The sequence below is a fragment of the Coenobita brevimanus genome, chromosome 29 (genome assembly GCF_032717465.1).
Source record: "Coenobita brevimanus isolate Jiangsu-jjx chromosome 29, ASM3271746v2, whole genome shotgun sequence".
Classification (NCBI taxonomy): domain Eukaryota; kingdom Metazoa; phylum Arthropoda; class Malacostraca; order Decapoda; family Coenobitidae; genus Coenobita; species Coenobita brevimanus.
Genome location: NC_136982.1, coordinates 33589214 through 33661302, shown reverse-complemented (window position 1 = coordinate 33661302; position 72089 = coordinate 33589214).

The following is a 72089-nucleotide window of genomic DNA, read 5'->3' as shown; positions in this document are numbered from 1 at the left end:
CAAACAGGAAAAAAGAATAGGCTAGGGGGAAAAAAAGATAAAACAAAAGAAAGAGGTGGAAAAGGGAATGAGATAACGTGATGGACGGGAAGTAATGGAAAAAGATGGAAGGCTGGGAACGAAGGGAGTGGAAATCATGAAAGAGGGACAAATATAAATCGCAGAGATCAACACCCGCCCCTACTGTACGTATCTGGCTTTGTCCCGAGTGTTCTCAAAACCTTTACTTCATCCTCAACCTTCCCACCAACTCTGGTCCAAATCAGATCAAAACTGTTTGAACTGGCCACGCCCCATGATCCTCACCTTAACTCAATTGATCTCACAATCTAAAAACTACATCTTGTCCGTGTGTGTGTGTGTGTGTGTGTGTGTGTGTGTGTGTGTGTGTGTGTGTGTGTGTGTGTGTGTGTGTGTGTGTGTGTATATCACACATGACTGAAAAAAACATAAAAGGAGACGGAAGAGAGAGGAAGACTAAATCAACAGATGAGGAATAATGAATTAGGATGGAAAGGGAAGGAATGAATGAGTGGAAAAATGAAAATAAAAGGACAAAGGAGAACAAGACAAGACGTAATAGGAGACAGCATGAAAGAGGATGGGGAAGGAAATGAACGGGAAGTTACACAAGGATGAAAAGGAAAGGAAAATGGAGTGTTTATAAATTTGGAGAGCCAGTGTAGATTATATGTAAGACAGGAAGAGAATGGACGAGGAGTAATGAAAAAGGATGAGGAAAAAAAAAGTCTGGATATGATGAAAGACCAATTGAGAAAGAACAACAATGGAATAATAATGGAGGTGGAAGAATAATAATGGTGGTGGAAGAATAATAATGGTGGTGGAAGAATAATAATGGTGGTGGAAGAATAATAATGGTGGTGGAAGAATAATAATGGTGGTGGAAGAATAATAATGGTGGTGGAAGAATAATAATGGTGGTGGAAGAATAATAATGGTGGTGGAAGAATAATAATGGTGGTGGAAGAATAATAATGGTGGTGGAAGAATAATAATGGTGGTGGAAGAATAATAATGGTGGTGGAAGAATAATAATGGTGGTGGAAGAATAATAATGGTGGTGGAAGAATAATAATGGTGGTGGAAGAATAATAATGGTGGTGGAAGAATAATAATGGTGGTGGAAGAATAATAATGGTGGTGGAAGCATTGACGAGCAAGTTCGAATGATACATAAATATTTACTCTCTCTCTCGGAAGAATAATAATGGAGGTGGAAGCATTGACGAGCAAGTTCGAATGATACATAAATATTTACACACTCTCTCTCTCTCTCTCTCTCTCTCTCTCTCTCTCTCTCTCTCTCTCATATTTTTCTTCTCCATTCACTTTTCGTGCATTTAATCTTCCCATTACCTTTTCACCATTCTAAATCGCAATCTCCCTCCCTCACACACACACACACACACACACAATCTTTATCCTTCCTTACATTTTCTTATCTTTTCCTCTCATTCCCTTCCATCCTCCGCTCCTTTTCCTCGTCCTACTTTCCCTCCTTCTCTCTCTCTCTCTCTTCTTCTTCTTCTTCTTCCTCACGTTTCTCCGTCCTTACTTCCTCCTTTTCTCAGACAGTTGTGCCTCTTCTTCCCTCCCCATTTCCCTCATTCTGCCCTCTTCTACTCTCTCGCCTCTCTCCCTTCCTCCTTCTCTCTCTCTTTTACTTCTTACTTACTCTTCCTCTCTCTCCTATTTTCTTCCTTCCTCCTTTTCCTCCTTACTGTCCTTCTTCCCTCTCACCTCTCCCTCCCTCTCCCCTTCCCTTCCCTCTTATTTTCTCCTTTCACTTTATCTTCATTACGAGCACACACCACTCTCCTATCTCACTACTCTCCCTCGCTTTCTCTCACCTAATCTCTCTCTCTCTCTCTCTCTCTCTCTCTCTCTCTCTCTCTCAAAAGGTCAGCTGGGAGAATAATTAGCAAAAATTTATATTTGTGAAAAGCAAAGGCACAGGAAAAGGGGGGAGATCGAGGAGAGGAGGGGGGAAACGGGTAGAGGAGGGAGGAAAGAGGAAAAGGAGTGGAGGGAAAAGGGATGGAGGAGAGAGAGGGGTGAGGGACAGGGAGAGAAAAAAAGCCAGAGGGAGAGGGGGAGATGGAGGGAGAGGGGGAGATGGACGGAGACACGGGGGAGGGAAAGAAGAGAGGAGGAATTTGTGAGTTTGGGAGGAGAAGGAGTGGGAGGCGGAGGAGTAAAGAGAGCAATGGAGACGGGAGATCAGGGGCGGGAGGGGGAGAATGGGAGAAGTAAGCGGAGGAGGGAGGAGGAAAGGGGGAAGAGGAGAGGAACAAGTGGAGGAAGAATTGACAACTTGGAGAGCAAGAAACAGATCTGGGAAAGGAGAGGAGATTAAAACTGGAGAGACGGGAAGTGTTGAAAAAAAGGAGAAATATTTGAAGAGCAAAGGGAGTGATAACAAAAATGAACATTATGAAACATGAAGGGAAAGTAAACATGAAAAAAAATATGATAACGACAAAACAAATACCGAAGAAGTAAAAGAGGGAAAGAGGACGTTAAAGACAGTGAAAACAGGAACGAACAGAAAAAAGACGAGAAAGAAGTGTGAAGGACGTAATATTCCAAACAGGGAGAAGGAAAAGTGGATAAAGAAGAGGGTGAAAGGAAGATACAGGCAGAGAAAACAGGGAAGCAAAGAAACAAGACAGGAATGAGAAGCAGAAGACACTAAAAAGATGGGGAGACGAAAATAAACAAAGAAACAGGACGAGATAACGAAACAAAAGGTAAGGTGTGCTGAAAAAATGGTGAAAAAAATGTGAAGGAATTATAAAATGAAGGAGGAATATGGAAAGGGGGAGGATAGGCGGGGGAGGAAGGGAGGGAAGAGGAGGGAGAGGTAGAGAAGAGGTGGGGGAAGGGAGGGAAGCGATGGAAGCAGGGGAGACGTGGGAGAAAGAGGAACAGGGAGGGAAGATGTGGGGAGAGGGAGGAGAGAAGGAAGAGGGAGGGAAGAGGTGGGGTGGAGGGTGAAGAAGGAAGGAAGCAGGAGAGACGTGGGCAAAGGAGAGGGTAGAGGTAAGTGTAGGGAAGTGCGGTGGACTGGGGTAAGAGAAGAGGCAGGAGAAGGATGGAGGGAGAGGAGAGGAACAGGGGGAAGACAGACATAAGACCGGCAAGAAGCAAGAAAAGAGGGAGGAGGAGGAGGAGGTGGAGGCGGTGGCGGATGATGATGATGATGATGATGATGATGATGATGATGAGGCGGCGGCGGCGGCGGCGGCGGCGGTGGTGGTGGTGGTGGTGGTGGTGGTGGTGGTGGTGGTGGTGGTGGTGGTGATGATGATGATGATGATGATGATGATGATGATGATGATGATGATGATGATGATGATGATGATGAGGAGGAGGAGGACGAGGAGGAAGAGGAGGATAAAAGTGGAAGAGAGAGGGTGGAGAATCATGGGTGGAAAGAACAAGGAAGAAAAGTTAGGAGCACACATGGAGGAAAAACCTTGGAGGGAATTGTGAATAGGGGAGGAGGGAACTGAGAGGAATGGAAGAGAGAGGGAGAGAAGAGGAGGAAGAGAAGGGGGAATGAAGAAGGAGGGGAAGAAGAGAGAAGTAGACACAGAAGGGAGGAACAGTGAGGAAGGAAGATGGCAGAAGGATTAGAGAGGAAACAATGACGACGGTGAGGAAGAATGAAGGAGTGGAAAGAGAAGAGGGAATATAGCCAGGGAGGAGGAAGAGACGGGAGGAAATAGTGGGGAATGAGGGGGGAGGAGGAAGTGGGAGTTGAGATGGGAGGGAGTAGACAGAATGTAATGAGGGAAAGAAGGAAGGAAACACTGAGGATGGAGGAAGAGAAGGGAAAAGGAACGAGGGTAAAAGGGAGGAGGCTGGAAGGAGGAGGAGAAGCAAGGAAAAAAAAAAAAAAGGAGAAGGAAGGAAGGGATTAATAAGAACCAAGGAACGAGTGGACTAACACAATTAAAAAAATGAGGAGGAAAGAGACAAGTGAGGAGAAAGAGTGGAGTAAAGGAGAAGAGAGTGAAAAAAGAGAGGGAACAGGAAAGAGAAAGCAGGGATGAAGAAGGACACAAGACAGGAAAAGGAGAGAGAGAGAGAGAGAGAGAGAGAGAGAGAGAGAGAGAGAGAGAGAGTGTGTGTGTGTGTGTGTGTGTGTGTGTGTGTGTGTGTGTGTGTGTGTGTGTGTGTGTGTGTGTGACAACACTGTCACGGCTGCCTCGCCTGACTTCCTTAATTAAAAAAGAAACAAAGCAACACTGGAAGGCCAAAAATAGAGCGAGAAAGGATGTAAAGAAAAAGAAAAGATGAAATAAAGAAATAAGAATGAAGATAAAGAAGGGATTGGGAAAACGACGAACTAAATGAAATGAAAAATAAATGAGGTTAATATACAAGAAAATGAAAAAATGAATATAAATAGATACAGCTGCAAGGCTGATACACACTCCTCATTCAAAACTAATTAAATAATTGTCTCTGTTATTAATGCATTGTTAAAATTAGTGAAGGAAATATTTTCTGGATGGCATAAAATCGTCTGAAGTTACGAGTGCATCAATAAAGCCTCCAGGGGACTAAAAGGATTCCTGAAGATTGTCAGACCCCATCAGTAAGAATAAAGCTGTCTGTCGGCTGCAAAAACATTGAAAAACGTCACTATAATTTACATACTTGCTATCTCCAGACGCCTTAAGGGAGACATTTCGAGGACGCAGCTGCAATGGACAGTAACAGCTTGGAGGAAAAACACCAAATGCTGAGAAAAAATAAATAAATAGGATTGATTCAATACATTTTTGGTACTTTCTCTTTGGTTCTTTCTCTGTCTTTAATCTATTCAATACATTTTTGGTTCTTTGTCTTTCTTTAATCTATTCAATACATTTTTGGTTCTTTGTCTGTCTTTAATCTATTCAATACATTTTTGGTTCTTTGTCTTTCTTTAATCTATTCAATACATTTTTGGTTCTTTGTGTCTTTAATCTATTCAATACATTTTTGGTTCTTTGTGTCTTTAATCTATTCAATACATTTTTGGTTCTTTGTCTGGCTTTAATTTATTCAAAATTCTTTGGTTCTTTCTCTGCCTTTGGTGGTTTCCTCCTGGAGGGATCACACACTCTTCATATCCCCCTTCGATACATGAGGCCTGTCCCTCGCGGAATGAAATGCTGTAGAAAGGCGTCATGATTTTCACTTCGTAAAAAAAAGAAAACAAGAAAGAAAAAAAAATAAAGCAACTGAACGCTGCTGCAACCCTCCATCTGACCAAGCACATACCCCCCCCCCCACCTCCCCGCACACTTAACCAAGCGCATAGCAGCCCTCCCCCGTCCCCTCCCCAAATATTTTCTTTTAAAGGTGGGCGTAAGGAGAACGCCTTGAGGACACATAACCAGGGCCCTTCAGATTCCTTGCACAGGTCACATTAAAATCTCTGATTTTTTTTTTTTTTTTTTAATTAAGACACACTATTATACTTATCGAAAGTCACCACTTCACTGTAAGGCACATAACTATGTGAAATTCCATGACTTTATAGTAAAGACTTTCCGAGTCCTAGGCCGGAAACGAAATTTCTACGCCCAGCCAGTGGTCCTGCCGCCCAACTCTGTGGTGGGACACCGTAATCCCTGTGATAACAACACTACTCCGACTTTGTCATGCGGAGGGTAAAAATGGAGGGTTAGAGAGAGAACCAAAGTACTCCTCATTCTGTTACCCCGTCTATTACCGGACACAATTTTCCATTAACATGTGCCTGGGTGATTCTTAAACATCTCCTCATGACCTAATCACGTCAGTATGATGATCTCTTTTAATTATATTATTCCTACTGCCAAACTATTTTCACAGAGAAGGACTCAGAAACACATCCATTATTACCAGTCCCCTCCCCGGAGGGGCTCGGGAACAGGTACTATTTTCACTCGCTTTGTCTGTCTGTTTGTTTGTTTGTCTGTTTGACACCTTTAACCCCTACACCGCGGGCTTGTTTACCAATGTTTTGCGTGTCCCGCGGGGTTATTCGGGCTCCGACAGACTCTCAAAAAATATTTGCCAAAAATCAGTTATTAGTCCTAGAATAATAAAATTACATATGCTTATGGCACATACCTTCAGCTTTCTCCTGGAATGTTTGTTGAGCCTTCGTCTGTTACCGTAGGACTTGTGGAGACCTCTAAAGTAGGGTAATGAAGTCTGCACTTTACACTTCCCGACAACCCGTAATATGATTACCACAGCCAGATACAAACACTATAAACACTATTCTACAATTTTCAAGTAGTTTGGGATCCATACTCCAAAAAAAAAAACACTGTGAAAGCAATAGAAATTACGAGCGCGTCTGATCGTCGCACTTGCGCTAGTTCGCTCTAGGCACTCTGTCATTTATTATTCATAAAACCCCTCACACTTTATATTTCTATTACTATATCACACTTATATATATCTGGAGTCTTTCTCCATAAGTTTCCTTCAGTCGTATTAGTTTATTGTCACTGAAGTCATTCAATTTTTCATTCAGTAAAATACGTAGAGAGCCACGGATTCACTTTCACTGTTATAACATAAATTATTTGTACTCATATTCTTATATTACTAATTACTTACATTACTATTTACATTTTCTATTCTATTTTCAATATTTACCCTTCTATTTTACTTACACTATGTTATTCACTATCATTTTCAGTAAGATGAAACTATAATACACTGTTCAATCATATGAACTGAACATCCATTGCTTTCACCTGCTATTTACACATTATTTCCAAATCATTCTGCTTCCACACTTGCACTGTTAGAACTGCTTCTGGCTGTGGTAATCGAAGAAGCAGGTAACACAGATGGGAACCTGGCACTCAGCGCACTGCCAAGAGGTGCGTTTATGCTCAGGGGTGCGGCGGGTGGTATGCGCACATACCCGACACCTGCGAATCGCAGCCTTCCTTTTCCCTGTGGCAGGCATAAGCTCAAGTCTGTGCCGATCCATATACGCCCTCTGCTCAAGTCGGTCGGGAAGTGTTACTGGATGGTGCCTTGGAGTTGCTGCTGTCACCCTACCATATCTTTCCAGCAGCTGCAGGACACAAGTCCTGGCGTACAACCTCAGGGAGAAGGACTTGGGTGGCTTGATCTTCATCTTGTACAGGATGAAGGCGTTCAGCAATGTCATATCTATCAGATGCAGAAAAACTTTCCTGTACCACCTAGTATTCTTCCTGAGGCAGTCGATCTCACCAATCATCGTGTCGGACTTGTCCACCAGCCGCAAGTTGATATTATAGTCCAACACAGCATCAGGTTTCATCACAGGTTCGCCTGTCCTATGGTCGACCTTCCCACTGTCTCTCATCTCCCCCTTATGTACGGTGGTGAGCATGTGCACGACCCTCTTGTCATGCCACCGTATTGCCAGCATCTCCTCACACTTGTGTAGGTGCACGTCTCCTCGCTGCGAGGTTCCCGCCTCTGGGAATTTGGGGAAGTGGGCACGATTACTTTTCACAGTGCCGCAGGAGCCGATGCCGTGCTCAGAAAGGTATTTGTTAAGTTTCGGTGCTGTATAGTAGTTGTCTGTATACAGCACATGATTCCCACCAAAATACTTTTCAAGGCGCACTTTCACTACACAGCCTGAGAAACCAAGGGGGTGTGTTTTATCCAGATCGACAGTGCTGGCTGAATATATGACGAAGTCAAGGATGTACCCCGTCTTACAGTCGTACAGTACAAAGAACTTAATTCCAAAGCGATGGCGTTTGCTTGGAATGTACTGAACAAACCGAAGACGTCCTCTGAACAAAACCAAGGATTCGTCAATGACAACCTTCTGAAAGGGGTGGAAGAATGACATAAACTTATCCTTCATTCTGCTCAGAATCTCCCGGATGTTCCAGAGTGAGTCGGTTTGGGAAGGTACATCGTTGTCGGTAAAGTGCAGGTTTCCCATGATGTTCCAGAAGCGATCTCTGGCCATGTACTTATTGAAGGTGGGTGAGGGTAGTAAGGGGTCCATGGACCAGTATTCTTCCAACTCATGCTTCTTGGAGTGTGGCATAAGAAGCATGAGGGCAAAGAACACACACAGCTCCTGCACTCCCAGCATGGACCACTGTTGCATCTTGGCTGCACCTGTACCACTTGCAGCACGTTGTGATTCATACCTGTTGGTCTCATCACATATGTGCTGCATGACTTCATCATCTAGGAAGGCCAAAAGGTAGTCGACACACTCAGCATTTTCGTCCATGGTGAAGGCAGGCTGAACTCCTGAGGAGCTCTCATCAAAAACTAGATTTTCTGGCACAAAATCTGACCCTTCCGTCCACGCGAAGGCGTCCAGGATTCCCTGTCGTGGCGGTGTAGGGCAGGTGGTGGTGGTGGTGGTGGAGGTTGGCTGTGAGGGAGGTTTATCTCGGTCAAGGTCACTCGCACTGACCCTAGGTTGCCGTACAGCACTAGCAGCCCTTACCCTACTAGCTACACTACTTTTCACTCTCCTTGATTTATCTCTACCTCTACGGCCTGCCTTCACTGTTGATGCTGGTTGTGACTCCGACGATGAAGACTCCGGAGATAACTCAGCCGACGATGATGAAGAAATGAGTGAAGTGGGGCTTGGGGAATGGGGAGGTGAATGCACTCGTGACTCATGGCAGGCTGGGTCACGTGGGGGCATTGTTCTGGGGCTAACACGCCGCCTTTTCACTCCCTTCCCAAATTCCCGTCCTTGCTGCACTAAAGGCTCCTTTCCCTTGGAGCTAGACACTGATTCACACACTGTAGCACTCGTTGTTGCTGTTTCTGGTACGATAACCTCACCCGGCTCACCACAAGACTCACCCGAATCGTCATAGTCACTGTCCATCATAATCATGGACAATTCTGCCAGTTCACGTGCCACTGCAGAGTCACTAAGGCCTTTCCTGCTTGCCTCACTACTTTTCTTAGGAGTAGAGGTCACGGGGCCCTTTGCAATGGGCGCAGAAGCGGCAGGAATGGCGGGGCGCGAGTGCGACATTGTTTCTCTACAGCGGAGGACAAGGAACTAAATGCCGCGGCTTATCTGAGAAGGGAAGGGTTGACAATGACACTTTAGGCTGACTGCTGCTAACTTACAGGCTAATTTTTTATAGGTAGAAAATCTTGGCAATACATAAAGAAATAGGTAGGTCCAGGTGAATGTAAATGTCAATTAGGATTCTCCCTTCCTTTCTGATATATATTTTTATTACAGACATCGATTACAAGGCATAAATCAAAGGGGAAATTACCGTGGTAATGTAGCGAATGAATGCACGTGAGGTTTTGTCAGGTGATAATTAGCCAATTTCTGGTGTATAACACTATCACTTACCTGTTTTTTTTTTGGTATATATTATTTTGTATAAGTATAGGGCATAGGGCTTATTTCAATGGATGAAATCTGTGGAAAAATCAGGGGGAAATTTGCGTAGCGCAGCACGGCGTGGGAGGTGAGAGGACAGGGTAATGGAGGGCAGGTAGGGAGGGGAGTCACGAAGGGGGTAAAATCGCTAAATTGTCAACAATGGATGGGAGTACAGATGAGATTTGGAGTGCTGACTAGTGTTGGACATTGGCACTACTGATAGATGATACAAGCCACCACTTGAGAGCCCGGGATAATTCAAAATAACACAGAATCACAAAAGTGATCCATTGTGGCCGAGCGTCACGAAAGTGATGCCCCGCGGTTAAGGGGTTAAGCAAAAACTACTGGTTCGATTTTGACTAAGATTGCAAGGATGAAGGGCTATGATCTTCTAATAGCCTGGTTAAATTTTGGGCCAAACTGGGCCAAGGCCCAGGCTGTAGGACCAAAAAGTAAAAAATGGGGACGGGTAAAAATCGTCTTTTTGCCATAACCCCTTTCAAATTCGTCATATCGACAAGAAACCAAAACCTAAAGGTGCATCTTTCAAATCTGCATCCTATAACATGTCTCATTTCATCAAGGGGGTCATCCCCCGGTTAGCGGTATGGGGGTCAGTGTCAGGTGGGTCAGGCCTAAAATTTCAAATGGGTATAAAATCGTCAATTTTCACCCGATTTACTCCAAATTTGAGATGTGACATCTTTGACTAGATATCCTGTTGTGTTTATATGTCAGCACTAAAATGACTGCCGGGGATGGGTTTGCTGTGCCTTGGCACCGCTTCTTGTTTTTCTCTGCTTTTTTCTAGCATAATGATGACTCTCTCTCTCTCTCTCCCTCTCTTTCTCTGTTTTTTTTTTTTTTTTTTCTACCGCCGGAAGACTCTTCGCCTTACCCTCTTCACCACAACTACTACTTTATTATTCTCTATTTATTACCGCCAGACATGTACTTCCACCAAACCTCTTCAGTCCGATGACAACTTATCTTTCTATATTTTGTTACGGCTCAAACGATGTTACTCAGCTTAGTAAAGAGGTTCTGGTAGTGAAGGCTATAGAATCAATCTGCATTACGGAGCGGCTCTGATTGTGAACACACACTCGGTAGTTATTGGTGTGTTGGAGTCTGTGGTTATGGTGGTGAGTGGTGGTGGCAGTGTTAGTGCTGATGATGCTGACAGTGTTAGTGCTGATGGTGATGGCAGTGTTAGTGCTGATGGTGGTGGCAGTGTTAGTGCTGATGATGCTGACAGTGTTAGTGCTGATGGTGGTGGCAGTGTTAGTGCTGATGATGCTGACAGTGTTAGTGCTGATGGTGGTGGCAGTGTTAGTGCTGATGGTGATGGCAGTGTTAGTGCTGATGGTGGTGGCTGTGTTAGCGTTGATGGTGCTGACAGTGTTAGTGCTGATGGTGCTGACAGTGTTAGTGATGATGATGCTGACAGTGTTAGTGCTGATGGTGGTGGCAGTGTTAGTGCTGATGGTGGTGGCTGTGTTAGCGTTGATGGTGCTGACAGTGTTAGTGCTGATGGTGCTGACAGTGTTAGTGATGATGATGCTGACAGTGTTAGTGCTGATGGTGGTGGCAGTGTTAGTGCTGATGGTGGCGGCTGTGTTAGTGATGATGGTGCTGACAGTGTTAGTGATGATGGTGCTGACAGTGTTAGTGATGATGGTGCTGGCAGTGGTGCTGTTAATCGTTGTACTAGTGTGTAGTGATGAATGGTTTGTGGTGGTAACAGTGCTGATGTAGTGGTTGTGGTCTTGAGTGGTGGTGGTGGTAACAGTGCTGATGTAGTGGTTGTGGTCTTGAGTGGTGGGGTGGTAACAGTGCTGATGTAGTGGTGGTGGTCTTGAGTGGTAGTGGTGGTGGTGGTAACAGTGCTGATGTAGTGGTTGTGGTCTTGCGTGGTGGTGGTGGTGGTGGTGGTGGTAACAGTGCTGATGTAGTGGTTGTGGTCTTGAGTGGTAGTGGTGGTGGTCTGGGACAGCTGGGGTTTCTTTTCAAAGTTTCCTCTTTTGTCTGGTAGTGGGAAGGGAGACAGCATGTTTTTTATTACCTCTTCCACTCTGTCTCCCTCATATCTACCCACCTACCTTCTTCTCTGTCTTTCTCTCTGCCTTCCTACATCATACCTACCTTCTACCTACCCATTCAATGCCTCCCTCCTATCCACCTACCTTTCCGTAGCCCTCCTATCTAACTGTCTCTGCCTGCCACCTTGCCTGCCTGCCTCCTACTTGCCTCCCTTCCTACTTACTCTTCTTCATGCTACTTCCTTGCCTCCCTTCCTACCTAAATCTCTGTCTGCATCTCACATGCATATCTCTTGGGAGTCCTCCAGCCTTCCCACCTCCCTGAATAATTCTTTGCCTCCCTGCCTTCCTCTTTGCCCCACTGCTTAGCCCTCTGCCTCCCTGCCTACATCTCTGCCTTTCTGCCTGCCTACCTATCTCCTACCAGTATACAGCTCTTCCTCCCAGCCTACCTCTCTGCGTCCCTGCCTTGCTCTTGCGTCTTCACTTACCTCCTTACATACCTACTCCCCTGCCTATCTGTCTCCATGTGAGTCACTCTTTACAACGCTGTCCGATGCCCCTCCTACGATGAAAAAAACACACTGGTGGCAGTAATAATAGGTGTCTCTCTCCTGTTCCTCTTCCTACTGCGGCTTTCATATTTATAAATCTCACCTTAATCTTCTTCTTTCCCCTTTTCCTCTTCTTTCTTCCTATCCCGCTACCTCTCCCATTCATATCATTATTATTATTATTATCATCATTATTTCTACCACTACTGCTACTATTATATTCTCCTCCGTCTCGCTTTCCTTCCTTATTACATATGTCTTCTCCTTCCTTTTAATAATTCCTCTGATTTAATCTTCACCTTCTCCCTCCCTCCCCTGTCTCTCCCTTTCCCCTCTCATCTAAGTTATATTTAGAGATGGTGGCGGTTAGGGAGTGGGGGGAAGGACATGATTATGGACTCAGCCCCCTCGCCGAGGCGGAGGGGGACACCACACGTGTACTAAAATATTTTTCCATTAGGAAAAAAAATGAAAATTCACACTCTACTGTAAAATGAGACAGGGACTAAGGCGACTGTGTTTTGGAATTGCGAAATACTTTTAATGTGAGAGCATGGGATTTTATGTATATATTACACAGTTATAACAAATATAATATTACTAGTTCATTAACTGATTCACTATTCACTCAGGCAATGTGCAGTGGCGAGAAGCTGGAGGAGACACTCAAAGAATTACAACACAATACTTTTAATATGACTCACAATCCCATCCTACCCATCTATAAACGCTCTTGTCCCTCCCCCTCCTCCTAGCATCCCTTCCTAGTTACCCCTTCACCATCAATTCAATCATTACACTAACCATCACCACTTCACCCTAAGCATCCATCTACCCATCACCCCGACCTGCCCCAGCACCCACTACCAACCACCTAACTCACCACCACTCTCCAGTACCACCACCACCACCACTACAACTTCCCATTACTACCACCATCATTATCCATCACCACCACCACCACCATTCCCATAATTACCACCATCGCCACCATCCATCACCACCACAAATACCATTACCATCACGACCTCCATCACCAAAACAACGACGACGACGACGACCACCACCACCACCACCACCATCACCACCACCACTCCTCTTTTCGTCATACTGATTCTCTTATCTAGGCATTCTTTCAAACAAAGAACTGCAGTATGTTATTTTCTTACTTAGTCAGACTGAAAATCTATATTACTGGTATATACTGACCTACATTTCACCTTCCAAATAGTCTGTCTGTCAGTCTGTCTGTCTGTCTGTCTCTCTCATTTCACGAATGCATTTTTTTCCTAACTCACCCTCGTCAACTCTTCACTCTCTAAATCTCACTCATTCACTCACTCACTCATTCACTATTCCACTCTTTTACAACTTATGTCTCATCCAGTTATATTCATCTACTCAATGATTTGCACATCACTGTATCTCCCAACACTTATCCATTGAAATCCATTAACCCACCATTTACACCCATTAACCCACCCATTTACACCCATTTACGTACCCGGTTACAGCCACTAACGCCTTTAGATCCACCTACTCTTTGATTTACTCACCTCCAGCCCCACCACCACCACCATCCTCACTTACACCAACTCACTCATTTCCACCCACTGACCCCCCTTCTTGATCCAACTACTCACCGATTTACCCCCACCCAGCCCAACACACTCGTTTACCTCGCTAACCCACCTATTTCCACCCACTAACCCACACTGGTTCACCCATTTAGATCCGCCTACTCAAGAATTTACCTCCCCACACATTTCATCACACTAATGTCTCTATATAAATCTTGTAATCTCCAGTCTTATCTGCTATCACCACAATTATTTCGCCTCTCCATCGTCATCCATCACAATGCCCTCCCCTCCCCCCCTTCTCTCTCTCTCTCTCTCTCTCTCTCGCTCTGAGTTATTTCTAGACTTACTTTCCCCTAATAATTACTTCATTTCTCCTATTCCTCCTAACTTGACTCCTTCCCCTCGATTTACCTGAAACTGTTTTCTCGCTCTGGAATTCCCTTGCTTATGCTTCTAAACTCAATCGTTTTCCAACTACTTTTCTCCTTCCTTCTTTCCCCTCGCATTTCCTCTTTGTTTCCTAACAACATCTCTCTCTTTTACAATGTCTCTTTGATCCCTTCTCCCATATAACCTAGTTCTTCCCACTCCTCTTCCTCCCTTACTCTATGTCATTCCCTTCCTTCTTCCCTTTTCTAACTATTTTCTCCTTCTGACCATTCCCCTCCGATTCTCTCCTCAGTCTATTCATCTTTTCTTAATCTTTCTCCATGCCTTCCTCATACTCATCCCCATCACAATCATCTCTAATTTTTTCATCCTCCTATGATTACTCTCCTCAATTTTTCTTTCCCTCAACTGTATAATTTTCCGAGTGTCTTATACTATCTCTAGCTCTTCTCTATCACTATTTTTCTTCCTCGTCTCTTCCTCTAAATATTCCTCTTAGGCTTTCGTTTCGTTTTCTTCCCACTCATTTTTCCTTATACTAGCTTTCCCTCCCTAGCCTCTTCTCCCACCTCCCCAACCACTCTGATCTCAAGTTCCTCTCAGCTCTCTCCATGCGTTTTCCTCATCTCACCACTTTCCTCTTCATTCTTAACTTTTGCAAATGATATTTCTTCTCCTATGAAATTTACCCCTCTTTCTTTTACTTCACCGTGAATGCTTGTCTTCTTCTTTTCCCCCTTCCTTTCTTGCGCCTCCCATCTTTCTTGTCACTGTTCTCTTTTCTTTATTTTTTTCTTGGTCCTTCTTGTCTTCATCTCTTTATTTTTCATTCACCGTTCTTCCTTGGACCTTCCTACTTTCGTTTCTTTTGGACATTGTTGATTTCCTCTTCTTCCTATTTTTTCCCTTTTCTCCCTTGGGGTTTCCAACTTATATTTTAGTCTCTCGCTCGTGGACCTTCCTCCTTTATTTTCCTCCTTGCTCTTGCATTCGTGTTCTCTTTTTCCTTTTTCTTCCGTGGGTTCCCTTACCATCATCTTTCTCTAATGCTTTTTTTGTTGACCTACTAACGTTCCTCTATCTCTTCTTCTTCCTAGGGCTTTCCTAACTTCCATTTCTATTCCCTCCTTTTCCTTTGGCCTCCCTACCTTCATTTCATGCATCTCCTTTGGGTCACACAACCTCATTCCGTACCTTTTTATTTCAGTTCTTCTTCCCATAGGCCTTCTAATTTTCTTTTCCTTCTCTCTTAGGCCTTCCTATCTTCTTTTCCTTTTTTTTCTTCACCTCCCGTAAGTCAACCCACTATCTATTTTTTTTCCCTTGGACAGCCTTCTTTGTTATCCTTGTCTTATTCTACTATTGAGTTACACTCTTGTATAAGCTGCCTAGCATGAGCCAACTGGTCTATTGCAAATATCCTTCCTTCTTATGCTCTTACATTCTCCCTTAGGCCTGCCTTTTTCTTTTTCTTCTTCTTCTCCCTTCCTATCCTTTCCTTCCTCTTTCTCCTCCTCCTCCTCCTCCTCCTCTCTTTGGCCTTCTTACCTTCTCCCTCCCAGAGGCCTTTCTTAACTTCTCCCCTGCCCCTTTCTGAAGTCCATTTCCACAATCGCTAGTGTTTGTTAAGATGCCAACCAACGAATTACTCACTCCTCTGTTTCTGCTTCCACAGTCAGCTGGTGGTGATACTGGTCAGTGCACGCACCATTATCCTTACCTGAACGGTTACCATGGAATCCTTTCTGAGATCCATAAATATATTACGATGCCTACCATATCAGAAGATACTTTTTGTGGAAGTGACCCTAACTCTTCCTCTATTCCATTTTAACCCGTCCTTTATTACCAGTCACATCCGTAAATCTTTCTACCCTTTCTCCTATCACTTTCCTGAACCCTAATCCTCCTTCTATTGTGTTCCAACCTTCTCATTTTCCGAGTCTTCACCTATTCCTAACCTTTGCTCTAGCACTTCAGTGTTTTATTTACCCTTTGCTGGCCCTTTCCCTATTCCTAATCCCTCACTTATCCCTATTCCAATTCTTCCTGTCCCTCTCCATACTTCTACTTCTCTCCAACTATTACCACATTCCTTCTTAACCCTTTCAATCAGATGACTTTACTGGACAATCTTCACTCTTCCAGGCTATTTGACTCATGCTAACAAAGACATCTCGCACTAAAGGAATTAAGGAAGGCTACAGCTAAACCCTCCAGCTCAAAAAGTCTCTCCAGAGCCGAACAAAATCGACAGAAAATGGTAAGAATAGACAACAAATGATGTCCTTGTGCTGAAGGGGTTAATTATTCCACCTCTTTCCATCCCCTTCTCCCCGACACAACCACAGGCTAACCAACTTTGCCTTCCCGTCCTGTAATCCTTCCGACACAAAACCCAAACTTGGCCACAAGTTCCCGTCACACAGGACAACAACTTAGTCAGATATTCTAAGCCTCCATAATTACTTTCCTCAGGGCAGGGTAGGGGGAAGGAGTTTGAAAATTACATTACTCGTAAAAGAAATGCCGTCTTTGGAATTTTAAGCCCTTCAGCCTGAGGGCATCATTTGTATTTTATTCTTGTTATTCCCAACCGATATTATCCAATTTGCGTCAGACTTCTTTCAGACAAGAGGTTGATGAAGGCTGAGTCACTCTCCCCCAGTTCAAGTCTCTCCAATGCTGAATAAACTAATCTGGTGGTAACACTACTAGAATATAAAGCACGCCATCGGCGTGAAATAGTTAACACCAATAGTCAGAATTTAAGTTTTTATTCCTGTTATTCCCAGATGATTTTATTTAGCCTTGAAAAGACCTTTTAAAGCGCTAGAGATTACTTAAGACTGTTTCTAACCCCTTCCCTGCGACAAACCTTTTCGTACTGAAGGACTTAAAAGACTCCCGAAAGAAAGACCCGTGGTGAAAGTTTAGCTGCATATTGTTCACGCCTCATTAAAATACAGTGAAGTCTAACAGTTTCTGTTGTGGACGTTTTTGGGTTGTGAGGATTTGCATACTAATGTTGTACTCTCCGGGAGGATGGATGAAACGGTAATTGTAGCAGTTATAGTGGCCAGCCGTGGTAGGACAGTGATGATGTGTTAGGTGTTTGGGTAGTGGTGCAAAGCGTAAGGCGGTAGGTGTCAGGCTTTAGGTTTGTGGTGGTTGGTGATAGTTGGTTTGTAGTGGTTGGTGATAAGTGGTGTGTGGTGGTTGGTGATAGGTGGTTTGTGGTGGTTGGTGATAGGTGGTTTGTGGTGGTTGGTGATAGTTGGTGTGTGGTGGTTGGTGATCGGTGGTTTGTGGTGGTTGATGATAGGTGGTTTGTGGTGGTTGATGATAGGTGGTTTGTGGTGGTAGGTGATAGATGGTTTGTGGTGGTAGGTGATAGGTGGTTTGTGGTGGTAGGTGATAGGTGATTTGTGGTGGTAGGTGATAGGTGGTTTGTGGTGGTAGGTGATAGGTGGTTTGTGGTGGTAGGTGATAGGTGGTTAGAGGTGGTTGGTGATAGATGGTTTGTGGTGGTTGGTGACAGGTGGTTTGTGGTGGTAGGTGATAGGTGGTTTGTGGTGGCAGGTGGTTGAGGTGGTTGGTGACAGGTGGTTGGTGATAGGTGGTTTGTTGTGGCAGGTGATAGGTGGTTTGTGGTGGTTGGTGATAGGTGGTTTGTTGTGGCAGGTGATAGGTGGTTTGTGGTGGTTGGTGATAGGTGGTTTGTGGTGGTTGGTGATAGGTGGTTTGTGGTGGTTGGTGATAGGTGGTTTGTGGTGGTTGGTGATAGGTGGTTTGTGGTGGTAGGTGATAGGTGGTTTGCGGTGGTTGGTGATAGGTGGTTTGATGTGGTTGGTGATAGGTGGTTTGTGGTGGTAGGTGATAGGTGGTTTGTGGTGGTTGGTGATAGGTGGTTTGTGGTAGTAGGTGATAGGTGGTTGATACTGGAATAGTGCTGGAATGCGCCACGTGGTATAACTGTGGTGCTTCGTGCCAGAACTAGATGATAAAGAATTTGGCATGTGGTGTGAAAGACAGAGGTACAAGATAACGAGATACTTTGGCAGAAGACGAGCGAGAGACTAGTTGATGCCAAGAGCACCAAAGAGATCATGGAAGGCAGTGAGAGACGTTCTGCGGCATCGGGAGGTAATGAGTGAGACTGGAGGATACTCTACGACAAGAGATACTGGCAGACAGCAATAGGCCCCAGTTGTGACAGAAATTGTGAGAGGCTTATGTTTTGAATGTCAGAAGTTGTATGAGGTGCGACGTGATATGAGACGCTTTGCTAATAAGAGACTGGGATTAGAAGTGTCTGTAAGAGAGACTATGAGAGATCCCAAATTGTGAAGGTGTGAAGCTGTGTAACGTCTGTTTTGTGAAACTGTATGACTAACAGACTCTTGAGATGCTGAGAGACAATGAAACACCTGAACTGTGAGTGGAAGACTGTGACAGACCTAAGATGTGAGTGTGAGGTCTGTTGTGAGATTGTAAGACGCTTGAGACACTGAAACCGTGAAACGGATGAGGTGTGAAGTGAGAGAAACTGAGACATCTGATACATGGTGCTCGGAAACTGTGAGTTCTGTGCATTGTGAATGAGAGAAGCTTGAGATACTGAGAGGCTCTGAAAAGCCTGAGTTGTTTGCGAGAGACTGAGTGAGACTACAGCTGTAGTGTGAGGATGATCAGGGACATTTTTTTTTTTTTTTACTACTGTTTGCGAGAAACAGAGAGACTAAAGCTGTGGCAGAGTAAGGGTGACCAGGGGAATTCTGTCAGACTATGAGAGACTATGATCGGCCTGAGGTGTGAAAAACCAAAACTGTGGCAGAAGCTGCCCTGCGGTGTGTTGGTGGCAATGTGAGACGAGTGATATTATGATAAACTGCTGGATGGCCTGAGTTGCAAGTGAAAGTGAGAACCATTGATCTACTATAAGCTGAGATATGGTGAAAGTGTATGTGCTGTGCGAATGAGACGCATGAAATATTATAAGACTGTGACAGACCTGGACTGTGAGTAAAAGAAACTAAGTCTGAGCTGCGATAATAAGAAGTTGTGTTATGTCCGATTTGTGGCTGATTGTGAGACGCATGAGATGACTGAAAGGCCGGAGTTGTGTGTGTGTGTGTGTGTGTGTGTGTGTGTGTGTGTGTGTGTGTGTGTGTGTGTGTGTGTGTGTGTGTGTGTGTGTGTGTGTGTGTGTGTGTGTGTGTGTGTGTGTGTGTGTGTGTGTGTGTGAGAGAGAGAGAGAGAGAGAGAGAGAGAGAGAGAGAAAAACTTGATACGCTGAGAGACTGAAAGGCCTGGATGGAGAGTGCATTAGACAGAGACAAACACCAAGCTAGTGAAGTGTGTAAAGTCTGTTATTAAACTGGGAGACGCTGAAAATCCAAGACTGTGAGACAGCGGTAGACAGTGAGAAAATGAGACAGGTGAAATGAATGACAGGTTCTGAGACGATATGAAAATGAATGAGGGAGCGAGAAGGGAGATTAGTGGAGGTAATGATACTACGAGTAGCAGTAGGATTCTCTCTGTGTCTGTCTGTCTGTCTGTCTGTCTGTCTCTCTCTCTCTCTCTCTCTCTCTCTTCCCCAGTGGCCTTGACCTACAACAGCCACCACTTTCCCCTCGAGTCCCTTCTCGCCTACCTGCCCGCCTCACCACTGCCTGCATCTCGTTCCTCTCAGCCTGTCTGCCTCAACTGCCTGCCTTCCTGCTTTCCAGCCTTCCTAACTTTCCTGCATGTCTGCATCGATGCATATCTTCTTGCCTTTCTTGCCTGCCTTCCTAGTTATATCTGCATACCTACCTACCTATGCACCTGCCTCCCTCTACTCCCTGCCTGCCCTCTTCCTGACTGCCCGCGTGCCTGGCAATCTGCCCGCCTCCCTGTCCCTCTGCCTGACTGCCCAGCCTCCTGCCTGACTGACTGCTTTCCTACCCTTTTGTCTGACTGCCTACGTGCCTGCCTCTCTGCCTCACTGCTTGAGTGTCTGCCCCTATGCCTGACTGCCTATCCCCTTGACTGACTGACTACCCACCTATGCTCCTACCTGAATGTGTGACTGCCTGTTTCCTTGCCTGACTTTTGCATGCCTGCCCTCCTGCCTGTCTATCTCACCCGCCTCCTTCCCTGTCTGTCTGTCTACCTGCCTCCCCACCTGTCTGTCTGCCTGCCTTTCTTGTCAGCCGACCTACCTGTCTTCCTGCATCCTACGCCTACCTTCCTGCCTCTCCTCCTTGACTAACCCCTGCTTGACTGCCTGCGTGCCTGCCTTGCCTACACCTGAGTGACTTTCACCTGCACAAGATTACCGTCCCCCTCCCCCCCTCTCTCTCACTGTACACGGGCACACACACACACACACACACACACACACACACACACACACACACACACACACACACACACACACGGCAAAACGGCCACCAATTTCCGACGCTAACACACATACCAAATCTGACAAACTGGAGAACGACAATAAAAACCGTGAAGAACAAATTAGAGGCACTTTATTCCCTCACACAGGCCTCACTCGAGCTAAATTTAGTCGTACATGCTCATGCCAGACATTCTCACAGGTAAAACTCACCCTACCCCTCACGCTAACACACTCCAAGAACTCACGCACCCAACCTGAACGTCTATCCCCCTCACTCTGTCTGTATCTGTCTTCCCGCTGTCACTATTGCTGTTTCCTTTCATCGCTACATTTGTTTAATTCATCTTTTCTTTACCAAACTTCTATGCTTTTTTTTTTACTTCATTCCTTAATTCCTCCTCTCTCTTCGTCATCTACTATACTGCTTCCTTCTTTCCTTCCTTTTCACGCATCCCTAATTTTTCTTCCTTTCTTCTTTCCATCCATTTCTTCCATCGCTAATTAATTACCTTTACCGGGTATGTCTTTTCTTCCTTCCGTGTTCCATCAGTCTTTTTTCTCTGTATTTTTCCCATTTCTATCTTTTATTATCTCTTATTCGTTCTTGAAACTGTTACCCTTTTTATCCCTCCACTTAATCCATCCGTATTCAATATTTCTTTTGTGTTTTATTATCTTCATCCTTCCATTATTCCCCTTTCTCATTCTTCATCCTTCCATCAATCACTTTACTTCTGATTTTCTTTCTTCTATTATCTCCCTCTCGTTCGTAAAACTATTTCCTTCCCTCTCACTCACCTAATCCAACCTTTTCCAACAGTTCTTTCCCCCGTCTTTATTTTCCTTCTCTCCTTCTTTCGTTCTTCTTCCGCCTCACATCCTGCTTGTCGTTAATTCGTTCGTCTGTTCCCTCTTTTACTCGTTCGTTCGTCCCTTAACTGTCTTCTTTCTGTCATCATTCCTTTTCTAACTTCCCCATTCCTTTCCTTCCTTCCACCTCTCTTACCCTTCCATCAAGCTTCACTTTTTCCTCACTTCTGATCCTCTCCCTATCCTCCTCCCCTAAACAACAACTTCCTTCCTTCCTTTCTGTTATCCTCCCTCCCTTCCTCTCTCACTACTCTTACAACCTACCTTTCTCCCTCATTCCTTTCCTTGATTCTTCCTTCCTCCCCTCACTTACCTCTCATCCTATGTTCCTGCTTTCTTTCCCTGTACTATCACCACTACACCTTGTCCCATATACTTCCTTTTCTTATTTCAGCTTCCTGCCTTCCTTTTCCCTCCCCTATTCCCTTCCTTTCTTCCTCCCTCCTCTCTCACCTTCCCTCCTTCATTCCTTATACTGTCACCACTACACCTTGTCTCCCATACCCTTCTTTTCTCTGACAATTCACCTTCCTCCTTTACCTTCTCTCGTTCCTCTCTTCCTACCCTCCATTTATTTACTGTCACCACTACACCCTGTCTCACTCTCACACAGTACCACCACCATTGCCACTTCCACTGTTGTGTTATTTGGTCAGGCTTCACACACGAAACAGTATAAGCCATATCCTACAATGATACACACACACACACACGTTCTCGCTTGCCATCTGGTAGACGGAGTTCAAGCCTCGCTCAGGTTGCGAAAAGTTTCACTGACAAGGGTGGTTACTGTCCCCCTTGAGCAAGGAGACGGGAGTGTGAGTGTGTGAAAGTCATAGCCTTGCCCTTAGATCGGACTATATGAGCTCTCAGCTCCCTTCCCGGAGGGTAAAAGCTGACGATCACGACCATCAAGTGATCCTGACCGACCCGGTGAATTACACACACACACACACACACACACACACACACACACACACACACACACACTCCCTCTCTCTCTTTTTTTTTTCTTGTCTCTCTACTACACCCACACACTCCTAGGCAGCAAAATCGTTCTCCATACCCCAATACCTCCCACTACCCACCCCATCTCATCCACTCCCTCCCCACTAAACTCCCCACTCCCCACCCCCACCATCAACCTCTACTCACATCCCACACCCCACCCCACCCGTCCATCTGGTCCACAACTTGGTCCAGCCAAGAGCCCCGCCTCCAGCATCGAACCCACCAACATTTGTACCCAAAGACCCAGCACAAACCTGCAGCACCGATGGACACAAACGGCACACTTTATGGAATGGGACGACGACTTTCGACACGCGGCTGGGTACAAACGGCACGACTTCTTGAAACACGACGACTTCTGAAACACCGTAACGACCACTACCATGACGACCACATTTGATTCACCGAGATTTTGAAATACTATCGAAATGACTTGGAAGAACAAGGCGACGAATTTGAATCAACATGAGGACTTGTGAAACGAAGATTTATTCTATTTTTAAATAATGTAAAGGGGAAGAAAACATTTGACTGCGAATTGCAAGGGGGGAGAGAGAGAGAGAGAGAGAGAGAGAGAGAGAGAGAGAGAGAGAGAGAGAGAGAGAGAGAGAGAGAGAGAGAGAGACTGAAGTTGAGGGGAAAAAAGAATACAGTAAGCTAAAAAAGGAACTGCAAGCAAACTCAGTGACTGCCCTCTCTCTCTCTCTCTCTCTCGATGTAGGTCGACGGGAGAACAGTCAGAAAGAATGGCTGGTGCTGCGGTAAAAAGGAGAGTGATACTTTCCGGAACGGGGGATTAAATCCAGCATATAAGTTTGAGGATAATCTGCAGAAAGGGAGGAGGGACAGGCAGAGGGAAAAGGAGATACATATATATACAGTATATATATATATATATATATATATATATATATATATATATATATATATATATATATATATATATATATATATTATAGGAGAGTAGGAGCCCGGGGCAAGGCAGTTGGTCCTGACATTTAAGATGAGTGACCAGCCTCACTCATCCCTGAGTGGCATTACGGAAGCAATAAACCCCAACCATCCCTTGGACATAAACCTTCACCAGCTCAATCCCATTGGAGCGCGTAATTACCCACTAAACCACCAGGCGCCAAAAATATATATATATATATTGGTATATAGGATATCATATATATATATATATATATATATATATAAGGAATATATATATATATATATATATATATATATATATATATATATATATATATATATATATATCATCATCATCCAATCCTACACTGCCCCATGAGGAGCGTAGGAGCCCGGGGCTAGGCAGTTGGTCCCGACATTTAAGATGAGTGACCAGCCTCATTCATCCCTGAGTAGCATTACATGATTAATCAACCCCAACCATCCCTTGGATATAAACCTTCACCGGCTCAAACCGATTGGAGTGTAATAATTACCCACTAAACCACCAGGCACCAAAATTTTGTTATATGGTTACCACCCAGCGTAGTAAATGGTTTCCTGGTGCACAGGAAACCATTTGGCTTGTCACTCAGTGTAGAGTCACCCACGGGCTGAAGGAAGTGGAAAGAATGATATATATACAATGCAAATGACATCAATGTACTCACAGTGTTCGGCTCCTGGCCCCCCGTGATTATTCCAACTCACCTGGAGAAGAAAATAAATACTTAGAGAATAAACAAACGTCACTTAAACTAAATAAAAAAAAAAAAATACAAGAAAAATGCGAAGAAAATCTTGCTGACAATTAAAAATTCCTTCACAATAAAACAACTCGAATTAGAAGAAAATGAGGTAAATTAGGTAATTTGAAGGAAAATAAACAATTACATAAAAAACTAATTACTACTTCCCTGGACACCCCCCCCCACACACAGAGCCCAGTTAATATTTTCTTAATCACCATTACCTACAAGACTGAAAACTTTGTGGAACGATGTCACTTAAGGATTGAAAAATCAAACAGCAACAAGAATGAAACAAAAATATATATCAAGACAGTGAAGAGGTAAAGGAGGTTGTATGGGCTGTCGTGTGTCGGGTGTGCAGCCTTTGTCCAGGGAGCGATACACCTGATGACAGTACTGGGCTGGCCATAAAGCTTAAGTCTAACAGTACTCTAGCACTTGATTTATTACATGTGGCTTTGGTCTACGTGTTTAGGGAGAGAGAGAGAAAGAGAGAGAGAGAGAATGTGTGTGTGTGTGTGTGTGTGTGTGTGTGTGTGTGTGTGTGTGTGTGTGTGTGTGTGTGTGTGTGTGTGTGTGTGTGTGTGTGTGTGTGTGTGTGTGTGTGTGTGTGTGTGCGTGCGTGCGTGTGTGTGTGTGAACTCGATATTCCCTATATCTTCTGATGAAGCCACTAACCCCCCCCCCCTCTCTCTCTCTCTCTCCTAAAACCAAAGAAAAGGACGAAAAACATTTGAAACAATAATTATAATATCATTATCATTAAAGAAAACTAATAAAAGATGTTATGTCAGATAATTCTCTCTCCCTCTCTCTCTCTCTCTGCCACCTACCGTATAAGCCTCCAGTGTGCACCTCTGACATTCACCATCCACACGCAACAATTCCATCCTCCTTTGGGTATATGACGCTGACAGTGAATGGTTCCCTCACTTACCCTCCCCCCTCGGACCCACCTCCCTTCCTCCCTGTAAATACTCCCTCTCATCCTCCACCCTTTCGACCTCCCTACCCTGCCTCACCACACCCTCTCTACTCCCCTACCCTGCCTCACCACACCCTCTCTACTCCCCTACCCTGCCTCACCACACCATTTCTACTCCCCTACCCTGCCTCACCACACCCTTTCTACTCCCCTGCCCTGCCTCACCACACTCTTTCTACTCCCCTACCCTGCCTCACCACACTCTTTCTACTCCCCTACCCTGCCTCACCACACTCTTTCTACTCCCCTACCTTACCTCACCACACCGTTTCTACTCCCCTACCCTGCCTCATCACACCCTTTCTACTTTACCCTGCCTCACCACACTCTTTCTACTCCCCTGCCCTGCCTCACCACACTCTTTCTAGTACCCTACCCTGCCTCACCACACTCTTTCTACTCCCCTGCCCTGCCTCACCACACTCTTTCTACTCCCCTACCCTGCCTCAACACACCCTTTCTACTCACCCCTACTCTGACTCACTCCACTCTATCTTACCTCTACCCTACCCTGCCTCATCACACTTTCTGGCCACCCATCCCAATCCTACCCTGCCTCACCCATCCTGCCACACTAACGCCCATCCCCTGCCTAACTACGCTCAATCCCCCTCTCCCCACCCCTCCCACCCCCACTACCTCAGCACCACCGATAACAAATAAATTCATTGGCATCCGTGTTGCAAAGTGATGGAACAAACTGACAATCGCCGTGTTCAATTGTAACGCTACACACACACACCAAGAAAAATAAAATGAAATAAAATAAATAGCATGAAAATGGCTTACCACGAATTCCGCGTTTATTGCCGTCGTACGGGGCCGATCCTGTCAACTATTTGTAACTTATTTCTTTGTAATTTTGTTGCACTCGGTTTATGTTTTGCTTAGAATGTCTGGGAAATATACATAAGTTTTACAAGCAGATTATTTTGTACTGGTGAATACACAAAGTTCACAAAGAATCATTTTTTTTAAAGACTTGAAGCCTCTGTAGTACTGGGACATTCTGATTTATTTACTCCAGATGATTTAATTCAATTTATGATTCAACCTCCAGATGATTTAATTCAGTTTATGATCTTTATTCAACTTATCTCTATTACTTTTTTATTCAACTTTAATCATTCAACTTACGATTCACTACTGATGGCCTGATGTAGGAGTTACTTAAAGTCTCCAGTTGGAAAAGTTTCCCTTAAACTGAGTAAATCTGTTTGGAAATAACGAGAAATTAGTAAATGACGTCACCGTAGTGGAAGGGTTACATCAGTGAAACATGTGTGGTCGATATTGTCATGTGTCATTCGTGTATTAATTATTTTCTTTGTAAATTTATTCTCTGTTATTATATTTGATATTTGCGGTCAGGGAGGGAAAAAACATCCCTCTCACTTTTGACTGATGATAATGGTAAGTATTACCCTGACGAATGTGTGTCTTGGAGACTTTAATTTTCCACGATGTATCCACGACCCCTGAGGATGACAGTGGTACTTTATTCCTTTACTGTACATCATCATCATCATTATTATGATGCTGATGATGATGATGATTATTATTATTATTATTATCACCATCATCCGGACCTCCTTTCCCAACCAATTATTATTATTATTATTATTAATGACCTCCTTTCCCAACCAATTATTATTATTATTATTATTAATATTATTATTATTATTATTACTTCTACTACTAGTACTACAATTATTAATTATTATTATTATTATTATTTTTATTATTATTATTATTATCATCATCATCATTATTATTATTATCATCATCATCCATTTTCTGTACGACACCAACCATTTCAGTTCAACAAAAACTTCGGCCCTGAATTCTGGCTACCACTGAACAAATGTAATTAGTTTACTGGTAACTCCTTAGTTGCTAATCTTTCCAGTAATCCTTTGTCCCACACACTCAGGTCTAATCTTTCCAGTAATCCTTTGTCCCACACACTCAGGTTTTTAGTTCCGGCCATCCCAGGACCACTTCAGTCCAATTAACAGCTGCCTCTCGCCCTCACTGGCCTAACCCGCTGATGCTGGAGTTCTTGCAGATCAATAAAATCCCTTGACGTTCCAGAAAATGAAACGCCAAAGTTTTCCGAAAGAATTGTTGCTGTTGTTGTTATGGTTATTGTTGTTACAAAGGCTTATTTAGACATGAACTAGGAGGACTTTTTTTTTTTAATGCAAATAAGAAGGAACCAAAGGCCAGGACTGCACGGTACGGATCACTTAGGCCGGGCGCTCCCAGTGATTTCTGTTGAGGGCATGTTAAAGGAGTGTGTGTGTTGTGAAGGTGAGGTGCATGAGGTGAGTAGGTGTGTTTTAATACTACTACTACTACTACTAATAATAATAATAATAATAATAATAATAATAATAATGGTGATGGTGAAGATGATGATGATGATGATGCATCGTGCATTAGGTATGCGTGTTGTGGAAGTGAGGTGGAAGAGGTATGTGTGTTTTAATAATATTAATAGTGATGATGATGATGATGATGATGATGATGATGATGATGAGGCATCGTGCATGAGGTGAGTATGTGTGTTGTGAAAGTGTGATGCATGAGGTATGTATGTGTGTACTGTGAATGTGAGATGCATAAGGTATGTGTGTTGTGAAAGTGAAGTGCAAGAAGTGAGTGTGTTGCGAAAATAAGTAGCATGAGGTGAGTAAGTGTATTGTGGTACAGTACGAGGATGCATGATTTGGCCCAGATAAATGAAGGATTGCAACAGTTTTAAAAGGCTCTGATCGCTAAAGGGCCACGACAGTTTTTATCCCATCTGATCGCTATAGTTTTCCCTTGGTTGAATAAAATCGCCCGACATAAAAAATCTAAGTAGGATCAAAGAAACACAAAGTTATCGTAGTTACCATTTACTCCTATTATTTATCCATTCGTTTTTTTATTAGTTCACAAAGGCAATACATTTTAACCCCTTCAGAACGATGACATTTTTCATGGTTTGTATTCAGCATGGGAAAGAATTTCCCATCTCGAGAGGTTGGATGGCGTTCTTTAGCCTCTTCACTATACGAGGGCTGAGAATGTTCTCTTAAACTGGATAAAAGCAATCACACAACACTATAAGAATACACTCAACAAATCAACACGTCACCGGGTTCATGGGGTGTGCTAAGGCTACATCTTTCCGATTTTGCCCGCCAACTATGACTGCATGTCTATAACAAGTGTTTGGTTTTAACACACTGACGTAGAAGCAGTAAATAAACTTCTGGTAAAAAAAAAAAAAAAAAAAAAATACTATCTCATCAATTTGTTTACAATTTTAGTAAGCCTTTTTACTGAAAATCTGACAGCGATAAAACGAGCTTGATTCAGCACATAAACTTTGAGGGAACTGAAACAAACTTTACACTTGAGTAATGCCATTACAACACATACATTTAAAACGCCAATATGGCTATAATATATGAATTTATGACGAGCTTTATGTCAACATATAACCCGTGTACGAATTAATAACGTATTTCCTTGAATAGTTCTATACTTTACACATACCGGTATATTTACTACTGTGGTACTCATACATCTTTCAAAGTTTCCTCTTGCCACCTGTAAGTCCAATGTTATTCACACGCTTATGTTATACCACATGAATCTTGGGAATTAATGTAAAACTACTGGCTTGATAGTCCTCTGTGTTGGACACATTTGGAAAGATGGTGATGATATATCTTTCCATTCCTGCATCCATACATAAATGCAATATAAGGCAACAGCCAAGTTTTTGCATGTACACCCTCTCAAAATTTTTTCGGCACCCCTTGCTCTGATACCTTTCGCAACGATCACTGTTACAGACGGCGTGAATACGTGGTGTGGTTGGTACCCTTATATCTCTCCCTCTCACACTGGATTTCATCATTAGAGGACGAATTAACACACACCAGCAACACAGGGCCAGAGATAACAACCACGTACCGTAATTCAGCAACTGATTCAGAATGTCTCGTGTGGCGTGGCATAATGTATCGTGCCGTAAGGGTGCCGACAATTTTTGTTATAGCCTGTACAGTAAGACGTGTAGGAATTAACCCCTTCAGCACGATGGTATCTTCGTTTTTCTCTTGCTATCGCTAGAGTGTATGATCCAGGTAAGGAAATTCACCCAAGGGAAGAGGCTGGAGACGATGACCAATAACTACTGTACTTGTGACTGGAGGAGGAGACGGGCACGCAACGAGGAAGAGGGGGGACGCGGTGAGAGAGAAAGAGAGAGAGAGAGAGAGAGAGAGAGAGAGAGAGAGAGGGGGGGGGAAGCGGGATGATGGGGGGGGGGATGCGTTATGTCAGCTATGATGTACGGTTTCGCCAGAAGGAAAAATACATTGCCTGGTTTTACAAGACGAGCCACAGCTGGGGGTGGGAGAAGACAGGAGGGCTGGGGTGCAAAACTGAAGGGGGGGGGAAAGGGGGGGAGGTTAAGGGGGGAAGGGTGTCAAAATGGGAAAGGTGAATGGGAAGGGAGGATTATAAAGGAAGAAAGGGGAATGGGAAGGGACAGAGAAAATATTATATAGATACCTGGTAATAAAATAAAAACAATTAAATGGCAATAAAGGGTGAACCAAATGTAACAAAATATCTGAGGTGTGACGGGGGACGAAGACAGAAGAGAATGTGATAAGAAAACACTACCACTTCCATCCCGCAGGTAATGGCCAAAAAGAATGGATGGTAACTGGCAATAAATCTTGTCTTCCAACTCCCTCCTACCTTTCTTCCCTGCCTCTTCCCCTTTACCTCCCCCTCCCCCACCCCAGACCCTCGCCACGCCCACACCCACTCCCAAATCCACACCTACACATTCGATGTCCACACCGACACCTACACCACACCCACACCCACTTCCACACCCCATCCACATCCACACCCGCATACACACCACCCCCACACCCGCATCCACACCAAACCCACACCCACACCAACACCACTTCCACACCACACCCACATCCAAACCTATACATTCGTCTACACCGACACCCACATCCACACCCAGATCCTTATCCACATATTACACCCACACCTGCACCATGCCCAAACTCTTATCCACAATCACACCTACACCCAAAGCCATCTTTCCAATACATAATCATACCAATTTCGTGACTGATTTATTCACAGCCACATTCTGTATAGCATTCACCTCATCACTCGCTCATCAAACCCAGTCCCACCTGGTCAACTCTGGGACAATCTTCCTCAGTCCGTCTCCTCCTCCACCTATGATCTGCAGTCCCTTACATGCATTAAGTCCAGGCAATGTATCTTCTTTTTGGTCTTTTTAGCTGAACTGTTGGAGGAAATGATTTTTATTCCAGGAATTCAAGCCCTGCTTCCTCCCTCCCTCCTTCCCTCCCCTCTTTCCAATTCTCTTACCTCAATCGTTCAAGTCCCTTTAATACTTGTTTTGCTATCTTTGTCTTCAGTTCACAGAATTACATATGACAGAATTACATTTGTAGCAAACAGACCCAAAAGGACTCTTATGCACGTTGCTGTTTGCTTTCCTTTACATCCCGCTTTTCCCGCTACCTTTCCTCCCATCTCTTTATTTTTCTATACTCCATTCTCATCCCTTTCCTTCCTTTCCCCTTCTCCTCCAATCCAATCCCTTCCCTTCCCCTCTCCATTGCTCCAGGCCCAGATTCTCTCCCCTCCACTCCCTCCCTCCCTCCATCCCCTCAGCCGGTGACACCCACTCCCCTCGTCGTCAGATCAATGGAGATATACCCAGGCAGTAATTTTTAGCCTCGTGGGATAAGGGGAAAGAAACGGGAAGGGCACGTGGAGACAGGCCAGAGATAAAGGAGAGAAGAATGGGCGAAGGAGTGTGGGGACAGAGAAGGGGAAAAAAGAGATATACACAGGAACGAGAAGTGGAGGACAGAAAAGGGAGGGGAGGAAGTACAAACACAGAGAGAAGTGAGAAGGGAGAAAAGTAGGAGGAAGAGATAAACGGTGGGGAAGAAGGGGAAACACAAGGGTGGGGGAGGGGAGGACAGACAAGATGTAAGAAGAGAAGAGGGGCGAGACAGATGGAAAGGGAGAGGGGAGAAGAGAGGCAAGAAAGGGCATAGAAGTACTGAGAGGAAAGATGGAAAGGGAGACGAGGGATGGGAATGAGAGATACAGAGGCGAAGGGGATGGAGGAAAAGAAGAATATGGTAAAAGAGAGGAAAGGTGAAGAGGGAGGGGAAATAAAGGAATGGGAGAGGCGAGGAGAGGGCAGAGATATTAGGGATAGGTAAGGCGGAAGGGAAAATGAGAAAGAGGAGAAAGAGACGGCGCGGGAGAGGAGAGAGGATAAGGAAAAGGAAGGAGAAGAAGGGGATATGTATGGAGAGGGGAGAGGGAAATAAAGGGGGAGAGAGAGGGAAAGACAGCCAGTCAGAGAGAGGAGTATGAGAAGAGACGGAGGAAGGAGGGGTAGGAAGAAAGGATGTGTACAGAGATGGGAGAATGACAAAAGGGGAGAGAGAGAGAGAAATTAATTGAACAGAAAAAAGAGGAGGAAGGCTCGAAGTGGAAAAAAGATATACAGAAAGACGAAGGTATAAATATTAGGAAAAACTGATGATTGAGAGTGACAAACAAAATATGGAGACGGCGGTACACAATAAACGAAAAGAAGAAAGAGGTCAATGAAAGAAGGAAAACAACGGAAAGAAGACAATAAAATGAAGAGCAAACAGGAAACTAACAAAGAAGTGGAAGGAAGGGGGAAGATGCAAACAGAAAGAAGAGGGAAAAAATGAAAGGGAGAACGATGGATGAGAGAGAATAGAGAGGGAGGAAAGGGGGCCTGAAATAATGATAAAGGAAAGGGGAACAGCAGGGAAGAAAATGCTCCTTCGTTGATTAGGTGATGGGGGTGGCAATGGGAGTGTGAACGAAGACATGGGAGTTTTGTAATGTGGGAATGGGGGTGGGAATGAGTAGGGATGGAGGAGGGAATGAGAGGAAGTGGGACTAGAAATGAGGGAATGGGAATCGAAACTAGGAAAGTGGGAGTGGGAAAGGAGGAGGAGGAGAGAGGGAATGTGGGGGAAGGGAAGGGAAACGAGAAGTAAGGGGGTGGAAATGAGTGAGAGTGAGCTGGGTAGGAGAGGGAATGTGAAAAATGTGCGTGGGAATAAAGGGAATGGGATAGGGAATGAGCGCAGTGGGGGGTGGAAGTGGGTGAATGGAGGAGGTGGGATAGAGAGGGAATGAGTGAATGGAAGAGGGAATGAGGGAATGGAAGAGGGAATGAGGGAATGGAAGAGGGAATGAGGGAATGGAAGAGGGAATGAGGGAATGGTGGAGGTGGGATAGAGAGGGAATGAGTGAATGGAAGAGGGAATGAGTGAATGGTGGAGGTGGGATAGAGAGGGAATGAGTGAATGGAAGAGGGAATGAGGGAATAAGGGAATGGTGGAGGTGGGAGAGTGAGGCGGGAAACTGGGGGAAGTGGAAGGCATCTCACTTTACTTACTTTCTCACACTTTTTCCCTACAATTCTCTCTCTCTCTCTCTCTCTCTCTCTCTCTCTCTCTCTCCAGGTATCAGTTTCTTCCCCTTTCATCCCTCTCCCTCACCCTCCCTGGGGACTCCTCCATCTTCATCTCTCCCCTCACTTTTCTCACTCACACTTCTCCATCCCGTCTCTTCCCCTTCATTTTTCCTCCCTTCCTTTTCCCTTCCCCTAAACTCAGATATATTCTCTCTCTCTTTCTCTCTCTCTCTCTCTCACTCTCAGGTAGTCGGAGCTATTTTCGATGTGTACGATGAAACTAAATCTACTGATGTAAACTAAGTTTCCACAAGGCATTTGGTAAATTTCCCCATAAACGTCTTCTTGAGAAACTTAGAATCTCTGGTATGAGAGGCAGTGTACAAAAACTGACTGAAAATACGAAACATAAAGCGTGAGTTGTACTTAATGGGAAAGAATCAGACTGGATGAATGTCACAAGCGGAGTACCACAGGGTTCAGTTCTGGGTCCTGTCCTGATCTTTAATTGTACAGATGATACTGATGAAGGCTGTGTTGCAAAATATCGAAATTTGCTTCTCTCCCCTCAAGCTTTTCCCTCTCAAACACTTCCTCTTCCCTCACTCACCCCTCTCCATTATGTTTCTCCTTTTCCACTCATTAGTCACCCTCTCACTCCTCCTCTCCCTCACAACACCTCTCTTGTTGTTCATATTCTCCACCTCTCAAACGTCCTTCCCAACCCACACTTCCTTATATTTATATCTCACTCCTCTCCCCTCACCAATCACCTCTCATTATTCCTCTTCCCTCAACATCACCTCTCAAATTTTGTCTCTCCTTTCACTCACACCTCCTTCCATCCATATTCTCCCCTCACTCCCCTTCTCCCCTGGCCATTCACCCCATCCACCCTCTCCTTTACAAGTTTTCATCGCACCACACAACCTGTTGAATGCCATTACCCCTCTCTCTCACCTCCACCACCCTAGCCCCCCCCCTCTCTGTCTCTGTCTGTCTGTCTGTCTGTCTGTCTCTCTCTCTCTCTCTCATACACACACACACACACACACACACACACACACACACACAGGATGGGAAAAGACTTCAGCTCACTGGTATTTTGCATGCAACTCATACCAGGCCCTCAGGTGGATAACACAACAAACACCACACCAACAGAAAACATGAAAACAGCAAACACCCTGACATCAAAACAAAGAATCAGAACATAAACACCCAGACATCAAAACAAAGAATCAGAACATAAACACCCTGACATCAAAACAAAGAATCAGAACATAAACACCCAGACATCAAAACAAAGAAACAGAACATAAACACCCTGACATCAAAACAAAGAATCAGAACATAAACACCCAGACATCAAAACAAAGAATCAGAACATAAACACCCTGACATCAAAACAAAGAATCAGAACATAAACACCCTGACATCAAAACAAAGAATCAGAACATAAACACCCTGACATCAAAACAAAGAATCAGAACATAAACACCCTGACATCAAAACAAAGAAACAGAACATAAACACCCTGACATCAAAACAAAGAAACAACATAAAAACCCAGACATCAAAACAAAGAAGCAACATAAACACCCAGACATCAAAACAAAGAAGCAACATAAACACCCAGACATCAAAACAAAGAAGCAACATAAACACCCTGACATCAAAACAAAGAAGCAGAACATAAACACCCTGACATCAAAACAAAGAAACAACATAAACACCCTGACATCAAAACAAAGAAACAACATAAACACTCTGACATCACAACAAAGAAACAGAACATATACACCCAGACATCACAACAAAGAAACAAAACAAACACACTGACATCACAACAAAGAAACAAAATATAAGCACTCTGATATCAAAACAAAGAAACAAAACACAAACACCCTGCCACCACAACAAAGAAACAATATAAACACGTGACACCACAAAAGAGAAACACGACACAAACACCGTGACATCAAAACAAAGAAGCAACACAAACACCGTAACATCAAAACAAAGAAGCAACACAAACACCGTAACATCATAACAAAGAAGCAACACAAACACCCTGCCATCACAACAAAGAAGCAACACAAACACCCTGACATCACAACAAAGAAGCATGACACACTTACTGTAGCAATCCCCCCCTTATCTCTCTCAAAACCATTTAATCCCAAACCATTAACAAACACTAACCCTTCCAGCCCGAGGACACCATGTATATTTTATTCTCGCTGCCTCCAAGCAGTCTTATTTACAAGCAGTGACCTTCCATTGTGCCGGAGTTAGAAATTATCTAATGATACTTTCGGTACGAGAGAACTTTTAGGTCGAGTAAAACCGTCTGCAGGTACCCAGGTTGAAAAATACATCATAGTACTGAAGTGGTCAAGAGAACTGTTTACCTCTCATCTCCATTCACATTAACCCCTTCAACCCGGTGACGTATTTTACTGCTGAATTACTGCTACTTCTAAACCATTTTTATTCAACCAAGGATATATTTCTCATACTTAAGGGGCCAATAAGGGTATATTCAGCCCCTCCTGTTCGATAAGTATCCTAGGGTGAAGACAACGGTGGCGATAGCAGGAATAAAATATAAAATACGTTATTGTAATAAAGGGGTTCAAACACCACTGTAAATCCCACACCATTACAAACCAAACACTTTACAGAATTCAACCGACCCCCATTTGTTACCATGTATTCTTGACATTTTGTACATTACACTTTAATATTCTCATATATGTTAATTATATCCCTTTTATCCTTGGCCAGCGTTACTGTGCATTATATTTAGGCTGCCGACAAACGTTTGTACTATACTCACCGGAAATCCAAGGCACCAAAAATGTTAACTACCATGCATCACCATGGTATTAAAAAACAAAAATACCTGCTTACAAAGGACGATTTTATTCGTCAAAGAAAAAACTTTGCATAGTCAACGGGTTAATATGAAATACTGTAAATACCATACATTACAATACTAAAGTGCCACATGAGTACTGTATATAAACTAGTAGGGAAGAGGTGCTGGAGGGTATCGTACGAGGGTGAATGTCCAGGTATGATAAAACACTTAATGAGTTGTATTACTTATCATAAAGTTGTAAGGATGTAGCGGCAGTGGAAGGAGCAGACGGTGAGGAAGCTTACTTCAGGAGAAGGAACAAGTATTGGCCAGTATTCTGCAGGTAATGGACAATCATACAACATACACAGCCAATACAATTTACCAACAGTAATTTATCAGGTATGGGCAAATGTTGACGCAATAATTCCTTTACGGTGCTGACGACTCATTGTTGTTATTATTATTATAACTATTATTATTATTATCCATCCATCCATCATCCAATCCTACACCGCCCCATGAGGAGCGTAGGAGCCCGGGGCTAGGCAGTTGGTCCCAAAATTTAAGATGAGGGTGACCAGCCGCACTCATCCGTAAGTGGCATTACATGAGCAATCAGCCCCAACCATCTCTTGGATATAAACCTTCACCGGCTAAATCCGACTGGAGCGCAATAATTACCCACCAAACCACCAGGCGCCCAAATTTGGTTATATGGTTACCACCCAGTTTAGTAAATGGTTTCCTGGTGTACAGGAAACCATCTGGCTTGTCACTCATGTAGAGTCACCCACAGGCAGAAGGAAGAGGAGAGAAGGAATGAAAGAAAGACAGAATAGGGAGTGTAAAGTTACCAGTAGGCAGAAGGACAAGGAAAGAATGAAGGAAAGGAAGACAGAAGAGGATGGAAGGAAAGAAGGATGGTGGAGAGGAAAGGGCAGACACCCGACAGCAGCACTACATCGAGTGAGTGGATGGTGAGCGCCCCCACCTACCACATTATTATTATTATTATTATTATTAATTTTGTGGTTGCTATTATTATCATTATTAGTCTAAAGCCTTACGATTAGATAAAGTTTTCAAAAAACTCATCTTTGTGCAGTAGTTCAAGATATATCCCAGTGCTCTTTTCATTACCAAAGCAGAGGCACTGACAATAAAACCTAAATGCGTCACTGTAGTGAAGGGATTATAAGCATCGTTTATAGTACAATTAATAAAGCTTAATCCAATGCAGTAAATATTTTATGATGATGACGCACTTCAGTTTATCCTCTTTTTAATGCAGCAATGGAGCTTATCTCTTATCTTTATTATCACTTATATACCTATCTCCCTTTAATTACCTTTAGGTTTGTCTCAGCGTCACCACTCCCCCCCTCCCTCTCTCTAGCTATCTGTGTGTGTGTGTGTGTGTGTGTGTGTGTGTGTGTGTGTGTGTGTGTCTTTCCCTGTATCTCCATCACCCTCTCCTCCCTCTCTTCTCTTGTCCCTTCCTCCCTCTCATCATCTTGCCACTCCTCTGCTAATCCCTTCTACCCACACAGTCCTTTATACCAGCACATTCATCCCCTCCTCTCCTCTCCCCTTTATCAACAACCCTATCGCTTCTTAACCATTTATTAATATCATCCCTCTTCTCCGCTTCCTGCCAACACATTTTCATCTTCCCTGTCTTTCTCCTTGTCTTTCTATAAACTTCTCTTGCCTTTACCAACAAGATCAATACCTCTTACGTTTTGTTAATATCATCCCTTTTCTCCGATTTCCGTCAACACACTCTCCTTCCCTATCTTTCTCCTGACTCTTCACAAACACTCTTCCTCCTTACATTTCTTTTACCTCTATAATCTTCTCTTATTCTCCTTCCTTCCTTTATACTTCAATAATCTTATTCTCCTTCCTTCCTTCATCAATCCTTTCCCTTCTTACAAATTTATTAATAACATTCCTTTGTCTCTTTTCTGCCAATCTAATTTTCCTTATCTCCCTTTTCGCTTTATACACTCTTTATCCTTACTTTTCCTTTCTTTTATTTCTATACTCTAGCCTCACTCTCTCCTCTTCCTTTTATCAACAACACTACTGCTTCTACCATATACATTAATATAATTCCTCTGCTCCCCTTTCTGCCACCCACAGCTCCTTCCTTAACTTTCGAACTCTTCACAAACACTTTTTCTTTCATTTTCTGTCCTACTCCTCCCCCTCCTCCCCCGCATCAACACCCCTATCGCTTCCGACTCCCTGATCAACGTTTCAGTATGATGGTCATACAAGTTATTCTTGCTGCCACCAGACGATTTATTCCACTTCAAAAAAGCCTCTCGTACTTCGGGGGTTAAAGATGATTAAATCTAACCCACCAGTTCAAACAGCCTCTCGTAAGCTGCTTAGTCTGGAGGTGATACGGATTATACAGAAATACGACATCGTATTGGGTTACGTTAACTCTCTCTCTCTCTCTCTCTCAGCTGCTGAACCTGACCAACAGGTAATGAGGTTTGCGACTCATTATTGGCCTCAGTTACCTCTCTCTCTCTCTCTCTCTCTCTCTCTCTCTCTCTCTCTCTCTCATATCAGGTACACATTTATTAATCACATTCCTCTGTCTCTTTTCTGCCAACCTAATTTTCCTTATCTCCCTTTTCGCTTTTTACAAACACCCTTTATACTTACTTTTCCTTTCTTTTATTTTATATTCTAGCCTCACTCTCTCCTCTTCCTTTTATCAGCACCACTATGCCTTCTACCATTTATATTAATATGATTCCTCGTCTCCCCTTTCTGCCACTCAGATCTCCTTCCTTAACTATTGAACTCTTTACACTTTTTTTTTTTTTCACTCTATCTGTCCTGCTCCTCCCCCTCCTCCCCCGTATCAACAAACCAACCGCTTCTATCAACCTTTCAGTATGATGGTCACACAAGTTTTTCTTGCTGCCGCTAGACGACTTATTCCACTTCCAAAAAGCCTCTCGTACTTCAGGGGTTAAAGATGAGCATATCTAATACACCAGTTCAAACAGCCTCTCCTGAGCTGCATAAAGTCTGGACGTGATACGAATTACCCGTTAAAACGACATCGTGTTGGGTTAGGTTGACTCTCTCTCTCTCTCTCTCTCTCTCTCTCTCATATCAAGGAAAACTGCTGACCGTGACCCACTGGTAATGAGGTTTGCAACTCATCACTGGCCTCAATTACCACTCTTAATTATTCTCTCTCTCTCTCTCATATTAGGTACAACTGCTGACCCTGACCCACTGGTAATGAGGTTTGCAACTCATCACTGGCCTCAGTTTCCACCCTTAATTATTCTCTCTCTCTCTCTCTCTCATATTAGGTACAACTGCTGACCCTGACCCACTGGTAATGAGGTTTGCAACTCATCACTGGCCTCAATTTCCACCCTTAATTATTCTCTCTCTCTCTCTCATACTACGGACAACTGCTGACCCTGAGCTACCGGTAACGAGGTCGCAACTCATCGCTGGCGTTAGTTATCGCTCTTTATATTCTCTCTCTCTCTGTGCGCTCAATGACCACTCACAAATAAAGCACAACACTGTACCGTCACTCTTACTAATAATCACATAACAAATAACAGAGGGAATCGGGTGCCAGGTACATAAACGGGTTACAGAGGAATAATTCAGTAACAGATCAGGTAACGGTGATGACTCCAATTCGTTACCGTTCAGTTATCAACACATGTTTTATAGTTTTACCATGAACATTATCTTACCTAGACAATATATTCATCTTTTCTTTTCAGGCATATATTTAAATACAAACTGCTATAAATTATAAACTACATAATAAAGACAAGGGATCAGTGCAATTATTATCTACATCGGTTCAAATGGATCTAAGGAGGATGAGAAGGAACAAGGAGGAAAAGAGGAAGGGGACTGGAAAGGAGAACGACGTGGAAGAAGAGAGGAAGGGATGGAGGAAAGGAGCAAAGGGTGCAAGAAGAGAACAAGGTGGACAGTGGAAAAGAGCAGGGAACATGGAGGTACAGATGAAGAGGTAAATCACCGAGAGAAGATCAGCAGGGAGGAGGGGGAAGAGGTGAAGGGGGTATGGAAGAAGTGAGGAAAGGAGATGCAAAAAAAGAAAATGGACATGGAGGAAACGAAGGCTGCATACGGAGGAACAGAAGCAACATGGTAGGAGAATCAAGAGGGGAGAGAGGAAAAAGAGTAGTGTTCAGCTACAAGACAGGGAGAGACGGAGGAAAAGAACAGAGACTATGAGGGAACGAAGACAAAAAATGAAGGAAGGTATAATGAGGAGAGAGGCACAAGAGGAAAAGAGGTGAGGAAAAATGCTAAAGAAAAAAGGTGAGAGATTAACTTTTTTTTTTTTTTTTTTTTTTTTTCCTCGCTTCAGTGGGCAATCCGGGTCCAATCGATTTTCTATCAGGGCCATCCAGGGCTTCTTTTATTAATTAGGGCGACTTAAAAGAACTATCCAAGTCTTACTTTATTTAACTTTTAATTACATCTTAATTAACAGGTTCAGGCTCGTATCATTAACCCTTCGCTGACGAACAGCGTCTTGTGTCAGTCAAAGTATAATATAAGAGTTGACAAGACCGTGACAGAGTTTGGGTGACAGTATTAACAATTATAGGATGTACACTTACTCTCAGTTGAATCCAATCGTCAAGCATTAGATGGAAAAGAATATTACAACTGTACCGACAATGACACTGTTAATGGTGCCATAAAAAACTACACGTTTACCACAATTAACTTTTTATATCCTCTTAATTAACACACATGCTCTTATGACTCATTTGTAAATAGTCTGGTGTTACAAAGAATACAATAACAAGATGCTGAGGCGACCATAGCAAGGTTAATGGCCCATAGCAAGGTTAATGGTGCCAGTATTAACGCTAGTACCCAAATCAATCTATTAATTTATCTATAGCCAGACGCAGGAATCCCGTAAGCGGTGGCCACAAACAATGCTTCTACTTCGCCCTGTCCTCTACCATTTGGCTGCCCTCCCTCCAACTCACCCACTCTCGCATAGAGTACGAAAATATCTCTCCATCCCATCCCTACATCTCATCCTTTGCCTCCCCCTCCCCTTCCACTTCACTTACATACACTCCAACGGTTATTTTCATCCTTTCCATCTCAAAGTGTTTATCTTACCGATTTCAATCACATTCACATCAATACCACAACTATCACTTATTTCATCAAAAATAAATTAGGCCTACTCCCGATTAACTCACTCGTGGCGTATGGCACAAGGATACTGCAGGCTATCGTATTCCTCAACCAGTGAGGACAGAAGAACGCGCTGCGCACTTGGCAGCGCTGAAAAACCTCCAAAGGATTCTAGCGTTTCACGAGAGGCACAACCGCTGCGCAGTGTCGTCTGACGAAAGCAAGAAAAAATAATATACAAGTCATCGCACTTCTGGTGATATACAGTATAGATTGTGTCAATCACTTCCCTACGATGGCCATCTCCCAGGCTGAATACAAGTGTCTGAAGGTAACAAAGTATAATATACAGCACAGGTTCAAAGTAATATACTGCACAGGTTCAAAGTACAGTAGTGTCTGACGGTAACAAAGTATAATATACTGCACAGGTTCAAAGTACAGTAGTGTCTGAAGGTAACAGTATAATATATTGCACGGGTTCAAAGTAAAGTAGTGAGTGTCTGAAGCGAGGCGGGGTAGGCGGTGTTCCTCACCTTAACACTACTTGAAATCATCTGCAGCAACAATAATATGATATACAAGACCTGGTGCTGCTGAAGGCGTTACAGGCAGTGTGTGCCTGAAAGGAGGCAGGGTGGGGGGGGGGGGGTTCCTGATCATCCCTAAATCCATTCAGTTCTGTGACGTATTTTACAAATATTCTTGCTACCTTCAAACGATTTATTCACCTTAAGGGAAATAAATCAGACTGTGAATGGTGGGTTAATGGACACCTGTTTACAGTATTACCCATTCACTACAAATGGTTCCAGAGTTAACAAACTTTCTGAAGATATCAAGAATTAACTATAATATATATATATATGGAGCCTCTGTGGTACAGTGGTAGAGTGTGCGTTTCATACACTGGTGTGCGTGGGTCGCCTCCCGCCAGAGTTGTGAAAACTTTGGGAAGCGTTCACCTAGCCACTTGCTACTTTGGCGGACACAAGGGGTGCTGTGGTTGAACCAGTGTCACATACTAGTATGCCTGCACCCACTCGGCTTAAGGCGGGCCGATTACACTTGGTTCACAGACTACACACACATCCCAAGCCACTACAACACTACAATTACACTCACAAGCACTTCTCACCCTACATACAGTCTCTACCAGACAGCCTAAGCCACTGGTAGAGATACATTGGCTGTATCATCCCTGCTTCGGTAGGGATAGGCAGGTCCTGCAGTGGACCTCAACGGCTGCTGCTGATATATATATATATATATATATATATATATATATACAGTATATAAGTCTGCGGATACACGGTGTCAAGTTGAATAAAATCACCTGATGGCTGAACGAATAAAGGTAAAATTTCGTCAAGGTGAAGGCGCTAAAAGGTGTGTGTGTGTGGGTGGAATGAAGCGAGGTTGAGGGCAGTGATAACCGTACACCATTACACGTTTTGGCTTTTTACACTTACTTAGTTTTCACGTCGCAACCCCACACACGGAATCACAGAAATGATAAGAACAGTACAGATGCAGAAACGAAGAAAAACGGAGGAAAGGAGAAATGCAAAGGCAAAAGAGAGAGGATAAAAATGGAAAGGGGAAGGGAACACAGGAGGGAAAAGTAACAGAATAACAGAGGAGGGGAGAAGGGAGAAAAAGAGAAGCATGAGACAAGAAACGGAAAAGAGGAAGATTCAGATGGAGAAAGAGGGGGACAGATATAAAAAGGGAAACAGAGGGAGGGAGAGAAAGCGATAAATACAGAGAAATGAGTCACCTGATAAAGCGGTAGACAGAACAGATCAAGAGAGAGGGAGTATACAGATGAAGAGAGACAGGATAACAGATGGAGGGCCTCTCTCTCTCTCTCTAGACTCGAGAGAGAGAGAGAGAGAGAGAGAGAGAGAGAGAGAGAGAGAGAGAATAAAATAATTTCTCCTGGAATAAACAGGTAAATAAGCTGATATCGCGGAAACGTTAAGGCGCAAACGGTACCAAAACAGCTTCCTGATGTCCAAAGTTTCCTGTCACAATAAATAAATAACATAAATATCAATAAATACTGTGCTGCAATAACGTTCTAAACGTTTTTCATTCAGAATTGGATATCTGCACAACGAAAAACACCTTCACGTGGACAGGGGAGGAAAAAGGTAAATAATAGTGGCGCGTCTATTACGGATCCGTGAATGTGGCAAGGAAGCAGGAAATCCGACAAAGGCCAAGACCCAACTTCCCTGAGGCGACGCCCTGAGCTGACATTCCCGTGGGCTAAGGAGGCTCCCTGGCACTCCTTCCTTGACCCTCTCATGGTCGTGTCTCCTATGTTATTCCAGCTGACGCCAGACGATTTTATTCCGCTGAGACAGTCACAGGAGCCTGAGTGTCTGGGTTGGTGTACCATTTATCCTCTCCTTGTTGGGACTGTGCGGGGCGGTGAGGGAGAAGTATTACAGTATATACAACTGATTAAGGGAGGGAGGGTGAGGAGGGTGTGTGATGGGGTGTACGGGTGGCGGTGTCAGGTGGCATGTATAAGTTACCACAACACTCACCCCTCCATAGAGACCTCATTACCTACCTAACCTCTCTCCTTTCTCTCTCTATTCTCTCATCTCTTCTTTCCCTCCTGTCCTTCCTCCTTGCCCTGTTCCCCTCTACACTCAACGGGTCAGGGAACAGTTTGACACTTGAGTTGGGCTTTAGGAAACTTTACTGACCCTTCTCCAGACACACGGAAATGTCATAAAAACACCCTCACTACTACCACTACACCAGTCTTGAAAGTGTATTCAATATGGACGGTGGGTATCACCATTTAACCCCCGAAGTGACTACATGCGAGGCTTATGTGGCCTGTAGGAGGACTGCTGTGCCTTAAGGAAAGTACTAACAAGTCTACGCGATGAGTTGAACAAATAAACATCAGTGTTACGACCTCCTTTTTAGTCTTTCCACCGCCAGACGACTCTACTGAGGTTAAGAAAGACGCCTCGCGATGAAGGGGATTAGCAGAGGAAAACTGAGGATGAGCAGGAGGGGAAAAAGAAGGGGATGACTGAGATACAAGAAAGGCAAATATGGAGTAGGGATAAAGATATACTGAATTAAAAAGGAATAGGAGAAAAGCGGAAATGAGGAGTGGGGCAAAATGCAGAGAATAAGTAAAACAGTTACGTGTGTGTGTGTGTGTGTGTGTGTGTGTGTGTGTGTGTGTGTGTGTGTGTGTGTGTGTGTGTGAGAGAGAGAGAGAGAGAGAGAGATGAAAGTTATGCTTAATGGGAAGAATGGGATGAAAGCAGAATAAGCAAGGGGAAGGAGGAAGTAATATATACGAATACGCCAGAAAGGGGACGCATAACAAAACAGACGAAGGGCAGAGCAAGAGGACATAGATGAAAGAGGAGACGAAAACAATGGAAATGAGGGGGAAAGAATGAATGAAAACAGATGGAGGGGTGAATATTAAAATGAGTTAGGGAACTGGAAAACAAATATATGGATTGGTATAAAAATGAGTTACACGAGGGCAAAAATGAAGAAAGATGGAGGAATGAAAAAGACAATGTGTGGAAGAGGAGGGGACGATAATGAATACACAGAGGGAAGGGTGGGGATGAAAAGGATTAGAAAATAGCGGAAGAAAATGGACACAGACAGACGGAAGCGTGGAAAGCAAAATGGGTGGAAAAGAAGGAACGAACATGAATGGAAAGGAAGGATGGTGATAAAAATGAAAGAAGAAGAAGAACAAAAAAAGGACGATATTGGTGGTGTTGCCCCTGGCACATCTAGACGTGAACCCGGAGGACTGCATGAAACCGGTCATTTCATACGGACGCTCCCTCAGATTTTTTGTTGAAGGATTATGGAGGGGAGCACTGACACAAAGCCACGCTCCTGGTGACGGATATGGCACAGAGAAAACACGAGGCATGCTGGAAAAAGGAAAGAGCAGATCTAAACGTGAGTGTACAAAATATACAGCTGTACATAAAACGGGAACAGCGAAAAGTGAATATCGGAACAAAGGCACAGATAACGTCTGTCTAAAGTTGAATACAACCGACTGGTGGTAACAGGAACACAGTAAAAATGCGTCATGGTACTGAGTGTGATGACGGAGACTCTAACCTAATGACTACGAGGCGCCTCACCTGACCTATATAAAATCGTCTGGAGACAACGACAACAATGCTACAATGCCACCAGTTTAACGAAGAAGGTAAAGTGTATATGAAGGTGAAGAAAGACAAATGAAATACAGGGCCGTATTCTAGGTACCACTGGAGGCTCCGTAGCACATTTTCTTTACGATTTATTAAGGATATTACGCCTTGATATTCCCTTTTACGTTAATTCATACATTTCTGACACTGATATACTTTGAATCTCGTCTACAACTTGCAAAATGATAATGAGATTCCTAGGTGTAATATGCAGAATAAACCTGTAAGGATGTGGTGTTAGGAAGTCTGCAAAGCCACTCAGAATATTACCCGTAATACTAATGTCTGGCGCCACAGCTGCAGTCGGCCTTGACCCCCACCACCCTCGTCAGCTAATTACACACACAACACCAAAATAACTCAAACTTAACCTGATCACTTTCCACCACCACCACTACTATCATCATTGCCACCACTGCCATTACTACTACTACTACTACTACTACTACCACCACCACTGCCATTACTACTACTACTACTACCACCACCACTGCCATTACTACTACTACTACTACCACCACCACTGCCATTACTACTGCTGCTACTACTACCACCACCACTGCCATTACTACTACTACTACTACCACCACCACCACTACTATCATCATTGCCACCACTGCCATTACTACTACTACTACTACTACCACCACCACTGCCATTACTACTACTACTACTACTACTACCACCACCACCACTGCCATTACAGCTACTATCATCATCATCCCTACCGCCATTACTATCACAACCACCACCACCACTGCCATTACTACTACTATCACATCAACACTGCCACTACTACCACCACCACCATGAACACCACTACCACCACCACCACCACCACTGCCATTACTACTACTATCACATCAACACTGCCACTACTATCACCACCACCGTGAACACTACTACTACTACCACCACCACCACTGCCATTACTACTACTATCACATCAACACTGCCACTACCACCACCACCACCGTGAACTCTACTACTACTACTACCACCACCACCACCACCACCACTGCCCTTACTACTAATATCACATCAACACTGCCACTACTACCACCTCCACCGTCAACACTACTACCACCACCACCACTGCTATTACTACTACTATCACATCAACACTGCCACTACTACCACCACCACCGTGACCACCACCACCACCACTGCCATTACTACTATTATCACATTAACACTGCCACTACTACCACCACCACCTTCTGACATCTTCAGCCCGTGGACACAATTTTTGGGATAATTTTGCTGCTCGCTGACGATGACATGCAGCTAAAAGGAGACATCTGGCAGTGAAGGGGGTTAATGAAGAAGACTCCTAACCCTTCCAAATAGAAAAGTTTATAATGAGGTAAATAAAATCATGATGTGCGCAAGAATAAACTTGAGGGGCACTCACTGAAGCGCAGCTCTCCGACAAGGGCAACGTAATTTCCAAACCACTCTTCATAACAGGTATTCTCATCAATAATTACGGTTTCACAAAAAATGTTTTCCGGATCCAGAATCTCTAATACGATACGGATCGGTCCCCAAAGTTAATCGATTGTTCTCTGGGACATGGGCTAGCTACCCACCATATTTGGTCTAAATCTCTCTTTTAGTTTTTGAGTAATCCTACTAACAGACAAACAGACAAACAAAAAAACAGGGGTGAAAACATACTCTCCTTACCGGTGAGAAAAATACAGTCATCGGACTGAAGGAGTTAAGTGAGAGTGGGTGAGATATAAGGGTGTGAGTAGGTACCAAATGTACAAACTTTCTTAACTTACGCTGTGTACAAGACTTGTTTATACTGTTGTCTTCAATCATACGGCTACCATACACTTCACAAATCATAGCGAATATTAATGTGAAAAAATGCAACAAATCAAATGATTCTGATGCCTTGTTTTTAATTTTGTTTTCACTAATACAACTACCATACACTTCACAATCAATCAGTTTATCTATCTACTGCCAGACGCCTCAATCCTGCAAGGGGTGAACATAAATCGCCTCCACGTCATTCTGTCCTTTGACATTTGATTGCCTTTCCTTCAACTCACAAACCCCTCCCTCATGTATCTCTCCACTCCATCCCTCCATCTCATCCTTGGTATCCCCCTCCATCTCACTCACGCACAATCGTTAGTCAGTGTCTCATTCCCCATCCTCTCCCCATGGCCATATCATCTCACAGTAATATCTCTTTACACTTTCAATCACATTCACATCAACACCACAAGGCTTCTTTACTTCCTCAATTCTCTGTTTCTCAGTATGACTACACATGTTCCTCTCAAATAACTAATTTCCATTGTTCTTGCACTTGACCTGTGTCTATCCAAAAGGGTCCAAGCTTCACTTCCATACGTTAGAGTGAGGATCATAATACTGTCATGCAACACATTTTTTACTTCCATGCTCACTTCCATATTCCTTATTATTGCTTTCAAAGAACCAGCAACCTTTCACAATCAAACAAGCGTCAACATTAAAGTGAAAAATTATGACAATGACAATTATTTTTTGTAAAAGTAAACTGTTACAGAGACTTAATTCTCATGAAAACTGCATATCTGTCCAACGAACAGGACAACTCTGGAACTGTATTCCAGCCAACACCAGATCATTTCATGATGTTGAATATGTCATGAGAGCATATGGACATTAAAGGTTTTCCCAGTTATTTTTCTCATGATGCATGATAGGGAAAACTCTAGTATTTTATTGTATTTAACACCAGATCATTTCATGGTGTTCAGTGTGAGCCATAACAGCCTAAGGATGTTAAAGACTCACCATTAACGTTCTCATGATGCATGATGGGATAACTCAAGTATCTTATTCTACAGCCACTGAGTCACAGATGCTAGAGTGTCAAAGCTTTCAATACAATGACATTTTATTTCTGCCATTTCCACACGATTCAGTTCAGACAAAGCGAGACTAACAGGAGGAGAAGCTGTAGTTTTCATTCACCCCGTCACAGTAAAATGCGTACTGTTGGTATAATGTATGGCTAATGCAACACAAAGAAACTTCTAAAAAATCACAGGAAGTAAAAAAAAAGAAAAAGCCAACGATTTCCGAAAAGTTAACCAGGGATTTGGTAAAACTTGCTGAAAATCCATGATAAATACAAACCCTGGCTCAGCTTCCCCACTTAAAAGATCCTTGATAAATACAAACCCTGGCTCAGCTTCCCCACTTAAAAGATTCTTGATAAATACAAACCCTGGCTCAGCTTCCCCACTTAAAAGATCCTTGATAAATACAAACCCTGGCTCAGCTTCCCCACTTAAAAGATTCTTGATAAATACAAACCCTGGCTCAGCTTCCCCACTTCAAAGATCCTTGATAAATACAAACCCTGGCTCAGCTTCCCCACTTAAAAGATCCTTGATAAATACAAACCCTGGCTCAGCTTCCCCACTTAAAAGATCCTTGGTAAATACAAACCCTGGCTCAGCTTCCCCACTTAAAAGATCCTTGATAAATACAAACCCTGGCTCAGCTTCCCCACTTAAAAGATCCTTGGTAAATACAAACCCTGGCTCAGCTTCCCCACTTAAAAGATCCTTGGTAAATACAAACCCTGGCTCAGCTTCCACACTTAACAGAGCAGGTCACACTGGCAGGAGGGCACGACTACGACAAAGTTACGGACACAAGAGTTAGGTTTTACAATAAGTACTGCAACTGGTATAAGGAACAATGACTACAATCTCTCTCTCTCTCTCTCTCTCTCTCACACACACACACACACACACACACACACACACACACACACACAACGAGAAATAATACACCCAGTGCCCCAAAGGAAAAGATCAAAGGTCGGGAGTAAGTGGAGACAGGCTCATTCAGCGATCTCACACCCCAAGACAAGGTTTTTCCTCCATCCCTTTTCACAACAGGAGTAAATAACTTCCATTCGTCCTTTCCCATAAAATTCCGTGAAAGTTTTCTTGTGCTGCTTGGTATTCATTGCACTAATTTCCTGCTGGAAGATTTGATGGGCAGAGAGAGTCTTTTTCTTCACTAGTCTCGCCTTATTCGTGAAGATGGGTCATCCCTTAATACAGGACCCGCCTGTGAGCTGCCCTGTCTACTTCAGTCATCTTCTGTTCTTATATTCTTAGTCACAGTATTGTACGATGTATCAGAAATCATTAACCCATCCAGTGTGACGATGTCATTTCTATATTACTCTGTCGTCCTCCTGACCGCCGCGGTGGTCTAGTGGTTTGCACTGCCAACTCCGAAGCTGCCGGCCCGACACCACCAGTGTTCGAATCTGGTATGGGCAACTGGTGCCACTCGACTTAGGTGTCCATCCTAACTGTAATACCGGTACCTTTAAGGATGCGATGTCCCTGTATCTTATGACAGTGGAGGAATAACCCTCCACTTCAAGTTGAGATGAGCACCGCGGCTAAGCGCCTGATAACGTCTGCTTCCACCTTTAAGTCTTTACCTCCTAACCATTATATTCAGCTTAGATAAGGCTACCTCGTCGCTCAGGGGTACAACAATGTTCTCACTCTCCATTTTTAAGTCATAACCTCATACATGACTGTGGTCTTGCCATAACCAGACGATTTTACTTATCTTGGCAAGAACCTCATTAAAAGCGGGTTAATAACACCAATGGCATGACTATTGCACAATTCAATGCAGGACAAAATTAAAGAGGGTGAGTTGAAGAGAGAGAGGGGAAGAAAGGAAGGAAGACAGAGAGAGGATGAGAAGAAGAGGGAGAGGGATGGGGGAGCAGGAAGGGGCGAGGGCAGGAGGGAGTAATGGTGAGAGGTAGAGAGAAGGGGAAGGAGTAGGGGGAACGAAAAGGAGAATCGGGAAGGTGGAAACAGGGAAGTGGGAATGGAAGGCGGTACATGCCACGAACTGGCATGTACAGTTCGATACAAAAGTAGGCCTACTATTCCACTGCACCTACTTCACACTTAGAGCCTGTCTTCCACTCATCTTCCCTGACATATATCAAAGAGACACATCTTATGGTGAGAGAAACATACAAAGCCTCTCCCACCATTACAATATTAGCTTGCAGAGTGAAGTGAGAAGTCTGAGCTGAAATATTAGAGGAACTTTTGTCACCGGCTGTACATAAAACAGGAAATCGATGTGTTCAAATGAAAAAGGACCAACATTTTCTAGAGCTTTTTCAGTATTGTGTGTGTGTGTGTGTGTGTGTGTGTGTGTGTGTGTGTGTGTGTGTGTGTGTGTGTGTGTGTGTGTGTGTGTGTGTGTGTACTGGGATACTCACGTAGAGGCCAAATAAGGGAACAAGGAGATAAAGACATACATTTACAGAGAGAGAGAGAGAGAGAGAGAGAGAGAGAGGAATGGTGATGGAAAGTAAATGATGAGGAAGCAAACGGACATGATGAATAATACAGTATGAAAGACAAGGACAAAAGAAACAAGTGCATTCAGTACTGCCGTGCAATACAAAGTCCCCCACCGGATGATAACCATACATATGTAACTTACCTTGGGGGTAGACGGCTGGCTGTTCCGCGCGACACACCGTCATGGTATGGGGAACAATTATGTGATGTTATATAAAAAATCTGTCCATGCATCTGGAAGTTACAGAGCGGACATGAATGTAGGTATGGCTGTTAAGTACCACAGCACCCGACCTTGTCTCAGCCCCAACTGTGACCTTGACCATGGGAGTAGGTGGCTGGTTGCTGCGCGCTACACACCGTCATGGTATGGGGAACAAATGTGTGAAGTTATATCAAAATCTGTCCGTGTAAGTGGAAGTTACAGGGCGGACACGAAATTGCAGACGGACTGACGGAACTGCGCAAACCACTAGTCCCTGACCGGTGTCACCGGTATGGGACTAATAACAGGAGGTGAAGAAAGAGGAAAGAAAGGAGAACAGAAAAGAACAACGACGGAGAGAAAAAGAACGAAACGGAAATTAAAGGAAAACAGGAAAAACTACATGGATAGAAGGTCAGAGACAGGGGAGGCGGGTGGGAGCAAAGTGCCCCTCCTTTTCCCCTAGTCAACTCCTCCTTCCCTTCCCCCCGTAAAATTCTCCCCTTCCACCACTGAAATTCCTCCTTCCCCCTCCTCCAGTCAAATTTCCCTCCTCTTCCCATCACTAAAATCCCCCTCCCCCTCCCACAGCTACATCCCCCTCCTCCTCCCACCAGCTAGTATCCTCGTCTCCCTCCCCTTCTCCAGCCAAATGTTCCCTCTTCCTCAAAGCCAAATACCCCCTACCCCTTATCCCCTATCAAGTTCCCCCATCACCTCATTCATATTATTCCAGCTTCCTCCCCTTCTTCTTGTCCCCCTTCCAAATTTCCCCTCCTTCTCCCCATCACATAGTCCAATTACCCCTCTACCACGAAAGTCCTCCCTCCCCCTCCTCTCAGCCAAATGTCCTCTCCCTCTCCCTCTGCCCCCACATCTAGATGCTCCCTCCCATAATTCCTATCCACGTCAAATTCCCCCTTTTCTCCTCCCCTCCCCAATCGAATTTCCACTTTCCCTTCACCTCCCCAACCAAAATACCCCCTCCCCATTCAAATTCCCCCTCCCCATCCCAATCCCTCGCACCCTGCGCCAAAACGTCAATACCAAGTTGGCGACGAAGAAACTTGACATGGGAAAAGTCAATGAAAAAATGAAGGAAAAGATTTATGGAAAAAAAAAAATTGCCTGAAAAATGGGAAGCCACCAACTTTGATGAAGGTGAAAAACTCGTGCCAGTTGGGCGGCATTTTTTCTTTTTTTACCGAGGTGGGGAAGAAGAGAAGGAGAGAAGGGGGAGGGGGACGGGGAAGGGGATGGGGAGAGGATGGAGAAGGGGAGGGGAGGGGGTTGGGAAGGGAAGGTGTTGGATTGGAGAGGGGAAGGAAGGGTGGAATGAGAAGGGAAGTGATAGAAGGGGAGGGAAGGTGTGTGGAGAGGAGGGAAGGTGGAAAGAGGTGGTAAATATGGACAGAAGAGATGACAAAGGCGGCGAGGAGATAAGGGGAAAGAATGGTGAAGAAAGGGAGAGAGAGAGAGAGAGAGAGAGAGAGAGAGAGAGGAATGGGAAAGATACACATGAGTCATGGGAAGAGAGTAAAATGGTGCAAGGGAGAATACAAACCAGTCCTATATATATATATATATATATATATATATATATATATATATATATATATATATATATATATATATATATATATAGTTATGGGGGTGTATATTACGGTGCACTCTTAACCCTTAATTAAGCACCAAAAGGGATAAGATAAAGTTTGCAAGAAAACTAACTTAACTTTACTGTACACTATAACATACACAACCAAAGAAGAAACCAGGGTTCGTTTTACAAAAGGGAGGATTCATATAGGCCTCAGGATACACATATAAAACAAGTTATTTCTTACCTAACCAGAATACACTCAGTGGAAGCTAAGTACTCACAAAGCTCGAGGAAACGTGGAGACTTCGAAGGTTAAATCCAAATATAAATCACACACTAGTGTAAATGGAGGAGTGAACCAAAAATGGGAAATGGTACACAAACAGTGTGTTTTGTAATCAAAGTCACGTATTGAGTAGTGTTGGGGAAAAGTGCAACACAATGTGACAAAAGTGTAACGTGACAGTAAATGTATACAAACGTGTACAGGAATGCGTGTACAAAATGATACTAAATGTGTGTCTGTACAAATAGAGACAAAATGTGTGTACAGGGATGTGTTTACAAAAGAGACAAAATGTGTACAGGGATGTGTGTACAAAATGAGACAAAAATGTGTCTCTTCATAGTTTCCTCGACCTTATAAAGCAGACTTACTCCGGATTTCTCAGCTAATTAACCACTAGGCTGTCTTAAAAATAATCTCTGTCCATACAGAATCGATAGAGGCACCTGCTACCAATGAGGGCCTCATACACTCCACACAGAACCAATTGCGTGCCATCAAGAACGTGACGAAAGCGCCATTTAGGCTTCTAATTGGCAAACATCCCTACTTTGCTCCCCCCACATTATGTCACACCCAGTATTTCAAGGGCAAGAGGAATCATCTGTGTAATTTGTGAGAAAAACATCTGGTGTGTTATCAGTTGTGAAGGCAAAAGTTGACCGCTAAGCAAATAGACGTGGGGACTAGGGTTACCCCTTACAGCCCGCAAAACTTATGAGAGATAAGATTTAATGTTCTTAACGGCTGGCTTCTCACTCCTTTCATTATCATCTTACCTTCTATTTCATCCATTCACTACTGGGGTAACTACGCCAGTGACTAAATATATATATATATATATATACAGGGTGTGTCGGCACTTGACGTCCTAACTTCATTAGTCACATATACAGGGTGTGTCAGCACTAGACGTACTAACTTCATTAGTCATATATACAGGGTGTGTCGGCACTTGACGTACTAACTTCATTAGTCATATATACAGGGTGTGTCGGCACTTGACGTACTAACTTCATTAGTCATATATACAGGGTGTGTCGGCACTTGACGTACTAACTTCATTAGTCATAATTACAAGGTGTGTCGGCACTTGACGTACTAACTTCATTAGTCATATATACAGGGCGTGTCGGCACTTGACGTACTAACTTCATTAGTCATATATACAGGGTGTGTCGGCACTTGACGTACTAACTTCATTCCATTATTCTTGGTCTGATTAAGGAGTACAAAATGCCTTACCAACATGGGTCCAGTTCTCAACCGTTACGGAGCTACAATTACTACTGTCCTTACCAGCAAAAATGTCTCCTTCATAATTCACTCATAAGGTTATCAGTAACTGTAGGTCAGTAACGGTTGAGAATTGGACCCATGTTGATATAACACAGTTGAGAATTGGACCCATGTTGATATAACACGGTTGAGAATTGGACCCATGTTGATATAACACAGTTGAGAATTGGACCCATGTTGATATAACATTTGTTACTTATACAGGGTGCAAGAACTGGACCCATGTTGATAACATTTGTTACTTATACAGGGTGCAAGAATTGGACCCATGTTGATATAACATTTGTTACTTATACAGGGTGCAAGAATTGGACCCATGTTGATATAACATTTGTTACTTATACAGGGTGCAAGAATTGGACCCATGTTGATAACATTTGTTACTTATACAGGGTGCAAGAATCCCGTTGTAAGTCAGTGCGTCAAGTGCCGGGACATCCTGTATTAAAGAAATAAGGCTGGTAAGTACAAACAAAACTACTGCCATGTAATTATCCTCCTAAATACCATGACTCATTATAGTTTATTCTGGCTACTACTTGCTGATGTTATTACACTTAGCAGGATATGGTTTTAGTGAAGGGGTTGGGGACACTATATATATTTATCTAATTAGAAAAGTTTATCCTAAGGTGAATACAAGCGTCTGGAGACAGCAATAATACACTACAAGTATCATCAGTGTGAAGGGGTTTAATCAAGTAACACAGAATTACTGAGAAACCTAGCACTCTACGTAATCCCCCCCCCCCTCTCTCTCCATCGACCAGCCTTTGTCTAACGTTCTTTGAAGTTCTGTCTGCCTTTCACACACACAAGCATTCTGTCATTTCTTTTAACCATTTCTCCCTCTGTCCTACGTCCTCTGATCTCAGCAGTCTTAAATACTTACACAGTTTCTTCACTACGAGGGATTTTCTCCTAAGCAGAATAAATAAGTCTAAAGGCAGCATGAATGATATAAAAGATATTAGATACATGGGACTACCGGACACTGATTATAAACCCTTCAATAAGAGTAGCCGTATTCTCGTGAGCTTAGAAAGCTTTCAAATACCTTTGCTTTAGTGACAGATTTTATTTATTAAAGCTTAATACTTTTGTCCCCCTGTGCAGGTAGGAACACTGTGGTAGTAGTGGCATGTAGGAATACTATGGTGGTAGTGGCATGTAGGAATACTATGGTAGTAGTGGCATGTAGGAATACAATGGTAGTATGGGCATGTAGCAATACTATGGTAGTAGTGGCATGTAGCAATACGATGGTAGTAATGGCATGTAGGAATACTATTGTAGTTGTGGTATGTAGGAATACTATGGTAGTAGTGACATGTAGGAATACTATGGTAGTAGTGGTATGTAGGAATACTATGGTAGTAGTGGCATGTAGGAATACTATGGTAGTAGTGGCATGTAGGAATACTATGGTAGTAGTGGCATGCAGGAATACTACGGTAGTAGTGATATGTAGATTTAAATTCTTATTCCCCTGCCCCTACCATGCCTCCACGATGAATCACATCTTGAGGTCATCTCATTGCAGCGGCCGGGTCATCTGTTATGCAACCCTGCACGCACAACAGGCCAACGGTGAAGGTAAAGCCCAGTAATTCCAGGGTTCTAAGCCCCTCCCCCCCTTCCTATAACCTCCATCCCTGCAATGCGTCACTATGCTGCCTCCATCCCTGCAATGAGTCACTATGCTGTATTTAAAATAACCAGGACACCTTAACCAGAATACCTTTTGTTGTCCGACTTTGTGGATGTTATGTCAGTAGCTGGGCCACCTCTGGTTCTGCCAATGTGCACACATAATAACTATGCGAAAAGGCAAAGTCTACTCATTTTCCAGGGTACAGATTTTCCTCCCTCCTCCCTTCACTGCCTGCGTATGTTGTATCTCAGTAATCAGTTAATGTACGGACGTGCAGCTTCATATTCTCAAACTGTCAAAGATTTGGGTCCTATCTCCTTCATCCAAGCCATCACACATCACTGCTTGTGGATACTTGAACACACTAATCACGCAACTTTTGCTTATTCTACTGTACACACACAACAGACCCATAGTAAAGGCCAAACATATTGATTTTGACGGTTCTAAGGTCCTGCCACCTATCGGCACCTCCTCCCCCTCCCACCAAACAGATTGTGGACACACTACCTCAGAATCTGGGTTATCATTGGCTGAGCAACTATACATACACAACAGACACTGGTAAAGCTACAGCAGCTATAGTAAGTTTCAGGATTCTAAGTCTTCCCCTCCCCTCCCAGCATCCTCCCTCTCCACCTCCCACCACACCTATCATATCTTGTGGAAGGAATATGCTGATAACCGGGTCACCATCTGTCACGCTACTTTACACACACAACCGTACTATGGTAAGTTTCCAATATGCTGATATTAACAACTTTAGCACCACGACATTGCACTTTATTCTTGCTGCCTTCAAACTGCTCTATCCAGCTTAGGAGACTTGTTATACTAACTGGACGGGTTAGACACAGCCTATATTTATCCCTCAAAAACGAGAGGCCTGTCCTAAATAATAAATGAAATCGCTGGGATGTTGTAAAAATACACAAATAAAATACGTCACTAGAGGTGAGAGGGTTACTGGTGACAACATTAACTGTGTGGCTCCTATGGCTCATCCTCAGCATGATGAAATTGCCTGGTGTTTGTTGGAATACAATGCCAGATTTATCCCGACAACAACAGGGTTAATGGAGACAGTATCATCTCTCTCTGGCTCTTATGACTCACTCTCAACATAATATAAATCGCCTGGTGTTTGCTGGAATAGAAAACTAGAAGTGTTCCCACCATGAAAGGGTTATCATTTTTTTTATCAACTGGGACGACATGATTAATATATATATATATATATATATATATATATATATATATATATATATATATATATATATATATATATATATATAAAAGCGCACTATGCTGTAATTAAATGATAATTAAGATATTCGGAAAGCCTTTTAAGATGGATAATAAGAACTCTTACGTGAATAAAATCATCTGGTAATATCAACACTCCAATGAAAAACATGTAGTCGTGCTGAAGAGAATAACTGATGTTCCCATCTTGATAATGTCTCATAATTAATCTTCCTCTCTTCCCACTCCACTCCAATTCCCTTCTAATCCTCTTAATCACTGTTATAATCTCTACTATGCACATAATCTCTCTCTCTCTCTCTCTCTCTCTCTCTCTCACACACACACACACACACACACACACACAAAATTTCTCACTCATCTCACTACCTTTATTCACACACACACACACACACACACACACACACACACACACACACACACACACAAACCCTTTACTTACACATTCCCATTTACATTACAAACATCTAATCTCTCAATCTTTCTCTTTCTCTAACTTTCTCTAATCCCGCTCTCTCTCTCTCTCCCACGACCGTCTTGAAGTTGGCAAAATTGCGATGAGCAAGACACGAAAATATCCATTTGGAAAACTTGCACAGAAACTTTCTCTTCCGAAACTCGTCTCAAAAACTTACCTCCTGGCTCTCTCTCTCTCTCTCTCTCTCTCTCCCTCTCCACTGTCACAGGGAGTCAGATTAACACACTGATCCTCTTATAAATGTTCCCTTACAGTTTAAATCTCTGGCTGTGTAGTGTTTCTCTGCACAGATAAAAATATCGATCACAAACACCCAGAATATAATGCTTTAATACTGCTGCCGCCAGACGAATTTATTCAGCTTTCGAGAGACTTCTGGAACTGAAGGCGTTAGATACAGTGTTCCTTAATCCCTTCACTACTACACGTATTTCTGAAGCTGAATAATGTTCGGTGGACCAGAATAAAGTTAACAAAAGCATCCTCTTAATGATGACGCCAACCATACATCTAAGTACGGCTGAATAGAATCAAATGGAAGCAGTAATAATAAAATAACTGAGACGTTTTACTGCAGGGAAAGTACTAACCACTAACTATACACATGTCTTCTTTCTCACTCCACAGCGTCCGTGAGGAGTGTGACATGGTGTAGCCTACCCTTTCCCCCCGGGAGGGGGGGCTGCTGCTGATGATGATGACGATGATACGGATTAAGGAGGTTTAGAGAAAGCGTTGCCTGGCAATCGGGAGCATTCCGTTACAGAAACGGTTTTAGGGCTGATTGTGCTATTCTTACTGATTTTTTTTCTGTGCAAACCATGATACTAATTGTGTTTGCTGTAAGCCTGTAGGCTACACAGTCTGTTAGGGTGGAGTGCGGCTGAGCTGTGTTGTCGTGCCTGTTTAGTTAACTCTTGCTGTTGCCAAGCGATTTTATAAAGCTTCGATGACAGTAGACTAGACCAACTGTTGCGGACTGAATGTTGATTTCATTAACTCTTTCAGCGATAAATGTTACAACCAGATTAAATATAACCGTCTGGAAGAAACATGGATTAAATAATACGAACCCTCATCGTCATAGCCAAAGATAATTGGCCTGGAGGAGAGGTAAAAATACAGACGTCAGTGTACTGGAAGGGTTCATGCTGAAATCCACTATGCCCTTGAGTTCCCTGTCATCTCAGGGGCCTTGATACAAGTGCTCACTTAACGTGATTGCTTCCCTGACCTGCCAGTGCGATGACCTTACCAGAATCAACGGTATGTCACGGCAGCACTGACACGACATGGACGTTACTGGCACAACATGGACGTTTCTTGCATGTCATGGGAGTTACTGGTACGTCATGGGAGTCAGGGAGCATTGGTACGTCAAGAGTAGCACTGATATATCATGAGAATTACTGGTGCGTTGTGGGAGTTATTGGTACGTTATGGGAGCTGCCGGTGAATCACGGTGTACTTGGTGAGTCATGGGATTCATTAGTACGTCATGGGATTCATTAGTACGTTATGGGATTCATTAGTACGTCATGGGATTCATTAGTACGTCATGGGATTCATTAGTACGTCATGGGAGTTATTAGTACGTCATGGGAGTCATTAGTACGTCATGGGAGTCATTAGTACGTCACGGGATTCATTAGTACGTCATGGGATTCATTAGTATGTCACGGGATTCATTTGTACGTCATGGGATTCATTAGTACGTCATGGGATTCATCAGTACATCAGGGGATTCATTAGAAAGTCATGGGATTCATTAGTACGTCATGGGCGTTACTGGTATGTCTTGAGTATTACTGGTACGTCATGGGAGTTATTAGCACGTCATGGCAGTTGCTGGCACGTCATGGACTGTACTGGAACGTCATGGAAATCACTAGTGCGTCACTTGAGTTACTGGTACGTCATGGGAGTTACTCGTTAGACATTGGCTACTGGCACTTAATGAGAGTTGCTGGTACGCTAGGGACTGGTACGTCATCACAGTAATTAGTACGTCACAGGAATCTGGTACGTCATGAGAGTTACTAGTACGTTGTGGGAGTAATTATAACGTCAGGAGTTACTGGTAAAGGACAGATACTGGTACACCTGCGGACATTTGAACCTGCTACACGTCAAGTGGCTGGTTGGCGATACCTGGCAACCTGCCGTAGTAAAGCGTAGAATTCTATGAAGGAACTTAGTAACTTGTAACGGTGGTCCTGACTGGCTGCTGTATTTTATGGTGTAGTTATTATGGGAAAAAAAGAATAGTCGTCGACAAACAGATGTGCACATTTGTTAAATAATTACTTGTACCAGTGTTCTCACAAGCCTTTTTTTCTTAAAGGGGTGATGGAATTTTATTAGAAAGAAAACATAACATATGTGGCAGTATCTTACTCCCAAGCTTACCACACGATATCGTAAGGCCAGCATGAATATCTGGTCACTGGAATTCAAGAGGCCTTAATGAAAATGTCCTTCACAGTATGTAGGTCAATATATTCTTATTGTCAGAGCAACGGCTGCCATTATATAATGAAGGTAACTAACTGAAATTAAACAGTGACAACAGTTTACCATCCTGCATTGCCGCCACCACCACAGGAGGTCTGAGGCCAGTCGAGTCAGGATGAAACTGTTCCATCCCAAACCATCCACGCATCCGATACACTTCTATATTAAAACTAAATTTATTGGTTAGCGACCTCTTTATGTCTCCCATAATACAGAGAATGTTACTGTAAGGCGTAAGGCTAACAGATCAAACCCTGCTTGAGCCCTCTACAGAAGTTAAACATCTCCATGCAATATTATTATCACAGCCTGTTTGATATACAGGTTCAACAAAGATAATTTGGTGGAAAATATTATCAGTGATTTTCCAAACGAAAAAATATAAACAGTCATTACTTTTACTGATATGTGTCGGATGAAAGACATGTAAAGACAAAACTTAAGTGACTGTTTCATCAACCCGCAACCCTTCACCTTAAAACTTGTTACACTATAACAAATTGAGATAATGATTCCCATGCATGTGGTTCATGACATCCTTAGCTACTGGTGAACAAAATTACCATATCCATTGATATTACTCCCATTCATATTGGTAAAGCATCAGAATCATCAATAACGCCAACTGCCCAACTGTCTGACATCCGGATCAACACCTTACATTTCCCCATTTATCAATTTCCTATTTTAAATTATTTCCTCCCTCCTGGTGTGTGTGTGTGTGTGTGTGTGTGTGTGTGTGTGTGTGTGTGTGTGTGTGTGTGTGTGTGTGTGTGTGTGTGTGTGTGAGAGAGAGAGAGAGAGAGAGAGAGAGAGAGAGAGAGAGAGAGAGAGAGAGAGAGAGAGAGAGAGAGAGAGAGAGAGAGAGGGAGAGAGAGAGAGAGAGAGAGAGAGGGAGAGAGAGAGAGATAATGGAGGGGGAGGAGACAAGAAGATGAGCAGGATCGCACAAACAAGATGACTGACAGGGCCGCCGCACCAAAGGTGGGGAGAGAGGCAGACAGAGAGATAGACGGGAATAGATACACACGAAAAACAGGGATAGAGGCACGGACGCATGAAACGTCGGGACTGACTGACTAATTGATAGTAAAATGGATGGACAGGAATATTTACAGACAGATGGATGATACCTTGCCCCTGAGACACGCACTGACACCAAACCTGACATTGGACCTGCTCTGACATACCGGACATGCCCATGCGAAATTTCAGCTCATTCCATCCAGTGGACCTGTAGAGGGTTAACAATGTCTGGCGAAAATCTGAGCACAAAAGTGTGCGTGACGCGCAAAACTAACCCCATAAAATTACAATTTACACCATTGTTGTCAGCTCGTTGTTCCGCGTCTTTAATATATGGCATGTCGAAATCCGAAGGGATCTCACACACACACACACACACACACACACACACACACACACACACACACACACACACACACACACACACAACGTCTATCCGCATAGTGTTATTAATGCGGACAGATGGATGGATGAACGAATGCACATAAAAAAAAAAAAAAAAAAAAAAAAAAATGGCTACACATATTTATGAAAGACTGCATGAGTAAATGCATGGAAGGATGGACGCAAAAATTGATGAATGAACTAATGCGTCAATGGCAAAGCAGTGAAATGACTGAATGAACATGAATTAAGTGATTGCATGAACGGTTGAAAGGGTGTATATAAACAAATGGCTAAATGCAATCTGAATCAATGAAAGAATGAAAGAATGAATAAACTGATGAACAAATAAAAAAATGGATAAGTATATAAATGAATTCCAGTACGAGAGGTAAGTCTTGAGGTGAATAATCTCGTCTACCAACAAGAAAAGGTCATGCTAGTCAAGTTGCATAAAAAGAAATGACAGAATGACGACTGGATACGCTTTAGGGAAGGCAAAAGGATTAGAAATAGATGACTGGAAAAGGAGGGGGGGGGGGATGATGTGAGATGGGGAGAGGAAAGGAAAGGTGAGATGAAAGAAGAAGGTTTTTATTTATATACAAACAAGAAATAAGAAAAGAAACAAAGAGAATTTAAAACAATACAAACCTGAAACAGAAAGCCTGCAAAGTTTCTTCCTTCCTATGAACGTTGTACAAAAAGAAAGCCAAGAAAGAGATGCGTTAATTCTGAGATGCCTGGATGCATTGTATTCAAAGGTCTGAAGTTCATAGGTAGTGGGAAAGACGGCGTGCGGAAGACAGTTCTAGAGCTGACCAGTATGCATACGTGAAAGACTGAAAGTACCAGTCAACTCTCGCACTGGATAACTGGAAAGAAAAGGAGTGAGAATGCGTAGCAAGAAGGGTGTTGCGCAACCGTCATAATGGAGAGAATGCAAGAGGATAGTTAAGAAGACCAGTGAACTAAGCAGTAATGATGAGGAGAAGGAGGCGGGAGGGGAGAGAAGGGGACGGTAAAGAAAGGGGATGGGAAGAAGTCAGTAACATAAATGGAGAGGGAGAAGGAGAGAGTGAAAGAAGTAGAGAGAAGGGGCAGGACGAGGTAGAATGAAAAGTGAAGGGTGGATAAAGCAGGGGATATTAGAAGGGATGGTGGGAAATGATCGAAATGAGACAGGGGAGGGTGGAGGAAGGGGGGAACCAAGAAGGGGAAATGAGAAACAAGGAAAGAACATGCAAGAACAGCAGATGGAAGACCTTACGGCACTGTGCTAAACGTCTGACTGCAACGTGGAAGCCTATTCTTTTGTTCCGGTGAACGTTAGACGTTCTAACTGGGCTCATACAAACACACCGTCACAGTGATATTTTATATATATATATATATATATATATATATATATATATATATATATATAGATTAGCATCTTGTTAAGCATTAAAACTTTATTTTATTCCAGCTAACACCAAACGATTATACACAGCTAAACAAACCATAGCAGACTAATGGTTAATACTAGACCCTTCAGTCACCGGCTGTAAGGCAGTTTATTCTTGCTTGTTCCACCTGCTTTTATTCAGCTTTAGACACTTTCTGCACTGTTAGTTAGATGTAGCTTTCATTAATCCTTCACTGGACATACTGTCCCCATTAATCCCTTCACTGACAAAGGATTTTCCTAAAGTTAAATAAAACGGCGTCACGTTAGCCAGACCATAATGGCAAAGACGTGGACGGGCTGAAGGGGTTACATCGGTAGGGGGAAGGCCAGTCCGTACGGTACTTACGTGACCGTCACTACTGGACCGTCTGTGATTACCGGACTGGATTAGTCTGCATCCCACATTACTAACCGCAGTCAACAACGGTATAAGGAGGCCAGGCACGTTATATCTTCATGTGACTATTAACTCTACTTAGCCTGCATCCCACATTACTATACGCTGTCGACAACGGTATAAGGTGCCAGGTACGTTATATCTTCATGTGACTATTAACTCTAATTAGCCTGCATCCCACATTACAGAGGGCAGACAACAACCACATGGAGAGGTCAGACACTCTCTACGTTCAGGTGAAATTATCAGACATGTTTAGCCTGCATCCCAAATTACAGAGGTCAGTCAGCAACGATATAAAGAGGCCACAGATTCTCTTATCATCATTTGCTTCTGAAATTATCATCAGATATTGAAGTTTTCTTCATCTTTCCTTTTTAATGTGTAACTCCTATACTCGTAATCAAAGGACGTAATGTCATTATTTTTGTTGTCCACACGTATTTGTTCTGCTTAGGCCGGACTTATCAAAATGGAAGGGCTTTAGCCGCCATTAATACTTTCAGGATTAAAGAACTTTAATAAGGTGAATATTATCGCCTCAAAAGAATAATGAATGAAAAAATAAAAAATAAAAATAAAAAACACGCGAACAGAGAGAAAGGTGCGAGTATTCGATAACTGCAATGAATGAAATAAACAGAAGCTAGACAAGTAACGGAAGAAGAGATAAGAACACTGAGGATATATTACTGAAAGGGGTCGAGAGAAAGAGAGGGCTAAAAGGAATAGGAATGAAACAAAGGTTAAGGTTAAATTACTTAAAAAAACTGACAAAGCAAGAGAAACGTATGCATGGGGGAAGAATGAATACAAGACAGAATGAAACGAAAAAATGGTACTAACAGATGTGAATATAATTTAAGGAAGAGAAATAAAAGAAGGGCTAAAAAACGAATGAAAAGCTGAAAAAGGGAGAAATAACATGAAAAAAGGAGAAAAATAAGGAATGGAGGGGGGAGGAACTCCCGACCGAGGAAATAAGAGTTATGAAAAGAAGGGATAAGAATGAAAGGAAGAAAACATGAGAAAAAATGAAAAGTGAACAAGGGATGGAGGCACAAAAGGAACGATTAAGAAAGTGTGACTTAGGGTCATATGATTAAATTTTAAATCGTAAAATGGAATGCAAACCCCTAATTTCTGAAGATTATTTATGGAATGCCTGTGGTTATGGTAACTTAGCCTGCATCCCATATTACTAAATGCTGTCAGCAGTCACACAGGAAGGCCAAACACGTTCCATCATCGTCACGTACTTAAAAAACCATCGTCGAAAATTGAGGGTCAGCATCCCACTTTGCTAATTCAGGTTTATGCAAATAACCTAAATGGAGAGCATGAACGGAATGAGAGAGGAGCATTGAAGGAGAGACGGTTACGAGAGAATACAGAATATATGAGCCCCCGTGAAAACATGGAAGGAAAATAAATACTGGAATGAAATATGGAACTGAGACAGAAAGCAGAAGAAATGAGGAGAGAAATAAGAAGAAATCAGAGAAAAGTAAAAGTAAAGACAGGAGCGAAGGAATGAAAAACAAAGAAAGAGCTGAACAAATATACTGAGTGGGGAAGAAAGTTAAGGGATATGAATGAAGAAAGGGGGACTTACAAAGACAACTGAGTCAAGTAAAGGAAAGGACGAAGGTAAAATGAGGTAGTGGAATGAAGAAAGGAACAGAGGGCGGGGAAAGAAACGAACGGCAGGCAGACAGGCATACCGGGAAGGGGGCAAATGACTTGACACGCAGGGAGAGGTAGGTAGGTACTAGGCAGAAAGGCTGAGAGGAAGGTAGATAGGAGGACAGATAGGAAAGGAATGGTCAGGTTAAGCAAGCAAGAAGGAAAGCAGGAGTAGGCAGGCAACCAGGCAGGAAGGGAATATGGGATACGCACGTAGGTAGACATGCAAGGAGAGTACGCAGGCAGGTAGCAGGTAGGCAAGCAGGGAAAGGCAGGTAAACTCGCGCGCAACGTAGGTGAATAAAATGCAGCTACCCGGAGGAGGGCAAGGGAGTTTTCTACGAAAGAATCAACCTCTCTCTCTCTCTCTCTCTCTCTCCACCGTTTCCAGTCTGCTTGCGTCTCTCTTGCTCTTTGCCCTGAAACTTAATTATTTCCAAGCCTTTCATTTATTTTCATCTGCTTCTTTGCTCTCCTCCTCCTCCTCCTCCTCCTCCTTGCTTCTCTTCTTTAAGTGGTTGTTGCCTTCTCTACGTTCACTCTGTGTGTTAATGTAAATGTTCTCTTTAGCCACTTATATGTTTATTCATTAACGGTTCTCTTCTGTTTAACAGTTTTTATACCTTTGAGGTTTCCTTGCTTCCTATCCACTTTTTATTTGCTTTCCTATTTACTCTATACTTGGTTTTGTATCAGCCTTCCTGCTTATCACTGCTTATTTATTTGTTACTTTGTTTACTACCTGTTTGTTTATGAATCTGTTTTCGTTTCCTTGTTTCTTAGACACGTCTGATTTCTTCTCCACCTCTCTCACTGTTTATTTTTAACGGCCATGCCTTCAACGTGTCGTTTCGAAACTCCAAGAGACGGTGGAGATGTCTGGTTCAGCAATGTTTTCAGCAGTGAAGAGAAATAATAAAAAGACAGAGAGGAGAGGAGAGGAGAGGGAGAGAAAGCATAAAATATAGGTCCTCAAACCCACGCTCATACAAACACAAGATCATTCGAAAGTGGACTCACCAAACCTCATCACGCACCGCACACATGATGGGCCATTTCGTATGTAGGATATGGATTAAGGTCACTTAACACGTAAGTCGCATTATATTTCACCTCTTCTAGTTTTCACTTTAATTTGCTGGCTGATATTCGTGAGGGAGGCTTGGCATATATCTCTGCCCACTGATGATTTTCCTGATGTGATGGAAGTAATGAACATATCGTAACTGTGATGTACAAGCAGGGGAACTGTTAGCTACCATTTGTGCCCAACTATACACTCGAGGGAAAAAAAAAAAAAAAAAAAAAAAAAAAAAAAAAAAAAAATAAAAAAACGGTTAGTGGATATTTCGCGCTAAGCACTCCGACATCAGGGAAAAGGGACACTGCGAAATGCCCATTGATCCTACTCCACGTAGGCAGCTTCTGACATTTCCCATCTTACAGACATTCACATCAAAAGATATTAACTTTCTAGGAGCATCATGAGTTGTACTACCTTACCACGACTGTGACTATACTGGTATGCCTGTGTGTGCATTTGTTAAATCCTCTTGTTCATTCTCTTGCACTGTGTTTGGTATGGCTGTGTGTTAAGTCCTCTTGCTCATTCTCTTGCCCTGTGCTTGATATGGTATGGCTGTGTGTATTTGTCAAGCCATCTTGCTTGTTTTCTTGCACTGTGCTTGTTATGGTATGGCTGTGTGTATTTGTTAAGCCGTCTTGCTTGTTTTCTTGCACTGTGCTTGTTATGGTATGGCTGTGTGTATTTGTCATGCCATCTTGCTTGTTTTCTTGCACTGTGCTTGTTATGGTATGGCTGTGTGTATTTGTCATGCCATCTTGCTCATTCCCTTGCACTGTGTTTGTTATGGTATGGCTGTGTTTATTTGTTAAGCCGTCTTGCTCATTCCCTTGCACTGTGTTTGGTATGGCTGTGTGTGTGTGTTTTGTTACGGGCAACACGTCATGATCATGTCCTACACATTTCCTCCGGTCTGATCTGGTATGTGCTGCAGGTAATACCCTTAATTTAAATTTGCTGTAGTATGTCTGTATTTCTTTTGCCATGGGTTACGACACACTCTAGTTTACGTGTTATCTATAAGGGTGAACATACGGTATATTTTAGCATACGCTCTTCCACATCCTCCAATACTGTCACTGTTTTTGTATGTGACAGAGTTTTAGTACGAGCATTCTTACATACATTTGCTTATATATCCGTTTTGCCGTGTGTGTGTGTGTGTGTGTGTGTGTGTGTGTGTGTGTGTGTGTGTGTGTGTGTGTGTGTGTGTGTGTTTCATGCGATTAACTCCGATTAGGGGTAATAGAGTTCACTGTGAAAGGCTGGAATATGTATGCTGATTTCCATATCACAGTGTGTGTGTGTGTGTGTGTGTGTGTGTGTGTGTCGTAACAGGCTGGCGCGTAATAAGCTCCTTTACTGCTGGGATGTGAGTATGACAGGAGTAATATGGGTGGTGTCTGATCCTGGCCTGAGACACGTACTGCAACAGGGTTGCCAAGGTCGCGGTTTTCCCGCCAAATTGGGCTCGTTTTGAAGCTCTCTTCCGCGGGCAGATTTTACCGGGCGCGGGTTGCTTATTTTTGGGCTGGTTTGAAAACTTTCTCTGTTGTTTGGGCTAGTTGGAGTTAAACATCATCACTTATAGATAGTGAGAGAGAGAGAGAGAGAGAGAGTTTAAACATATGGCGGAGAGAGACCTCTAATACTCCCCACAGGGACCAGTGGATGCAGCCAGTGCGGAGACTCCGGAGTTTTGTTTTTATCCCAATTATCGTTGCCAGCAAGCACTGCTGCAGTAGAGAGGATTTTTCTCTCAGTATAATTTAGTGAAAAGTAAATGAAGAAAAACAGACAGCAACATGAAACAGTTGAAAACACTCTTCATGTTAGAGCAATATGCGGACATAAAATCTTGTTGTAATGATTTCACAAACAAAATTATGTTAGCAAATTTCACATATGACGTACACAGCAACGAAACACAGTGATGATGATCATATAGATTTTTGAATAATATAAGTGTGATGGAAAGTTGACTCAGAGGGAGAGAAAAATACCTTCACTTGCATGTTGTATTACCTAGTGTAATGATAAGTATATTTCAACAGAATCATTGTTGTTTTATGGGCAATAGTGTTTTTATGGGAAATAGGGAGAAGTTTAAGTGAATCAAGTGATCATTTCAGGCATTAATAGGGACCTATATATAAATTATTAATATAAAACACTAATTTCGCATAAATAGAGGATTTTTAAAATAATTATTGGTGTTGGGCTACTTTTTGGGCTTGGTTTTCAGTTGATTTTCACTGGGCAGAGCAGGGTGCGACTTGGCAACCCTGTGCACTGCAGAGAGAGAGAGAGAGAGAGAGAGAGAGAGAGAGAGAGAGAGAGAGAGAGAGATATAATTATAAGAAAGTGAACTAATCTCTTAAGAGCTACTTTCCGGAGTTTATTAAAATTGGCGGCAGTAAAATAATTAAATTTAAAAAGACACTGTACAATAGATAGATAGATAGATAGATAGATGTGTGTGTGTGTGTGTGTGTGTGTGTGTGTGTGTGTGTGTGTGTGTGTGTGTTCGGATTTACGAAAAAACTACATTTTTTCTGGGTAATATAAAAAGATGGAATTCTGAGTGAAAAAGTTGAGTTTGTGCAGTGCGGGTCGGGAGTGGTGTTCCGTGTGGGGCGGCGCGTCACACCCTCCAGAATGGATAGAATGGCCCAGGTGTTTGTTAACTTGTGGCAAATATTAACTGACGCTGACACCAGGCAGAGTTCATCCGCGCTGACCACGAGTACTCGTTAATATACAGCTATTCCTATATTTGATGTACTAACTTGAAATGGTGAGTCTTGGGGCAATCTGAGTAAAACAAAAAAATCCCACATCAACATGGGTTCAATTCTCAGGTGGTACCGAACTACAATAACTTATGATTTTATTGAGGAAAAGATGGTCTCCCTCATAATTCACGCAACTGACCATTAGTAATTTAATCTCTGCAACAGCTGAAAAATTTACCCATGTTGATAAACCATTTTTTACTCAAAATTAACCCAATATCATCATATGTTCTAAAACTAGCACATCAAGCCCCGGACCAGGCAGTCCTATACCATCCCCGGCAGAGGCTAGTACACACGACTTTCAACAGTGTCTAATTTACAATTGATTATCCACCCCTTCCCCCACTGCCTCCAGTGGTACCCTAATTATCTCCCTTTTATCTACCTGCTTTCATAACATCTTATCTTCCTGCCTTGCCTCCAGCCTGCCTAATCCTCTGTCTCACTGCTCTTCCCCCCTACCTACCTCGCCCCTTTCTGCGTTGCTCTCACTGCCTTCTCTTGACATCCTACCGCTTCCTGCCACTCCTATCCTACCAAAGTTTTTTTGCCGCCGTTTTGTTTTGTGCTCTCCTTACTTAACTTCTTGCCCTCGATATCCAACACATTCTTTCCTCTAACTTTCTACATATCTAATTTTTTTATCACTGTTTTGCTATCCTGGCAAACTTACTGTGTCGAATATCTTACCTTCCTTCTCCGGCTGCTTACCTGTCTACCCAACCTCTTACCGGTACCTGATATCTTTACCCTCTACTCCAACTTCCTACTTACCCAACCTTCTACTACTGCTATGCTATCCCCGTCAAACTTTTCGTCTCGATATATTCTACCTTCCTGCCAGCCTGATTCCTTGTCAATGATTCCATTCATCCTTATCCTACTTGCCTCGCCTTCCTAGAGCCTCTTAGCCAGTTCATATCCTACTTACTCCTCCCCTAATGCTACTTTCCTTACTCCCAGCTCCCCTTACCCTACATTAATTATTTTCCACTTATCCCACCACTATCTCCCTCTAATATCCTACTCATAGCTTCCCATATTCTACCCCACTGCCCTTTTATCCTACTCCCAACTCCCTTCATTTTATTCCTAGCCATGTATCCCATTCCTAGAGCCTCTAATTAATCCTTGAAAATCCTAGCCCCTCGTTATCCTATTTCTAACCAACTTACCCTATACCCTATACCCAGCTCCCAGCTCCCCCTTTTCATACTCCTCTCGTTGTGTGTGTGTGTGTGTGTGTGTGTGTGTGTGTGTGTGTGTGTGTGTGTGTGTGTGTGTGTGTGTGTGTGTGTGTGTGTGTGTGTGTGTGTGTGTGTGTGTGTGTGTGTGTGTGTGTGTGTGCGTGCGTGCGTGCGTGCGCGCGCGCGCGATATTATGTACACACACTTCAGAGATAAGTCGAGTTAGATGGCTTACCGTCACATAAGGAAAACACAGAAAATAAAATGAAAAATAAAACATGAATAAACGGCAATATGACGCTGACTGAGTGGAACAAGAACGTGAACTGATGCTTTTGTTATCTGATCGTACAAGAGACGAGACGTTCACCAATATCCTCAATAAATCTGACACACACACACACACACACACACACACACACACACACACACACACACACACACACACACACAAAAAAAAAGCGACGGTAAAGAATTTTTATCGTTGGCAATACAGAACATACATTTATGGCACCAAATTTTTTATGGCCGAGCAAATGGTACATTAGAATACCACCCTGGCTATACAGGTGACGTTCTTAGTACCAGCCCCCCTCTCTCTCTCTCTCTCTTCTCTCTCTCTTTACAGGTGAAGTTCTAAGGACAAGCCTCTCTCTCTCTCTCTCTCTCTCTCTCTCAGATCAAACGAGTCAAAATCAATTATGAACAGTCAGGCAACAATAACATCCCTTAAAACCTAAAAACATCATAATATATTGGCTTACTTTTAAGAAATAAATAAATAAATAAGTAAATGTACTCTACTCAGATGTCCAATTAACAAAAAAATTTCAACAGGAAATCCCTCTCAAAACGGTAGAAATACATTGATATAGTATTGCCTGTTTACTGAACCCTTCAGTGCAATGTTTTTGTTTTTCTTGTTATTCCTGATACACCACAACAATTTCGTGTTTTTAAGGAGGTTTTTAGTGGTTCATTTATCCTGTCACTGCTAAAAGTCCTTCCTAAGCTGAATCAAATAACTTGGAGATTGTAAGAATGACAAGGAAAAATGATAATCATGGTGAAGGGGTGCAAAAAAGCATGGAATATTTCATATGAATTTACCTGTTTGCAATAATCAAGACTTATACACCTGACTTACCTGTCAAGGTTTAGTTATCATCAACAGCCATACTTCAACAGTGAAAAACACATTAACCCCTTAACCCCTTCAATCCGATGAAATGTTGGCTAGCTTCCAGACGATCTTAGTCAACAAAGAATGGACATTTACTAATGAAAGGGCTAACGAAGGAAAAAACCTAACCCTGTCACATCAAAAATTCTTTCCAAAGATAAACAAAATTGTCTTGAAAGTAACCTTGAAAATAAAACAAGAAACACCCTGGGAGTAAAGTTGTTAGGTAAAACAGCTGAACTGAACTTACCTGTCGCACTGAGAGTAATTGTTCACCTGGAGCCAGAACGCTGTATCTGGCGCTGGGTTTACGGTTCGCCCACATAAAACCTACGGAGGAAAAAGACAAACATTAGCAACAGGCAAAATGAACAATATAAGTTTAAAGGAAAATTAACAATACGAGATACAAGAGAAATATAAAATAGTGTTTCAGAAAAAAATAATATATTTACGCACGATAAACGAACGAAAAAAATCGATTATAAGAACAAAGAAAAACTCGAGAAACAAAAACTGAATAAATGGACCAAAGACGAGCGAAAATATGACCATCTCAGAAAATTAACAACACATGAAAAACGACAAAAAATAAATAAATAAACAAACACTGAAAAACAAGAGTTCTAAAGAAAAGGGAAACCGTAAGATCTCAGATATATATAAAATATATGGGATTTCAGAAAATATGAAATGCTTAAGAAAATGGAAAGTGTGGTAAAGAAATGAATATGAATACTGGAGAACACATCCGGAAAAAGTTGAACAGGTTATATGAGGTTTAAGAAAAAGTACAACCTATGAAAAACTTAGGGAGCAATTAGATATATAATTACTGGGGATACACTGCAGAAAATATTTAAAACTCGATAAAGGAACATACAACAGGAAACAGTAGAGAGAGAGAGAGAGAGAGAGAGAGAGAGGAAAAAGAGCAAGTATGAGATCACATAGAATAATTAAACCTGAAAAGCAGCAAGGAAGAACAAATGAAAAATTAAATTAATGAAAAAAAGCAAAGCATGATGAAAGAAAATTTACAGCTATAAGAAGCAGACTGAGTAGTGAGTCCGAGTGAAAGAATTAAAAAACAAAAACAAAAAGATAAAATGGAGTTATAAAAGTGGAAGGAGATATATAACTAAGAAATGATGTGAATGAAAGTGGTATATGCAAAAAATACTTAATGAAACAAAAAGTAATACAAATGAGAAATGGAATGGATAAAAGAGAAGTAAAAATACAAATAGGAAAGGAAGAGAATAAAAGTGAAAGAAGGTAAAAAATACAAATGCTTGAAAAATAGGCGAATGGAAGTTACTACATAAAAAGAATAACGCAGAGAATTAAAGTGAAAAAGTAAGGCGTAGGGTACTAAAAATTTAATAGGGATGTAATTTGGGGTAGAAGTGAAGTTAGGT